Source organism: Pseudophryne corroboree, chromosome 1 (genome assembly GCF_028390025.1).
Source record: "Pseudophryne corroboree isolate aPseCor3 chromosome 1, aPseCor3.hap2, whole genome shotgun sequence".
Taxonomy (NCBI): Eukaryota; Metazoa; Chordata; class Amphibia; order Anura; family Myobatrachidae; genus Pseudophryne; species Pseudophryne corroboree.
The window spans coordinates 654,255,924-654,324,229 of NC_086444.1; positions in this window are offsets into that span (position 1 = coordinate 654,255,924).

Genomic DNA, 68,306 nt, shown 5'->3' on the forward strand with positions numbered 1-68,306 from the left:
TATTAGGGTTAGGGTTAGGGTTCGTGTTAGGGTTAGGGTTAAGGTTAGGGTTAAGGTTCGTATTAGGGTTAGGGCTAGGGTTAGGGTACGTATCAGGTTTAGGGTTTGGGTTAGGGTTTGTATTAAGTTTAGGGTTTAGGTTCAGGTTCGTATTAGGGTTAGAGATAGAGATTGGGCTCGTATTAGGGTTATGGTTAGGATCAGGGTTAGAGTTTTGGGTTTGGGTTAGGGTTCGTGTTAGGGTTAGGGTTAGTGTTCGGGGTTAGGGTATTAGGGTTAGGGTTAGGGTTTTAGGGTTAGGGTTATTAGGGTTAGGGTTAGGATTAGGGTATTAGGGAATTAGAGTTAGGTTATTATGCTCAGGGATAGGGTTAGGGGTTTGGGTCATTAGGTTTAGGGATTTAGGGTTATGGTTAGGGGTTAGGGTTAGGATTCATATTAGGGTTAGGGTTTTAGGGTTATTAGGGTTAGTATTAGGTTTAGGGTTAGGGTTAGGGTTCGTATTAGTGTTAGGGTTCATATTAGGGTTAGGGTAAGGATTCGTATTAGGGTTAGAGTTTTAGGGTTAGGGTTCGTATTATGGTTAGGGTTAGGGATTAGGTTCGGGTTAGGGTTAGGGTTAGAGCTAGGCTTCATATTAGGGTTAGGATTAGGGTTAGGGTTAGGGTTTTTGGTTAGGGTTAGGGTTTGTGTTAGGGTTAGGGGTTAGGGTTAGGGTATTAGGGTTAGGGTTTTATAGTTGGGGTATTAGGGTTAGGGTTAGAGTTTTAGGGTTAGGGTTATTAGGGTTAGGGCTAGGATTAGGGTATAAGGGTATTAGAGTTAGGGTTAGGGTATTAGGTTTAGGGTTAGGGTTAGAGTTATTAGGGTTAGGGATTAAGTGTTATGGTTATGGTTAGGGGTTAGGGTTAGGGTTAGGATTCATATTAGGGTTAGGGATTTAGGGTCAGGGTTAGGGTTATAAGGGTTAGGGTTCGTATTAGGTTTAGGGTTAGAGTTAGGGTTAAGGTTCGTATTAGGGTTAAGGTTCGTATTAGGGTTAGGGTTCTTATTAGGTTAGGGTTCGTATTAGGGTGAGGGTTAGGGTTTTAAGGTTAGGGTTCGTATTTGGGTTAGGGTTAGGGTTTTGGGTTAGGGTTCATATTAGGGTTAGGGTAAGGGTTCGTGTTAAGGTTATAGTTAGGTTAAGGGTTCGTATTAGGGTTAGGGCTAGGGTTAGGGTTTGTATTAGGGTTAGGGTTAGAGTTAGGGTTCATATTAGGGTTAGGGTTAGGTTTAGGGATAGAGTTTTGGGTAAGGCTTAGGGTTCGTGTTAGGGTTAGGGGTTAGGTTAGGGTTAGGGTTAGGGGTTAGGGTTCATATTAGGGTTAGGGTTCGTGTTAGGGTTAGGGTTAGTGTAAGGGGGTAGGGTTTAAGGGTTAGGGTTTGGGATAGGGTTCGTATTAGGGTTAGGGTTAGCGTTAGGGTTAGGGATTTGGATTAGGGTTAGGGTTCATATTAGGGTTAGGGTTAGGGTTCATGTTAGGGTTAGGGTTATGGTTAGGGTTAAGGTTCGTATTAGGGTTAGGGCTAGGGTTAGGGTTCGTATCAGGGTTAGGGTTTGGGTTAGGGTTTGTATTAGGTTTAGGGTTAAGGTTCAGGTTCGTATTAGGGTTAGAGATAGAGTTAGGGCTCGTATTAGGGTTATGGTTAGAATCAGGGTTAGAGTTTTGGGTTTGGGTTAGGGTTCGTGTTAGGGTTAGGGTTAGTGTTAGTGGTTAGGGTTAGGGTATTAGGGTTAGGGTTAGGGTTTTAGGGTTAGGGTTATTAGGGTTAGGGTTAGTATTAGGGTATTAGGGTATTAGAGTTAGGGTATTAGGCTCAGGGATAGGGTTAGGGGTTTGGGTAATTAGGGTTAGGGATTTAGGGTTATGGTTATGGTTAGGGGTTAGGGTTAGGGTTAGGATTCATATTAGGGTTAGGGTTTTAGGGTCAGGGTTAGGGTTATTAGGGTTAGGGTTCGTATTAGGTTTAGGGTTAGGGTTAGGGTTCGTATTAGTGTTAGGGTTCATATTAGGGTTAGGGTAAGGATTCGTATTAGGGTTAGGGTTTCAGGGTTAGGGTTCATATTATGGTTAGGATTAGGGATTAGGTTCGGGTTAGGGTTAGGGTTAGAGTTAGGGTTCGTATTAGGGTTAGGGTTAAGGTTTTGGGTTAGGGTTAGGGTTCGTGCTAAGGTTAAGGTTATAGTTAGGGTAAGGGTTCGTATTAGGGTTAGGGCTAGGGTTAGGGTTTGTATTAGGGTTAGGGTTTGTATTAGGGTTAGGGTTAGAGATAGGGTTAGGGTTCAGGTTCGTGTTAGGGTTAGGGTTAGAGTTAGGGTTCGTATTAGGGTTAGGATTAGGTATAGAGTTTTGGGTTAGCCTTAGGGTTCATGTTAGGGTTAGTGGTTAGGTTAGGGTTAGGTTTAGGGGTTAGGGTTCATATTAGGGTTAGGGTTCGTGTTAGGGTTAGGGTTAGGGTTAGGGGTTAGGGTTTAAGGGTTAGGGTTTGGGCTAGGGTTCGTGTTAGGGTTAGGATTAGCGTTAGGGTTAGGGATTTGGGTTAGGGTTCATATTAGGGTTAGGGTTAGGGTTCGTGTTAGGGTTAGGGTTAAGGTTAGGGTTAAGGTTCGTATTAGGGTTAGGGCTAGGGTTAGGGTACGTATCAGGTTTAGGGTTTGGGTTAGGGTTTGTATTAGGTTTAGGGTTAAGGTTCAGGTTCGTATTAGGGTTAGAGATAGAGATTGGGCTCGTATTAGGGTTATGGTTAGAATCAGGGTTAGAGTTTTGGGTTTGGGTTAGGGTTCGTGTTAGGGTTAGGGTTAGTGTTCAGGGTTAGGGTATTAGAGTTAGGGTTAGGGTTTTAGGGTTAGGGTTATTAGGGTTAGGGTTAGGATTAGGGTATTAGGGAATTAGAGTTAGGGTATTAGGCTCAGGGATAGGGTTAGGGGTTTGGGTCATTAGGGTTAGGGATTTAGGGTTATGGTTAGGGGTTAGGGTTAGGATTCATATTAGGGTTAGGGTTTTAGGGTTATTAGGGTTAGGGTTCGTATTATGGTTAGGATTAGGGATTAGGTTTGGGTTAGGGTTAGGGTTAGAGTTAGGGTTCGTATTAGGGTTAGGGTTAGGGTTTTGGGTTAGGGTTAGGGTTCGTGCTAAGGTTAGGGTTAGGGGTTAGGGTTATAAAGGTAGGGATTTGGGGTTATGGTTAGGGGTTAGGGTTAGGATTCATATTAGGGTTAGGATTTTAGGGTCAGGGATAGGGTTATTAGGGTTAGGGTTTGTATTAGGTTTAGGGTTAGAGTTAGGGATAGGGTTCGTATTAGGATTAGGGTTCATATTAGGGTTAGGGTTCGTATTTGGGTTAGGGTTAGGGTTTTGGGTTAGGGTTCATATTAGGGTTAGGGTTAGGGTTAGAGTTATTTGGGTTAGGGATTAAGGGTTATGGTTATGGTTAGTGGTTAGGGTTAGGGTTAGGATTCATATTAGGGTTAGGGTTTTAGGGTCAGGGTTAGGGTTATTAGGGTTAGGGTTCGTATTAGGTTTAGGGTTAGAGTTAGGGTTAAGGTTCGTATTAGGGTTAGGGTTCATAATAGGGTTAGGGTAAGGGTTCGTATTAGGGTGAGGGTTAGGGTTTTAGGGTTAGGGTTCGTATTTGGTAGGGTTAGGGTTTTGGGTTCGGGTTCATATTAGGGTTAGGGTTCGTGTTAAGGTTAAGGTTATAGTTAGGGTAAGGGTTCGTATTAGGGTTAGGGCTAGGGTTAGGGTTTGTATTAGGGTTAGGGTTTGTATTAGGGTTAGGGTTAGAGATAGGGTTAGGGTTCAGGTTCGTGTTAGGGTTAGGGTTAGAGTTAGGGTTGTATTAGGATTAGGTATAGAGTTTTGGGTTAGGCTTAGGGTTTGTGTTAGGGTTAGGGGTTAGGTTAGGGTTAGGTTTAGGGGTTAGGGTTCATATTAGGGTTAGGGTTCGTGTTAAGGTTAGGGTTAGGGGTTAGGGTTTAAGGGTTAGGGTTTGGGCTAGGGTTCGTGTTAGGGTTAGGATTAGCATTAGGGTTAGGGATTTGGATTAGGGTTAGGGTTCATATTAGGGTTAGGGTTCGTGTTAGGGTTAGGGTTAAGGTTAGGGTTAAGGTTCGTATTAGGGTTAGGGCTAGGGTTAGGGTACGTATCAGGTTTAGGGTTTGGGTAAGGGTTTGTATTAAGTTTAGGGTTTAGGTTCAGGTTCGTATTAGGGTTAGAGATAGAGATTGGGCTCGTATTAGGGTTATGGTTAGGATCAGGGTTAGAGTTTTGGGTTTGGGTTAGGGTTCGTGTTAGGGTTAGGGTTAGTGTTCGGGGTTAGGGTATTAGGGTTAGGGTTAGGGTTTTAGGGTTAGGGTTATTAGGGTTAGGGTTAGGATTAGGGTATTAGGGAATTAGAGTTAGGTTATTAGGCTCAGGGATAGGGTTACGGGTTTGGGTCATTAGGTTTAGGGATTTAGGGTTATGGTTAGGGTTTAGGGTTAGGATTCATATTAGGGTTAGGGTTTTAGGGTTATTAGGGTTAGGGTTCGTATTAGGTTTAGGGTTAGGGTTAGGGTTCGTATTAGTGTTAGGGTTCATATTAGGGTTAGGGTAAGGATTCGTATTAGGGTTAGAGTTTTAGGGTTAGGGTTCGTATTATGGTTAGGGTTAGGGATTAGGTTCGGGTTAGGGTTAGAGCTAGGCATCATATTAGGGTTAGGATTAGGGTTAGGGTTAGGGTTTTTGGTTAGGGTTAGGGTTTGTGTTAGGGTTAGGGGTTAGGGTTAGGGTATTAGGGTTTAGGGTTTTATAGTTGGGGTATTAGGGTTAGGGTTAGAGTTTTAGGGTTAGGGTTATTAGGGTTAGGGCTAGGATTAGGGTATAAGGGTATTAGAGTTAGGGTTAGGGTATTAGGTTTAGGGTTAGGGTTAGAGTTATTAGGGTTAGGGATTAAGTGTTATGGTTATGGTTAGGGTTAGGGTTAGGATTCATATTAGGGTTAGGGATTTAGGGTCAGGGTTAGGGTTATAAGGGTTAGGGTTCGTATTAGGTTTAGGGTTAGAGTTAGGGTTAAGGTTCGTATTAGGGTTAAGGTTCGTATTAGGGTTAGGGTTCTTATTAGGTTAGGGTTCGTATTAGGGTGAGGGTTAGGGTTTTAAGGTTAGGGTTCGTATTTGGGTTAGGGTTAGGGTTTTGGGTTAGGGTTCATATTAGGGTTAGGGTTAGGGTTCGTGTTAAGGTTATAGTTAGGTTAATGGTTCGTATTAGGGTTAGGGCTAGGGTTAGGGTTTGTATTAGGGTTAGGGTTAGAGTTAGGGTTCATATTAGGGTTAGGGTTAGGATTAGGGATAGAGTTTTGGGTAAGGCTTAGGGTTCGTGTTAGGGTTAGGGGTTAGGTTAGGGTTAGGGTTAGGGGTTAGGGTTCATATTAGGGTTAGGGTTCGTGTTAGGGTTAGGGTTAGTGTAAGGGGTTAGGGTTTAAGGGTTAGGGTTTGGGATAGGGTTCGTATTAGGGTTAGGGTTAGCGTTAGTGTTAGGGATTTGGATTAGGGTTAGGGTTCATATTAGGGTTAGGGTTAGGGTTAGGGTTCGTGTTAGGGTTAGGGTTATGGTTAGGGTTAAGGTTCGTATTAGGGTTAGGGCTAGGGTTAGGGTTCGTATCAGGGTTAGGGTTTGGGTTAGGGTTTGTATTAGGTTTAGGGTTAAGGTTCAGGTTCGTATTAGGGTTAGAGATAGAGTTAGGGCTCGTATTAGGGTTATGGTTAGAATCAGGGTTAGAGTTTTGGGTTTGGGTTAGGGTTCGTGTTAGGGTTAGGGTTAGTGTTAGTGGTTAGGGTTAGGGTATTAGGGTTAGGGTTAGGGTTTTAGGGTTAGGGTTATTAGGGTTAGGGTTAGTATTAGGGTATTAGGGTATTAGAGTTAGGGTATTAGGCTCAGGGATAGGGTTAGGGGTTTGGGTAATTAGGGTTAGGGATTTAGGGTTATGGTTATGGTTAGGGGTTAGGGTTAGGGTTAGGATTCATATTAGGGTTAGGGTTTTAGGGTCAGGGTTAGGGTTATTAGGGTTAGGGTTCGTATTAGGTTTAGGGTTAGGGTAAGGATTCGTATTAGGGTTAGGGTTTCAGGGTTAGGGTTCATATTATGGTTAGGATTAGGGATTAGGTTCGGGTTAGGGTTAGGGTTAGAGTTAGGGTTCGTATTAGGGTTAGGGTTAAGGTTTTGGGTTAGGGTTAGGGTTCGTGCTAAGGTTAAGGTTATAGTTAGGGTAAGGGTTCGTATTAGGGTTAGGGCTAGGGTTAGGGTTTGTATTAGGGTTAGGGTTTGTATTAGGGTTAGGGTTAGAGATAGGGTTAGGGTTCAGGTTCGTGTTAGGGTTAGGGTTAGAGTTAGGGTTCGTATTAGGGTTAGGATTAGGTATAGAGTTTTGGGTTAGGCTTAGGGTTCATGTTAGGGTTAGTGGTTAGGTTAGGGTTAGGTTTAGGGGTTAGGGTTCATATTAGGGTTAGGGTTCGTGTTAGGGTTAGGGTTAGGGTTAGGGGTTAGGGTTTAAGGGTTAGGGTTTGGGCTAGGGTTCGTGTTAGGGTTAGGATTAGCGTTAGGGTTAGGGATTTGGATTAGGGTTAGGGTTCATATTAGGGTTAGGGTTAGGGTTCGTGTTAGGGTTAGGGTTAAGGTTAGGGTTAAGGTTCGTATTAGGGTTAGGGCTAGGGTTAGGGTACGTATCAGGTTTAGGGTTTGGGTTAGGGTTTGTATTAGGTTTAGGGTTAAGGTTCAGGTTCGTATTAGGGTTAGAGATAGAGATTGGGCTCGTATTAGGGTTATGGTTAGAATCAGGGTTAGAGTTTTGGGTTTGGGTTAGGGTTCGTGTTAGGGTTAGGGTTAGTGTTCAGGGTTAGGGTATTAGAGTTAGGGTTAGGGTTTTAGGGTTAGGGTTATTAGGGTTAGGGTTAGGATTAGGGTATTAGGGAATTAGAGTTAGGGTATTAGGCTCAGGGATAGGGTTAGGGGTTTGGGTCATTAGGGTTAGGGATTTAGGGTTATGGTTAGGGGTTAGGGTTAGGATTCATATTAGGGTTAGGGTTTTAGGGTTATTAGGGTTAGGGTTCGTATTAGGTTTAGGGTTAGGGTAAGGATTCGTTTTAGGGTTAGGGTTTTAGGGTTAGGGTTCGTATTATGGTTAGGGTTAGGGATTAGGTTCGGGTTAGGGTTAGGGTTAGAGTTAGGCTTCATATTAGGGTTAAGATTAGGGTTAGGGTTCGTGTTAGGGTTAGGGTATTAGGGTTAGGGTTTTATAGTTGGAGTATTAGGGTTAGGGTTAGGGTTAGAGTTTTAGGGTTAGGGTTATTAGGGTTAGGGCTAGGTTTAGGGTATAAGGGTATTAGAGTTAGGGTTAGGGTATTAGGTTTAGGGTTAGGGTTAGAGTTATTAGGGTTAGGGATTAAGGGTTATGGTTAGGGGTTAGGGTTAGGATTCCTATTAGGGTTAGGGTTTTAGGGTCAGGGTTAGGGTTATAAGGGTTAGGGTTCGTATTAGGTTTAGGGTTAGAGTTAGGGTTAAGGTTCGTATTAGGGTTAAGGTTCGTATTAGGGTTCTTATTAGGGTTAGGGTTAGGGTTCGTATTAGGGTGAGGGTTAGGGTTTTAAGGTTAGGGTTCGTATTTGGGTTAGGGTTAGGGTTTTGGGTTAGGGTTCATATTAGGGTTAGGGTTCGTGTTAAGGTTATAGTTAGGTTAAGGGTTCGTATTAGGGTTAGGGCTAGGGTTAGGGTTTGTATTAGGGTTAGGGTTAGAGTTAGGGTTCAGGTTCGTGTTAGGGTTAGGGTTAGAGTTAGGGTTCATATTAGGGTTAGGATTAGGGATAGAGTTTTGGGTAAGGCTTAGGGTTCGTGTTAGGGTTAGGGGTTAGGTTAGGGTTAGGGGTTAGGGTTCATATTAGGGTTAGGGTTCGTGTTAGGGTTAGGGTTAGTGTTAGGGGTTAGGGTTTAAGCGTTAGGGTTTGGGATAGGGTTCGTATTAGGGTTAGGGTTAGCGTTAGGGTTAGGGATTTGGATTAGGGTTAGGGTTCATATTAGGGTTAGGGTTCGTGTTAGGGTTAGGGTTATGGTTAGGGTTAAGGTTCGTATTAGGGTTAGGGCTAGGGTTAGGGTTCGTATCAGGGTTAGGGTTTGGGTTAGGGTTTGTATTAGGTTTAGGGTTAAGGTTCAGGTTCGTATTAGGGTTAGAGATAGAGTTAGGGCTCGTATTAGGGTTATGGTTAGAATCAGGGTTAGAGTTTTGGGTTTGGGTTAGGGTTCGTGTTAGGGTTAGGGTTAGTGTTAGGGGTTAGGGTTAGGGTATTAGGGTTAGGGTTAGGGTGACACTTATGTGCAGACTTGTTAGCTCAGTCGGTAGATTGTAGGTCTTACACTAACAAGGTAAGCCTATCATAGTTTTAAATACAACGTAAGCATGTTTTTATTTTACTAGTCTGTGATTTATTGCTCTATACTAAGTAATGCATATGTCTTTTATCAACAATAGTCAAGTCTTTCAATGGATTTTTTAGTGAAACCCAATAAATAGTGTTATTTTTACTTTGTTTCCTCAAATATTGAATGCATATGTTTTATAACTTTAGTAGTAAAGTACTCTAATGACTTGCTTATGAAACCCCATAAAATATATCATGTTTAGTACTTTGGACATTGTAGCTTATTGACTTAAATCTCTGATAAATGTTATGTTGTTTATGAGTATTCTGATTAGATCAGTTGGTAGATTGTTGGTCTTACACTATCAATGTAAGCGTGTCATAGGTTTGAATACAACATAAGCATTTTTTATTTTACTAGTCTGCATGTGATTTATTGCTCTATACTAAGTAATGCATATGTCTTTTAAGAACAGTAGTCAAGTCTTCCAATGGACTTTTTAGTGAAACCAAATAAATAACTTTATTTTTTCTTTGTTTCCTCAAATATTGAATGCATATGTTTTATAACTTTAGTAGTAAATTATTCTAATGACTTGCTTATGAAAACCCATAGAATATATCATGTTTAGTACCTTGGACATTGTAGCTTATTTAAAGAAATCTCTCATAAATTGAAAGACATTTAGGGTTAGGGTATTGATTAGTGTTAGGGTTAGGGTTTTGGGTTAGGGTTCGTGTTAGAGTTAGGGCTATGGGTTAGGGTTAGGGTATTAGGGTTAGGGTTAGGATTTTAGAGTTAGGGTATTAGGGTTAGGGTTAGAGTTTTAGGGTTAGGGTTATTAGGGTTAGGGTTAGGATTAGGGTATTAGGGTATTAGTGTTAGGATTAGGGTATTAGTCTTAGGGTTAGGGTTAGGGGTTAGGGTTATTAGGGTTAGGAATTTTTGGTAATGGTTATGGATTAGGGTTAGGATTCATATTTGGGGTAGGGTTTTAGGGTCAGGGTTAGGGATATTAGGGTTAGGGTTCGTATTAGGTTTAGGGTTAGAGTTAGGGTTAGGTTTCGTATTAGGGTTAGGGTTCATATTAGGGTTAGGGTAAGGGTTCGTATTAGGGTTTGGGTTTTAGGGTTATGGTTAGGGTTTGTATTCGGGATAGGGTTTTGGGATAGAGTTCATATTAGGGTTAGGGTTAGGGTTCGTGTTAGGGTTAGGGTTATAGTTAGGGTAAGGGTTCGTATTAGGGTTAGGGCTAGGGTTAGGGTTCGTATTAGGGTTAGGGTTTGTATTAGGGTTAGGGTTAGAGATAGGGTTAGGGTTCAGGTTCGTGTTAGGGTTAGGATTAGGGTTAGAGTTTTGGGTTAGGCTTAGGGTTCGTGTTAGGGTTAGGGGTTAGGTTTAGGATTTGAATTAGGGTTAGGGTTCGTATTATGGTTAGGGTTTGTATTAATGTTAGGGTTAGATATAGGGTTAGGGTTCAGGTTTGGGTTAGGGTTAGGGTTAGAGTTAGGGTTCGTATTAGGGTTAGGATTAGGGTTAGGGTTAGAGTTTGGTTTAGGCTTAGTATTCTTGTTAGGTTTAGGGGTTAGGTTTAGGGTTTGAATTAGGGTTAGGGTTCGTATTATGGTTAGGGTTAGGGATTAGGTACGGGTTAGGGTTAGAGTTAGGGTTCGTATTAGGGTTAGGGTTTTGGGTTAGGGTTTGTGTTAGGGTTAGGGGTTAGGGTTAGGGTATTAGGGTTTTATAGTTAGGGTATTAGGGTTAGGGTTAGGATTAGGGTATTAGGGTATTAGAGTTAGGGTTAGAGTATTAGGCTTAGGGTTAGGGTTAGGGGTTAGGGTTATTAGGGTAGGGATTTAGGGTTATGGTTATGGTTAGGGGTTAGGGTTAGGATTTATATTAGGGTTAGGGTTTTAGGGACAGGGTTAGGGTTATTAGGGTTAGGGTTCGTATTAGGTTTAGGGTTAGAGTTAGGGTTAGTGTTCGTATTATGGTTAGGGTTCATATTAGGGTTAGGGTAAGTGTTCGTATTATGGTTAGGGTTAGGGTTTAAGGGTTAGGGTTCGTATTTGGGTTAGGGTTCATATTAGGGTTAGGGTTCGTGTTAAGGTTAAGGTTATAGTTAGGGTAAGGGTTCGTATTAGGGTTAGTGCTAGGGTTAGGGTTCGTATTAGGGTTAGGGTTTGTATTAGGGTTAGGGTTAGAGATAGGGTTAGGGTTCAGGTTCGTGTTAGGGTTAGGGTTAGAGTTAGGGTTCGTATTAGGGTTAGGATTAGGGTTAGAGTTTTGGGTTAGGCTTAGGGTTCGTGTTAGGGTTAGGGGTTAGGTTAAGGGTTTGAATTAGGGTTAGGGTTCGTATTATGGTTAGGGTTAGGGTTTAGGTTCGGGTTAGGGTTAGGGTTAGAGTTAGGGTTCATATTAGGGTTAGGATTAGGGTAAGGGTTTTGGGTTAGTGTTAGGGTTCATATTAGGGTTAGAGTTAGGGTTAAGGTTTTGGGTTAGGGTTCGTGTTAGGGTTAGGGTTTAGGGTTAGGGGTTAGGGTTCATATTAGGGTTAGGGTTCGTGATAGGGTTAGGGTTAGTGTTAGGGTTTGGGGTTAGGGTTTAAGGGTTAGGGTTTGGGTTAGGGTTCTTATTAGGGTTAGGGTTAGCGTTAGGGATTTGGATTAGGGTTAGGGTTCATATTAGGGTTAGGGTTAGGTTTCGTGTTAGGGTTAGGGTAATGGTTAGGGTAAAGGTTCGTATTAGGGTTAGGGCTAGGGTTAGGGTTCATATCAGGGTTAGGGTTTGGGTTAGGGTTTGTATTAGCTTTAGGGTTAAGGTTCAGGTTCGTATTAGGGTTAGGGTTCATATTAGGGTTAGGGTAAGGGTTCATATTAGGGTTAGGGTTTTAGGGTTAGGGTTCGTATTTGGGTTAGGGTTTTGGGTTAGGGTTCATATTAGGTTTAGGGTTAGAGTTAGGGTTAAGGTTCGTATTAGGGTTAAGGTTCGTATTAGGGTTAGGGTTCTTATTAGGGTTAGGGTTCGTATTAGGGTGAGGGTTAGGGTTTTAAGGTTAGGGTTCGTATTTGGGTTAGGGTTTTGGGTTAGGGTTCATATTAGGGTTAGGGTTAGGGTTCGTGTTAAGGTTATAGTTAGGTTAAGGGTTCGTATTAGGGTTAGGGCTAGGGTTAGGGTTAGGGTTAGGGTTAGGGTTAGGGTTAGGGTTAGTGTTAGGGGTTAGGGTTTAAGGCTTAGGGTTTGGGATAGGGTTCGTATTTGGGTTAGGGTTAGCGTTAGGGTTAGGGATTTGGATTAGGGTTAGGGTTCATATTAGGGTTAGGGTTAGGGTACGTGTTAGGGTTAGGGTTATGGTTAGGGTTAAGGTTCGTATTAGGGCTAGGGCTAGGGTTCGTATCAGGGTTAGGGCTTGGGTTAGGGTTTGTATTAGGGTTAGGGTTAGGGTTCGTGTTAAGGTTATAGTTAGGTTAAGGGTTCGTATTAGGGTTAGGGCTAGGGTTAGGGTTTGTATTAGGGTTAGGGTTAGAGTTAGGGTTCAGGTTCGTGTTAGGGTTAGGGTTAGAGTTAGGGTTCATATTAGGGTTAGGGTTAGGATTAGGGATAGAGTTTTGGGTAAGGCTTAGGGTTCGTGTTAGGGTTAGGGGTTAGGTTAGGGTTAGGGGTTAGGGTTCATATTAGGGTTAGGGTTCGTGTTAGGGTTAGGGTTAGTGTTAGGGGTTAGGGTTTAAGGCTTAGGGTTTGGGATAGGGTTCGTATTAGGGTTAGGGTTAGCGTTAGGGTTAGGGATTTGGATTAGGGTTAGGGTTCATATTAGGGTTAGGGTTAGGGTTCGTGTTAGGGTTAGGGTTATGGTTAGGGTTAAGGTTCGTATTAGGGTTAGGGCTAGGGTTAGGGTTCGTATCAGGGTTAGGGTTTGGGTTAGGGTTTGTATTAGGTTTAGGGTTAAGGTTCAGGTTCGTATTAGGGTTAGAGATAGAGTTAGGGCTCGTATTAGGGTTATGGTTAGAATCAGGGTTAGAGTTTTGGGTTTGGGTTAGGGTTCGTGTTATTGTTAGGGTTAGTGTTAGGGGTTAGGGTTAGGGTATTAGGGTTAGGGTTAGGGTTTTAGGGTTAGGGTTATTAGGGTTAGGGTTAGGATTAGGGTATTAGGGTATTAGAGTTAGGGTATTAGGCTCAGGGATAGGGTTAGGGGTTTGGGTTATTAGGGTTAGGGATTTAGGGTTATGGTTATGGTTAGGGGTTAGGGTTAGGGTTAGGATTCATATTAGGGTTAGGGTTTTAGGGTCAGGGTTATGGTTATTAGGGTTAGGGTTCGTATTAGGTTTAGGGTTAGGGTTAGGGTTCGTATTAGTGTTAGGGTTCATATTAGGGTTAGGGTAAGGATTCGTATTAGGGTTAGGGTTTCAGGGTTAGGGTTCATATTATGGTTAGGATTAGGGATTAGGTTCGGGTTAGGGTTAGAGTTAGAGTTAGGGTACGTATTAGGGTTAGGGTTAAGGTTTTGGGTTAGGGTTCGTGCTAAGGTTAGGGTTAGGGGTTAGGGTTATAAGGGTAGGGATTTAGGGTTATGGTTATGGTTAGGGGTTAGGGTTAGGATTCATATTAGGGTTAGGGTTTTAGGGTCAGGGATAGGGTTATTAGGGTTAGGGTTCGTATTAGGTTTAGGGTTAGAGTTAGGGTTAGGGTTCGTATTAGGGTTAGGGTTCATATTAGGGTTAGGGTAAGGGTTCGTATTAGGGATAGGGTTAGGGTTTTAGGGTTAGGGGTTGTATTAGGGTTAGGGCTTGTATTAGGGTTAGGGTTAGAGATAGGGTTAGGGTTCATGTTCGTGTTAGGGTTAGAGTTAGGGTTCGTATTAGGGTTAGGGTTAGGATTAGGGAAAGAGTTTTGGGTTAGGCTTAGGGTTCGTGTTAGGGTTAGGGGTTAGGTTAGGGTTAGGGTTCATATTAGGGTTCGTGTTAGGGTTAGGGTTAGTGTTAGGGTTAGGGGTTAGGCTTTAAGGGTTAGGGTTTGGGTTAGGGTTCGTATTAGGGTTAGGGTTAGCGTTAGGGTTAGGGATTTGGATTAGGGTTAGGGTTCATATTAGGGTTAGGGTTAGGGTACGTGTTAGGGTTAGGGTTATGGTTAGGGTTAAGGTTCGTATTAGGGCTAGGGCTAGGGTTCGTATCAGGGTTTGGGTTAGGGTTTGTATTAGGTTTAGGGTTAAGGTTCAGGTTCGTATTAGGGTTAGAGATAGAGTTAGGGCTCATATTAGGTTTATGGTTAGGATCAGGGTTAGAGTTTTGGGTTTGGGTTAGGGTTCGTGTTAGGGTTAGGGTTAGTGTTAGGGGTTAGGGTTAGGGTATTAGGATTAGGGTTAGGGTTTTAGGATTAGGGTTATTAGGGTTAGGGTTAGTATTAGTGTATTAGAGTTAGGGTATTAGGCTCAGGGATAGGGTTAGGGGTTTGGGTTATTAGGGTTAGGGATTTAGGGTTATGGTTATGGTTAGGGGTTAGGGTTAGGGTTAGGATTCATATTAGGGTTAGGGTTTTAGGGTCAGGGTTAGGGTTATTAGGGTTAGGGTTCGTATTAGGTTTAGGGTTAGGGTTAGGGTTCGTATTAGTGTTAGGGTTCATATTAGGGTTAGGGTAAGGATTCGTATTAGGGTTAGGGTTTTAGGGTTAGGGTTCGTATTATGGTTAGGATTAGGGATTAGGTTCGGGTTAGGGTAAGGGTTAGAGTTAGGGTTCGTATTAGGGTTAGGATTAGGGTTAGGGTTAGGGTTTTGGGTTAGGGTTAGGGTTCGTGTTAGGGTTAGGGTTAGGGGTTAGGGTTATAAGGGTAGGGATTTAGGGTTATGGTTATGGTTAGGGGTTAGGGTTAGGATTCATATTAGGGTTAGGGTTTTAGGGTCAGGGTTAGGGTTACTAGGGTTAGGGTTCGTATTAGGTTTAGGGTTAGAGTTAGGGTTAGGGTTCGTATTAGGATTAGGGTTCATATTAGGGTTAGGGTTCGTATTAGGGTTAGGGTTAGGGTTTTAGGGTTAGGGTTCGTATTTGGGTTAGGGTTAGGGTTTTGGGTTAGGGTTCATATTAGGGTTAGGGTTCGTGTTAAGTTTAAGGTTATAGTTAGGGTAAGGGTTCGTATTAGGGTTAGGGCTAGGGTTAGGGTTCGTATTAGGGTTAGTGTTTGTATTAGGGTTAGGGTTAGAGATAGGGTTAGGGTTCAGGTTCGTGTTAGGGTTAGGTTTAGAGTTAGGGTTCGTATTAGGGATAGGTGTAGGATTAGGGTTAGAGTTTTGGGTTAGGCTTAGAGTTCGTGTTAGGGTTAGGGGTTAGGTTTAGGGTTTGAATTATGGTTAGGGTTCGTATTATGGTTAGGGTTAGGGTAAGGGTTCGTATTAGGGTGAGGGTTAGGGTTTTAGGGTTAGGGTTCGTATTTGGTTAGGGTTAGGGTTTTGGGTTAGGGTTCATATTAGGGTTAGGGTAAGGATTCGTATTAGGGTTAGGGTTTCAGGGTTAGGGTTTGTATTATGGTTAGGATTAGGGATTAGGTTCGGGTTAGGGTTAGGGTTAGAGTTAGGGTTCGTATTAGGGTTAGGGTTAGGGTTTTGGGTTAGGGTTAGGGTTCGTGCTAAGGTTAGGGTTAGGGGTTAGGGTTATAAGGGTAGGGATTTAGGGTTATGGTTATGGTTAGGGGTTAGGGTTAGGATTCATATTAGGGTTAGGGTTTTAGGGTCAGGGATAAGGTTATTAGGGTTAGGGTTTGTATTAGGTTTAGGGTTAGTGTTAGGGATAGGGTTCGTATTAGGATTAGGGTTCATATTAGGGTTAGGGTTCGTATTAGGGTTAGGGTTAGGGTTTTAGGGTTAGGGTTCGTATTTGGGTTAGGGTTAGGGTTTTGGGTTAGGGTTCATATTAGGGTTAGGGTTAGGGTTAGAGTTATTAGGGTTAGGGATTAAGGGTTATGGTTATGGTTAGTGGTTAGGGTTAGGGTTAGGATTCATATTAGGGTTAGGGTTTTAGGGTCAGGGTTAGGGTTATTAGGGTTAGGGTTCGTATTAGGTTTAGGGTTAGAGTTAGGGTTAAGGTTCGTATTAGGGTTAGGGTTCATAATAGGGTTAGGGTAAGGGTTCGTATTAGGGTGAGGGTTAGGGTTTTAGGGTTAGGGTTCGTATTTGGTTAGGGTTAGGGTTTTGGGTTATGGTTCATATTAGGGTTAGGGTTAGGGTTCGTGTTAAGGTTAAGGTTATAGTTAGGGTAAGGGTTCGTATTAGGGTTATGGCTAGGGTTAGGGTTTGTATTAGGGTTAGGGTTAGAGATAGGGTTAGGGTTCAGGTTCGTGTTAGGGTTAGGGTTAGAGTTAGGGTTCGTATTAGGGTTAGGATTAGGTAAAGAGTTTTGGGTTAGGCTTAGGGTTCGTGTTAGGGTTAGGGGTTAGGTTAGGGTTAGGTTTAGGGGTTAGGGTTCATATTAGGGTTAGGGTTCGTGTTAGGGTTAGGGTTAGGGGTTAGGGTTTAAGGGTTAGGGTTTGGGCTAGGGTTCGTGTTAGGGTTAGGATTAGCGTTAGGGTTAGGGATTTGGATTAGGGTTAGGGTTCATATTAGGGTTAGGGTTAGGGTTCGTGTTAGGGTTAGGGTTTAGGTTAGGGTTAAGGTTCGTATTAGGGTTAGGGCTAGGGTTAGGGTACGTATCAGGTTTAGGGTTTGGGTTAGGGTTTGTATTAGGTTTAGGGTTAAGGTTCAGGTTCGTATTAGGGTTAGAGATAGAGATTGGGCTCGTATTAGGGTTATGGTTAGGATCAGGGTTAGAGTTTTGGGTTTGGGTTAGGGTTCTTGTTAGGGTTAGGGTTAGTGTTCGGGGTTAGGGTTAGGGTATTAGGGTTAGGGTTTTAGGGTTAGGGTTATTAAGGTTAGGGTTAGGATTAGGGTATTAGGGTATTAGAGTTAGGGTATTAGGCTCAGGGATAGGGTTAGGGGTTTGGGTCATTAGGGTTAGGGATTTAGGGTTATGGTTAGGGGTTAGGGTTAGGATTCATATTAGGGTTAGGGTTTTAGGGTTATCAGGGTTAGGGTTCGTATTAGGTTTAGGGTTAGGGTTCGTATTAGTGTTAGGGTTCATATTAGGGTTAGGGTAAGGATTCGTATTAGGGTTAGGGTTTTAGGGTTAGGGTTCGTATTATGGTTAGGGTTAGAAATTAGGTTCGGGTTAGGGTTAGGGTTAGAGTTAAGCTTCATATTAGGGTTAGGATTAGGGTTAGGGTTAGGGTTTTGGGTTAGGGTTAGGGTTCGTGTTAGGGTTAGGGGTTAGGGTTAGGGTATTAGGGTTAGGGTTTTATAGTTGGGGTATTAGGGTTAGGGTTAGGGTTAGAGTTTTAGGGTTAGGGTTATTAGGGTTAGGGCTAGGATTAGGGTATAAGGGTATTAGAGTTAGGGTTAGGGTATTAGGTTTAGGGTTATGGTTAGAGTTATTAGGGTTAGGGATTAAGGGTTATGGTTATGGTTAGGGGTTAGGGTTAGGGTTAGGATTCATATTAGGGTTAGGGTTTTAAGGGTTAGGGTTCGTATTAGGTTTAGGGTTAGAGTTAGGATTAAGGTTCGTATTAGGGTTAAGGTTCGTATTAGGGTTAGGGTTCTTATTAGGGTTAGGGTTAGGGTTCGTATTAGGGTGAGGGTTAGGGTTTTAAGGTTAGGGTTCGTATTTGGGTTAGGGTTAGGGTTTTGGGTTAGGGTTCATATTAGGGTTAGGGTTCGTGTTAAGGTTATAGTTAGGTTAAGGGTTCGTATTAGGGTTAGGGCTAGGGTTAGGGTTTGTATTAGGGTTAGGGTTAGAGTTAGGGTTCAGGTTCGTGTTAGGGTTAGGGTTAGAGTTAGGGTTCATATTAGGGTTAGGGTTAGGATTAGGGATAGAGTTTTGGGTAAGGCTTAGGGTTCGTGTTAGGGTTAGGGGTTAGGTTAGGGTTAGGGTTAGGGGTTAGGGTTCATATTAGGGTTAGGGTTCGTGTTAGGGTTAGGGTTAGTTTAGGGGTTAGGGTTTAAGGGTTAGGGTTTGGGATAGGGTTCGTATTAGGGTTAGGGTTAGCGTTAGGGTAAGGGATTTGGATTAGGGTTAGGGTTCATATTAGGGTTAGGGTTAGGGTTCGTGTTAGGGTTCGTATTAGGGTTAGGGCTAGGGTTAGGGTTCGTATCAGGGTTAGGGTTTGGGTTAGGGTTTGTATTAGGTTTAGGGTTAAGATTCAGGTTCGTATTAGGGTTAGAGATAGAATTAGGGCTCGTATTATGGTTATGGTTATAATCAGGGTTAGAGTTTTCGGTTTGGGTTAGGGTTCGTGTTAGGGTTAGGGTTAGTGTTTGGGTTAGGGTATTAGGGTTAGGGTTAGGGTTTTAGGGTTAGGGTTATTAGGGTTAGGGTTAGGATTAGGGTATTAGGGTATTAGAGTTAGGGTATTAGGCTCAGGGATAGGGTTAGGGGTTTGGGTTATTAGGGTTAGGGATTTAGGGTTATGGTTAGGGGTTAGAGTTAGGGTTAGGATTCATATTAGGGTTAGGGTTTTAGGGTCAGGGTTAGGGTTAGGGTTAGGGTTAGGATTAGGGTTAGGGTTAGGGTTAGGGTAGACAAAAGCATCCGTGCTGAAACGCGTTGGGATTCATTGATACCACACTCACTCATAGATTCACAGATTCCCCTCTCCGGCCGGAGAAGGGAATACGGCACTTTCAACTGTGCACAAACAGAGCGCTCACGTGACACTGAACGTGACGCGTGAACCCGGAAACAGCAGGACGGGACACAGACAAGGAGGAGACGGAGGAGACCGGCGGCCGCTGGGCAGCGCACGTACCGAAGGAGACAGAGGACACCGAGGACGGACAGCCTGAGGTGGGGAAAGCAGAGACGCGGCTCACCGGCGGCAGGCACAATACCTGCCCCCGGCGGTAAGTGTAAGGATACACAGCCCACTATCCCACACCTCAGCGCTACACACAGAGGCTTGATGACAGGCGGGACGCCGCACTGATCATACACTGCCAGTACCATCTGACACCCTGCCTCAGAGGGAACATAGGCACTCACCACTCCTATGGTAAAGGTGACCCGCAGGGTACACCTGACATTCACCTGAGCTGGGGTCTATCTTGTATACCAATAGGAAGGTATACTGTTAAAGGGTAGTCTGCAGGACACACCGGACAGTGGGGAACAAACAACTTTAAGGAACTAATAATACAAATAAGAGATTGCTGATATAAGGACAGCTTATATACTGCCTTGGACACCGCACACACGAATAAAGCATATGGTACTTATCCTCTCAGATTGATCATTATTTCACACACATATGTATGGTATTTACAAATCTCACCCAGATCATCAACACCTATTCTATTTACCCTTATAATCACCAATCAGTGCGCTAACCTTTCCAATCATTATTCCACTAAAGGAGGGAGGACGCCTTCAGGTTCAGCAGCACTTTCTGGTACCCCTTCCCTGTGAGCGCAGCTTCCATCCCTTTCTAAGGTTCGTATTAGGGCTAGGGTTCGTATCAGGGTTAGGGTTTGGGTTAGGGTTTGTATTAGGTTTAGGGTTAAGGTTCAGGTTCGTATTAGCGTTAGAGATAGAGTTAGGGCTCGTATTAGGGTTATGGTTAGGATCAGGGTTAGAGTTTTGGGTTTGGGTTAGGGTTCGTGTTAGGGTTAGGGTTAGTGTTAGGGGTTAGGGTTAGGGTATTAGGATTAGGGTTAGGGTTTTAGGATTAGGGTTATTAGGGTTAGGGTTAGTATTAGTGTATTAGAGTTAGGGTATTAGGCTCAGGGATAGGGTTAGGGGTTTGGGTTATTAGGGTTAGGGATTTAGGGTTATGGTTATGGTTAGGGGTTAGGGTTAGGATTCATATTAGGGTTAGGGTTTTAGGGTCAGGGTTAGGGTTATTAGGGTTAGGGTTCGTATTAGGTTTAGGGTTAGGGTTAGGGTTCGTATTAGTGTTAGGGTTCATATTAGGGTTAGGGTAAGGATTCGTATTAGGGTTAGGGTTTTAGGGTTAGGGTTCGTATTATGGTTAGGATAAGGGATTAGGTTCGGGTTAGGGTAAGGGTTAGAGTTAGGGTTCGTATTAGGGTTAGGATTAGGGTTAGGGTTAGGGTTTTGGGTTAAGGTTAGGGGTCATGTTAGGGTTAGGGATAGGGGTTAGGGTTATAAGGGTAGGGATTTAGGGTTATGGTTATGGTTAGGGGTTAGGGTTAGGATTCATATTAGGGTTAGGGTTTTAGGGTCAGGGTTAGGGTTATTAGGGTTAGGGTTCGTATTAGGTTTAGGGTTAGAGTTAGGGTTAGGGTTCGTATTAGGGTTAGGGTTCATATTAGGGTTAGGGTTAGGGTTCGTATTAGGGTTAGGGTTTTAGGGTTAGGGTTCGTATTTGGGTTAGGGTTTTGGGTTAGGGTTTTAGGGTTAGGGTTATTAGGGTTAGGGTTAGGATTAGGGTATTAGGGTATTAGAGTTAGGGTATTAGGCTCAGGGATAGGGTTAGGGGTTTGGGTTATTAGGGTTAGGGATTTAGGGTTATGGTTATGGTTAGGGGTTAGGGTTAGGGTTAGGATTCATATTAGGGTTAGGGTTTTAGGGTCAGGGTTATGGTTATTAGGGTTAGGGTTCGTATTAGGGTTAGGGTTAGGGTTCGTATTAGTGTTAGGGTTCATATTAGGGTTAGGGTAAGGATTCGTATTAGGGTTAGGGTTTCAGGGTTAGGGTTCATATTATGGTTAGGGTTAGGGATTAGGTTCGGGTTAGGGTTAGAGTTAGAGTTAGGGTACGTATTAGGGTTAGGGTTAAGGTTTTGGGTTAGGGTTCGTGCTAAGGTTAGGGTTAGGGGTTAGGGTTATAAGGGTAGGGATTTAGGGTTATGGTTATGGTTAGGGGTTAGGGTTAGGATTCATATTAGGGTTAGGGTTTTAGGGTCAGGGATAGGGTTATTAGGGTTAGGGTTCGTATTAGGTTTAGGGTTAGAGTTAGGGTTAGGGTTCGTATTAGGGTTAGGGTTCATATTAGGGTTAGGGTAAGGGTTCGTATTAGGGATAGGGTTAGGGTTTTAGGGTTAGGGGTTGTATTAGGGTTAGGGCTTGTATTAGGGTTAGGGTTAGAGATAAGGTTAGGGTTCATGTTCGTGTTAGGGTTAGGGTTAGAGTTAGGGTTCGTATTAGGGTTAGGATTAGGGAAAGAGTTTTGGGTTAGGCTTAGGGTTCGTGTTAGGGTTAGGGGTTAGGTTAGGGTTAGGGTTCATATTAGGGTTTGTGTTAGGGTTAGGGTTAGTGTTAGGGTTAGGGGTTAGGCTTTAAGGGTTAGGGTTTGGGTTAGGGTTCGTATTAGGGTTAGGGTTAGCGTTAGGGTTAGGGATTTGGATTAGGGTTAGGGTTCATATTAGGGTTAGGGTTAGGGTACGTGTTAGGGTTAGGGTTATGGTTAGGGTTAAGGTTCGTATTAGGGCTAGGGCTAGGGTTCGTATCAGGGTTAGGGTTTGGGTTAGGGTTTGTATTAGGGTTAGGGTTAGGGTTCGTGTTAAGGTTATAGTTAGGTTAAGGGTTCGTATTAGGGTTAGGGCTAGGGTTAGGGTTTGTATTAGGGTTAGGGTTAGAGTTAGGGTTCAGGTTCGTGTTAGGGTTAGGGTTAGAGTTAGGGTTCATATTAGGGTTAGGGTTAGGATTAGGGATAGAGTTTTGGGTAAGGCTTAGGGTTCGTGTTAGGGTTAGGGGTTAGGTTAGGGTTAGGGGTTAGGGTTCATATTAGGGTTAGGGTTCGTGTTAGGGTTAGGGTTAGTGTTAGGGGTTAGGGTTTAAGGCTTAGGGTTTGGGATAGGGTTCGTATTAGGGTTAGGGTTAGCGTTAGGGTTAGGGATTTGGATTAGGGTTAGGGTTCATATTAGGGTTAGGGTTAGGGTTCGTGTTAGGGTTAGGGTTATGGTTAGGGTTAAGGTTCGTATTAGGGTTAGGGCAAGGGTTAGGGTTCGTATCAGGGTTAGGGTTTGGGTTAGGGTTTGTATTAGGTTTAGGGTTAAGGTTCAGGTTCGTATTAGGGTTAGAGATAGAGTTAGGGCTCGTATTAGGGTTATGGTTAGAATCAGGGTTAGAGTTTTGGGTTTGGGTTAGGGTTCGTGTTATTGTTAGGGTTAGTGTTAGGGGTTAGGGTTAGGGTATTAGGGTTAGGGTTAGGGTTTTAGGGTTAGGGTTATTAGGGTTAGGGTTAGGATTAGGGTATTAGGGTATTAGAGTTAGGGTATTAGGCTCAGGGATAGGGTTAGGGGTTTGGGTTATTAGGGTTAGGGATTTAGGGTTATGGTTATGGTTAGGGGTTAGGGTTAGGGTTAGGATTCATATTAGGGTTAGGGTTTTAGGGTCAGGGTTATGGTTATTAGGGTTAGGGTTCGTATTAGGTTTAGGGTTAGGGTTAGGGTTCGTATTAGTGTTAGGGTTCATATTAGGGTTAGGGTAAGGATTCGTATTAGGGTTAGGGTTTCAGGGTTAGGGTTCATATTATGGTTAGGATTAGGGATTAGGTTCGGGTTAGGGTTAGAGTTAGAGTTAGGGTACGTATTAGGGTTAGGGTTAAGGTTTTGGGTTAGGGTTCGTGCTAAGGTTAGGGTTAGGGGTTAGGGTTATAAGGGTAGGGATTTAGGGTTATGGTTATGGTTAGGGGTTAGGGTTAGGATTCATATTAGGGTTAGGGTTTTAGGGTCAGGGATAGGGTTATTAGGGTTTGGGTTCGTATTAGGTTTAGGGTTAGAGTTAGGGTTAGGGTTCGTATTAGGGTTAGGGTTCATATTAGGGTTAGGGTAAGGGTTCGTATTAGGGATAGGGTTAGGGTTTTAGGGTTAGGGGTTGTATTAGGGTTAGGGCTTGTATTAGGGTTAGGGTTAGAGATAGGGTTAGGGTTCATGTTCGTGTTAGGGTTAGGGTTAGAGTTAGGGTTCGTATTAGGGTTAGGGTTAGGATTAGGGAAAGAGTTTTGGGTTAGGCTTAGGGTTCGTGTTAGGGTTAGGGGTTAGGTTAGGGTTAGGGTTCATATTAGGGTTCGTGTTAGGGTTAGGGTTAGTGTTAGGGTTAGGGGTTAGGCTTTAAGGGTTAGGGTTTGGGTTAGGGTTCGTATTAGGGTTAGGGTTAGCGTTAGGGTTAGGGATTTGGATTAGGGTTAGGGTTCATATTAGGGTTAGGGTTAGGGTACGTGTTAGGGTTAGGGTTATGGTTAGGGTTAAGGTTCGTATTAGGGCTAGGGCTAGGGTTCGTATCAGGGTTAGGGTTTGGGTTAGGGTTTGTATTAGGTTTAGGGTTAAGGTTCAGGTTCGTATTAGGGTTAGAGATAGAGTTAGGGCTCATATTAGGTTTATGGTTAGGATCAGGGTTAGAGTTTTGGGTTTGGGTTAGGGTTCGTGTTAGGGTTAGGGTTAGTGTTAGGGGTTAGGGTTAGGGTATTAGGATTAGGGTTAGGGTTTTAGGATTAGGGTTATTAGGGTTAGGGTTAGTATTAGTGTATTAGAGTTAGGGTATTAGGCTCAGGGATAGGGTTAGGGGTTTGGGTTATTAGGGTTAGGGATTTAGGGTTATGGTTATGGTTAGGGGTTAGGGTTAGGGTTAGGATTCATATTAGGGTTAGGGTTTTAGGGTCAGGGTTAGGGTTATTAGGGTTAGGGTTCGTATTAGGTTTAGGGTTAGGGTTAGGGTTCGTATTAGTGTTAGGGTTCATATTAGGGTTAGGGTAAGGATTCGTATTAGGGTTAGGGTTTTAGGGTTAGGGTTCGTATTATGGTTAGGATTAGGGATTAGGTTCGGGTTAGGGTAAGGGTTAGAGTTAGGGTTCGTATTAGGGTTAGGATTAGGGTTAGGGTTAGGGTTTTGGGTTAGGGTTAGGGTTCGTGTTAGGGTTAGGGTTAGGGGTTAGGGTTATAAAGGTAGGGATTTAGGGTTATGGTTATGGTTAGGGGTTAGGGTTAGGATTCATATTAGGGTTAGGGTTTTAGGGTCAGGGTTAGGGTTACTAGGGTTAGGGTTCGTATTAGGTTTAGGGTTAGAGTTAGGGTTAGGGTTCGTATTAGGATTAGGGTTCATATTAGGGTTAGGGTTCGTATTAGGGTTAGGGTTAGGGTTTTAGGGTTAGGGTTCGTATTTGGGTTAGGGTTAGGGTTTTGGGTTAGGGTTCATATTAGGGTTAGGGTTCGTGTTAAGTTTAAGGTTATAGTTAGGGTAAGGGTTCGTATTAGGGTTAGGGCTAGGGTTAGGGTTCGTATTAGGGTTAGTGTTTGTATTAGGGTTAGGGTTAGAGATAGGGTTAGGGTTCAGGTTCGTGTTAGGGTTAGGTTTAGAGTTAGGGTTCGTATTAGGGATAGGTGTAGGATTAGGGTTAGAGTTTTGGGTTAGGCTTAGAGTTCGTGTTAGGGTTAGGGGTTAGGTTTAGGGTTTGAATTATGGTTAGGGTTCATATTATGGTTAGGGTTAGGGTAAGGGTTCGTATTAGGGTGAGGGTTAGGGTTTTAGGGTTAGGGTTCGTATTTGGTTAGGGTTAGGGTTTTGGGTTAGGGTTCATATTAGGGTTAGGGTAAGGATTCGTATTAGGGTTAGGGTTTCAGGGTTAGGGTTTGTATTATGGTTAGGATTAGGGATTAGGTTCGGGTTAGGGTTAGGGTTAGAGTTAGGGTTCGTATTAGGGTTAGGGTTAGGGTTTTGGGTTAGGGTTAGGGTTCGTGCTAAGGTTAGGGTTAGGGGTTAGGGTTATAAGGGTAGGGATTTAGGGTTATGGTTATGGTTAGGGGTTAGGGTTAGGATTCATATTAGGGTTAGGGTTTTAGGGTCAGGGATAGGGTTATTAGGGTTAGGGTTTGTATTAGGTTTAGGGTTAGTGTTAGGGATAGGGTTCGTATTAGGATTAGGGTTCATATTAGGGTTAGGGTTCGTATTAGGGTTAGGGTTAGGGTTTTAGGGTTAGGGTTCGTATTTGGGTTAGGGTTAGGGTTTTGGGTTAGGGTTCATATTAGGGTTAGGGTTAGGGTTAGAGTTATTAGGGTTAGGGATTAAGGGTTATGGTTATGGTTAGTGGTTAGGGTTAGGGTTAGGATTCATATTAGGGTTAGGGTTTTAGGGTCAGGGTTAGGGTTATTAGGGTTAGGGTTCGTATTAGGTTTAGGGTTAGAGTTAGGGTTAAGGTTCGTATTAGGGTTAGGGTTCATAATAGGGTTAGGGTAAGGGTTCGTATTAGGGTGAGGGTTAGGGTTTTAGGGTTAGGGTTCGTATTTGGTTAGGGTTAGGGTTTTGGGTTATGGTTCATATTAGGGTTAGGGTTAGGGTTCGTGTTAAGGTTAAGGTTATAGTTAGGGTAAGGGTTCGTATTAGGGTTATGGCTAGGGTTAGGGTTTGTATTAGGGTTAGGGTTAGAGATAGGGTTAGGGTTCAGGTTCGTGTTAGGGTTAGGGTTAGAGTTAGGGTTCGTATTAGGGTTAGGATTAGGTAAAGAGTTTTGGGTTAGGCTTAGGGTTCGTGTTAGGGTTAGGGGTTAGGTTAGGGTTAGGTTTAGGGGTTAGGGTTCATATTAGGGTTAGGGTTCGTGTTAGGGTTAGGGTTAGGGGTTAGGGTTTAAGGGTTAGGGTTTGGGCTAGGGTTCGTGTTAGGGTTAGGATTAGCGTTAGGGTTAGGGATTTGGATTAGGGTTAGGGTTCATATTAGGGTTAGGGTTAGGGTTCGTGTTAGGGTTAGGGTTTAGGTTAGGGTTAAGGTTCGTATTAGGGTTAGGGCTAGGGTTAGGGTACGTATCAGGTTTAGGGTTTGGGTTAGGGTTTGTATTAGGTTTAGGGTTAAGGTTCAGGTTCGTATTAGGGTTAGAGATAGAGATTGGGCTCGTATTAGGGTTATGGTTAGGATCAGGGTTAGAGTTTTGGGTTTGGGTTAGGGTTCTTGTTAGGGTTAGGGTTAGTGTTCGGGGTTAGGGTTAGGGTATTAGGGTTAGGGTTTTAGGGTTAGGGTTATTAAGGTTAGGGTTAGGATTAGGGTATTAGGGTATTAGAGTTAGGGTATTAGGCTCAGGGATAGGGTTAGGGGTTTGGGTCATTAGGGTTAGGGATTTAGGGTTATGGTTAGGGGTTAGGATTCATATTAGGGTTAGGGTTTTAGGGTTATCAGGGTTAGGGTTCGTATTAGGTTTAGGGTTAGGGTTCGTATTAGTGTTAGGGTTCATATTAGGGTTAGGGTAAGGATTCGTATTAGGGTTAGGGTTTTAGGGTTAGGGTTCGTATTATGGTTAGGGTTAGAAATTAGGTTCGGGTTAGGGTTAGGGTTAGAGTTAAGCTTCATATTAGGGTTAGGATTAGGGTTAGGGTTAGGGTTTTGGGTTAGGGTTAGGGTTCGTGTTAGGGTTAGGGGTTAGGGTTAGGGTATTAGGGTTAGGGTTTTATAGTTGGGGTATTAGTGTTAGGGTTAGGGTTAGAGTTTTAGGGTTAGGGTTATTAGGGTTAGGGCTAGGATTAGGGTATAAGGGTATTAGAGTTAGGGTTAGGGTATTAGGTTTAGGGTTATGGTTAGAGTTATTAGGGTTAGGGATTAAGGGTTATGGTTATGGTTAGGGGTTAGGGTTAGGATTCATATTAGGGTTAGGGTTTTAAGGGTTAGGGTTCGTATTAGGTTTAGGGTTAAAGTTAGGATTAAGGTTCGTATTAGGGTTAAGGTTCGTATTAGGGTTAGGGTTCTTATTAGGGTTAGGGTTAGGGTTCGTATTAGGGTGAGGGTTAGGGTTTTAAGGTTAGGGTTCGTATTTGGGTTAGGGTTAGGGTTTTGGGTTAGGGTTCATATTAGGGTTAGGGTTAGGGTTCGTGTTAAGGTTATAGTTAGGTTAAGGGTTCGTATTAGGGTTAGGGCTAGGGTTAGGGTTTGTATTAGGGTTAGGGTTAGAGTTAGGGTTCAGGTTCGTGTTAGGGTTAGGGTTAGAGTTAGGGTTCATATTAGGGTTAGGGTTAGGATTAGGGATAGAGTTTTGGGTAAGGCTTAGGGTTCGTGTTAGGGTTAGGGGTTAGGTTAGGGTTAGGGTTAGGGGTTAGGGTTCATATTAGGGTTAGGGTTCGTGTTAGGGTTAGGGTTAGTTTAGGGGTTAGGGTTTAAGGGTTAGGGTTTGGGATAGGGTTCGTATTAGGGTTAGGGTTAGCGTTAGGGTAAGGGATTTGGATTAGGGTTAGGGTTCATATTAGGGTTAGGGTTAGGGTTCGTGTTAGGGTTCGTATTAGGGTTAGGGCTAGGGTTAGGGTTCGTATCAGGGTTAGGGTTTGGGTTAGGGTTTGTATTAGGTTTAGGGTTAAGGTTCAGGTTCGTATTAGGGTTAGAGATAGAATTAGGGCTCGCATTATGGTTATGGTTATAATCAGGGTTAGAGTTTTCGGTTTGGGTTAGGGTTCGTGTTAGGGTTAGGGTTAGTGTTTGGGTTAGGGTATTAGGGTTAGGGTTAGGGTTTTAGGGTTAGGGTTATTAGGGTTAGGGTTAGGATTAGGGTATTAGGGTATTAGAGTTAGGGTATTAGGCTCAGGGATAGGGTTAGGGGTTTGGGTTATTAGGGTTAGGGATTTAGGGTTATGGTTAGGGGTTAGAGTTAGGGTTAGGATTCATATTAGGGTTAGGGTTTTAGGGTCAGGGTTAGGGTTAGGGTTAGGATTAGGGTTAGGGTTAGGGTTAGGGTAGACAAAGGCATCCGTGCTGAAACGCGTTGGGATTCATTGATACCACACTCACTCATAGATTCACAGATTCCCCTCTCCGGCCGGAGAAGGGAATACGGCACTTTCAACTGTGCACAAACAGAGCGCTCACGTGACACTGAACGTGACGCGCGAACCCGGAAACAGCAGGACGGGACACAGACAAGGAGGAGACGGAGGAGACCGGCGGCCGCTGGGCAGCGCACGTACCGAAGGAGACAGAGGACACCGAGGACGGACAGCCTGAGGTGGGGAAAGCAGAGACGCGGCTCACCGGCGGCAGGCACAATACCTGCCCCCGGCGGTAAGTGTAAGGATACACAGCCCACTATCCCACACCTCAGCGCTACACACAGAGGCTTGATGACAGGCGGGACGCCGCACTGATCATACACTGCCAGTACCATCTGACACCCTGCCTCAGAGGGAACATAGGCACTCACCACTCCTATGGTAAAGGTGACCCGCAGGGTACACCTGACATTCACCTGAGCTGGGGTCTATCTTGTATACCAATAGGAAGGTATACTGTTAAAGGGTAGTCTGCAGGACACACCGGACAGTGGTGAACAAACAACTTTAAGGAACTAATAATACAAATAAGAGATTGCTGATATAAGGACAGCTTATATACTGCCTTGGACACCGCACACACGAATAAAGCATATGGTACTTATCCTCTCAGATTGATCATTATTTCACACACATATGTATGGTATTTACAAATCTCACCCAGATCATCAACACCTATTCTATTTACCCTTATAATCACCAATCAGTGCGCTAACCTTTCCAATCATTATTCCACTAAAGGAGGGAGGACGCCTTCAGGTTCAGCAGCACTTTCTGGTACCCCTTCCCTGTGAGCGCAGCTTCCATCCCTTTCTAAGGTTCGTATTAGGGTTAGGGCTAGGGTTCGTATCAGGGTTAGGGTTTGGGTTAGGGTTTGTATTAGGTTTAGGGTTAAGGTTCAGGTTCGTATTAGCGTTAGAGATAGAGTTAGGGCTCGTATTAGGGTTATGGTTAGGATCAGGGTTAGAGTTTTGGGTTTGGGTTAGGGTTCGTGTTAGGGTTAGGGGTTAGGTTAGGGTTAGGTTTAGGGGTTAGGGTTCATATTAGGGTTAGGGTTCGTGTTAGGGTTAGGGTTAGGGGTTAGGGTTTAAGGGTTAGGGTTTGGGCTAGGGTTCGTGTTAGGGTTAGGATTAGCGTTAGGGTTAGGGATTTGGATTAGGGTTAGGGTTCATATTAGGGTTAGGGTTAGGGTTCGTGTTAGGGTTAGGGTTAAGGTTAGGGTTAAGGTTCGTATTAGGGTTAGGGCTAGGGTTAGGGTACGTATCAGGTTTAGGGTTTGGGTTAGGGTTTGTATTAGGTTTAGGGTTAAGGTTCAGGTTCGTATTAGGGTTAGAGATAGAGATTGGGCTCGTAATAGGGTTATGGTTAGGATCAGGGTTAGAGTTTTGGGTTTGGGTTAGGGTTCTTGTTAGGGTTAGGGTTAGTGTTCGGGGTTAGGGTATTAGGGTTAGGGTTAGGGTTTTAGGGTTAGGGTTATTAGGGTTAGGGTTAGGATTAGGGTATTAGGGTATTAGAGTTAGGGTATTAGGCTCAGGGATAGGGTTAGGGGTTTGGGTCATTAGGGTTAGGGATTTAGGGTTATGGTTAGGGGTTAGGGTTAGGATTCATATTAGGGTTAGGGTTTTAGGGTTATCAGGGTTAGGGTTCGTATTAGGTTTAGGGTTAGGGTTCGTATTAGTGTTAGGGTTCATATTAGGGTTAGGGTAAGGATTCGTATTAGGGTTAGGGTTTTAGGGTTAGGGTTCGTATTATGGTTAGGGTTAGAAATTAGGTTCGGGTTAGGGTTAGGGTTAGAGTTAAGCTTCATATTAGGGTTAGGATTAGGGTTAGGGTTAGGGTTTTGGGTTAGGGTTAGGGTTCGTGTTAGGGTTAGGGGTTAGGGTTAGGGTCTTAGGGTTAGGGTTTTATAGTTGGGGTATTAGGGTTAGGGTTAGGGTTAGAGTTTTAGGGTTAGGGTTATTAGGGTTAGGGCTAGGATTAGGGTATAAGGGTATTAGAGTTAGGGTTAGGGTATTAGGTTTAGGGTTATGGTTAGAGTTATTAGGGTTAGGGATTAAGGGTTATGGTTATGGTTAGGGGTTAGGGTTAGGGTTAGGATTCATATTAGGGTTAGGGTTTTAAGGGTTAGGGTTCGTATTAGGTTTAGGGTTAGAGTTAGGATTAAGGTTCGTATTAGGGTTAAGGTTCGTATTAGGGTTAGGGTTCTTATTAGGGTTAGGGTTAGGGTTCGTATTAGGGTGAGGGTTAGGGTTTTAAGGTTAGGGTTCGTATTTGGGTTAGGGTTAGGGTTTTGGGTTAGGGTTCATATTAGGGTTAGGGTTAGGGTTCGTGTTAAGGTTATAGTTAGGTTAAGGGTTCGTATTAGGGTTAGGGCTAGGGTTAGGGTTTGTATTAGGGTTAGGGTTAGAGTTAGGGTTCAGGTTCGTGTTAGGGTTAGGGTTAGAGTTAGGGTTCATATTAGGGTTAGGGTTAGGATTAGGGATAGAGTTTTGGGTAAGGCTTAGGGTTCGTGTTAGGGTTAGGGGTTAGGTTAGGGTTAGGGTTAGGGGTTAGGGTTCATATTAGGGTTAGGGTTCGTGTTAGGGTTAGGGTTAGTTTAGGGGTTAGGGTTTAAGGGTTAGGGTTTGGGATAGGGTTCGTATTAGGGTTAGGGTTAGCGTTAGGGTAAGGGATTTGGATTAGGGTTAGGGTTCATATTAGGGTTAGGGTTAGGGTTCGTGTTAGGGTTCATATTAGGGTTAGGGCTAGGGTTAGGGTTCGTATCAGGGTTAGGGTTTGGGTTAGGGTTTGTATTAGGTTTAGGGTTAAGGTTCAGGTTCATATTAGGGTTAGAGATAGAATTAGGGCTCGTATTATGGTTATGGTTATAATCAGGGTTAGAGTTTTCGGTTTGGGTTAGGGTTCGTGTTAGGGTTAGGGTTAGTGTTTGGGTTAGGGTATTAGGGTTAGGGTTAGGGTTTTAGGGTTAGGGTTATTAGGGTTAGGGTTAGGATTAGGGTATTAGGGTATTAGAGTTAGGGTATTAGGCTCAGGGATAGGGTTAGGGGTTTGGGTTATTAGGGTTAGGGATTTAGGGTTATGGTTAGGGGTTAGAGTTAGGGTTAGGATTCATATTAGGGTTAGGGTTTTAGGGTCAGGGTTAGGGTTAGGGTTAGGGTTAGGATTAGGGTTAGGGTTAGGGTAGACAAAGGCATCCGTGCTGAAACGCGTTGGGATTCATTGATACCACACTCACTCATAGATTCACAGATTCCCCTCTCCGGCCGGAGAAGGGAATACGGCACTTTCAACTGTGCACAAACAGAGCGCTCACGTGACACTGAACGTGACGCGCGAACCCGGAAACAGCAGGACGGGACACAGACAAGGAGGAGACGGAGGAGACCGGCGGCCGCTGGGCAGCGCACGTACCGAAGGAGACAGAGGACACCGAGGACGGACAGCCTGAGGTGGGGAAAGCAGAGACGCGGCTCACCGGCGGCAGGCACAATACCTGCCCCCGGCGGTAAGTGTAAGGATACACAGCCCACTATCCCACACCTCAGCGCTACACACAGAGGCTTGATGACAGGCGGGACGCCGCACTGATCATACACTGCCAGTACCATCTGACACCCTGCCTCAGAGGGAACATAGGCACTCACCACTCCTATGGTAAAGGTGACCCGCAGGGTACACCTGACATTCACCTGAGCTGGGGTCTATCTTGTATACCAATAGGAAGGTATACTGTTAAAGGGTAGTCTGCAGGACACACCGGACAGTGGGGAACAAACAACTTTAAGGAACTAATAATACAAATAAGAGATTGCTGATATAAGGACAGCTTATATACTGCCTTGGACACCGCACACACGAATAAAGCATATGGTACTTATCCTCTCAGATTGATCATTATTTCACACACATATGTATGGTATTTACAAATCTCACCCAGATCATCAACACCTATTCTATTTACCCTTATAATCACCAATCAGTGCGCTAACCTTTCCAATCATTATTCCACTAAAGGATGGAGGACGCCTTCAGGTTCAGCAGCACTTTCTGGTACCCCTTCCCTGTGAGCGCAGCTTCCATCCCTTTCTAAGGTTCGTATTAGGGCTAGGGTTCGTATCAGGGTTAGGGTTTGGGTTAGGGTTTGTATTAGGTTTAGGGTTAAGGTTCAGGTTCGTATTAGCGTTAGAGATAGAGTTAGGGCTCGTATTAGGGTTATGGTTAGGATCAGGGTTAGAGTTTTGGGTTTGGGTTAGGGTTCGTGTTAGGGTTAGGGTTAGTGTTAGGGGTTAGGGTTAGGGTATTAGGATTAGGGTTAGGGTTTTAGGATTAGGGTTATTAGGGTTAGGGTTAGTATTAGTGTATTAGAGTTAGGGTATTAGGCTCAGGGATAGGGTTAGGGGTTTGGGTTATTAGGGTTAGGGATTTAGGGTTATGGTTATGGTTAGGGGTTAGGGTTAGGATTCATATTAGGGTTAGGGTTTTAGGGTCAGGGTTAGGGTTATTAGGGTTAGGGTTCGTATTAGGTTTAGGGTTAGGGTTAGGGTTCGTATTAGTGTTAGGGTTCATATTAGGGTTAGGGTAAGGATTCGTATTAGGGTTAGGGTTTTAGGGTTAGGGTTCGTATTATGGTTAGGATTAGGGATTAGGTTCGGGTTAGGGTAAGGGTTAGAGTTAGGGTTCGTATTAGGGTTAGGATTAGGGTTAGGGTTAGGGTTTTGGGTTAAGGTTAGGGGTCATGTTAGGGTTAGGGATAGGGGTTAGGGTTATAAGGGTAGGGATTTAGGGTTATGGTTATGGTTAGGGGTTAGGGTTAGGATTCATATTAGGGTTAGGGTTTTAGGGTCAGGGTTAGGGGTATTAGGGTTAGGGTTCGTAAAAGGTTTAGGGTTAGAGTTAGGGTTAGGGTTCGTATTAGGGTTAGGGTTCATATTAGGGTTAGGGTTAGGGTTCGTATTAGGGTTAGGGTTTGAGGGTTAGGGTTCGTATTTGGGTTAGGGTTTTGGGTTAGGGTTCATAGTAGGGTTAGGGTTCGTGTTAAGGTTAAGGTTATAGTTAGGGTAAGGGTTCATATTAGGGTTAGGGCTAGGGTTAGGGTTCGTATTAGGGTTAGTGTTTGTATTAGGGTTAGGGTTAGAGATAGGGTTAGGGTTCAGGTTCGTGTTAGGGTTAGGTTTAGAGTTAGGGTTCGTATTAGGGTTAGGTGTAGGATTAGGGTTAGAGTTTTGGGTTAGGTTTAGGGTTCGTGTTAGGGTTAGGGGTTAGGTTTAGGGTTTGAATTAGGGTTAGGGTTTTAGGGTCAGGGATAGGGTTATTAGGGTTAGGGTTCGTATTAGGTTTAGGGTTAGAGTTAGGGTTAGGGTTCGTATTAGGGTTAGGGTTCGTATTAGGGTTAGGGTAAGGGTTCGTATTAGGGTTAGGGTTAGGGTTTTAGGGTTAGGGTTTTAGGGTTAGGTTTGTATTAGGGTTAGGGCTTGTATTAGGGTTAGGGTTGTCTTATGGTTCGTGTTAGGGTTAGGGTTAGGTTAGGGTTAGGGTTCATATTAGGGTTCATGTTAGGGTTAGGGTTGTGTTAGGGTTTAAGGGTTAGGGTTTGGTTAGGGTTCGTATTAGGGTTAGCGTTAGCGTTATGGTTAGGGATTTGGATTAGGGTTAGGGTTCGTGTTAGGGTTAGGGTTATGGTTAGGATCAGGGTTAGAGTTTTGGGTTAGGGTTAGGGTTCGTGTTAGGGGTTAGTTTTAGGGTATTAGGGTTAGGGTTAGGGTTTTAGGGTTAGGGTTATTAGGGTTAGGGTTAGGATTAGGGTATTAGAGTTAGGGTATTAGGCTCAGGGTTAAGGTTCGAGGTTTGGGAATTAGGGTTAGGGATATAGGGTTATGGTTATGGTTAAGGTTTAGGGTTAGGGTTAGGATTCATATTAGGGTTAGGGTTTTAGGGTCAGGGTTAGAGTTATTAGGGTTAGGGTTCGTATTAGGTTTAGGGTTAGGGTTAGGGTTCGTATTAGTGTTAGGGTTCATATTAGGGTTAGGGTAAGGATTCGTATTAGGGTTAGGGTTTTAGGGTTAGGGTTCGTATTATGGTTAGGATTAGGGATTAGGTTCGGGTTAGGGTTAGGGTTAGAGTTAGGGTTCGTATTAGGGTTAGGGTTAGGGTTTTGGGTTAGGGTTATAAGGGTAGGGATTTAGGGTTATGGTTATGGTTAGGGGTTAGGGTTAGGATTCATATTAGGGTTAGGGTTTTAGGGTCAGGGATAGGGTTATTAGGGTTAGGGTTCGTATTAGGTTTAGGGTTAGAGTTAGGGTTAGGGTTCGTATTAGGGTTAGGGTTCATATTAGGGTTAGGGTAAGGTTTCGTATTAGGGTTAGGGTTAGGGTTTTAGGGTTAGGGTTTGTATTAGGGTTAGGGCTTGTATTAGGGTTAGGGTTAGTCTTATGGTTCGTGTTAGGGTTAGGGGTTAGGTTAGGGTTAGGGTTCATATTAGGGTTCGTGTTAGGGTTAGGGTTAGTGTTAGGGTTAGGGGTTAGGGTTTAAGGGTTAGGGTTTGGGTTAGGGTTCGTATTAGTGTTAGCGTTAGCGTTATGGTTAGGGATTTGGATTAGGGTTAGGGTTCATATTAGGGTTAGGGTTAGGGTTCGTGTTAGGGTTAGGGTTATGGTTAGGATCAGGGTTAGAGTTTGGGTTAGGGTTAGGGTTCGTGTTAGGGGTTAGGGTTAGGGTATTAGGGTTAGGGTTTTAGGGTTAGGGTTATTAGGGTTAGGGTTAGGATTAGGGTATTAGAGTTAGGGTATTAGGCTCAGGGTTAAGGTTCGAGGTTTGGGAATTAGGGTTAGGGATATAGGGTTATGGTTATGGTTAAGGTTTAGGGTTAGGGTTAGGATTCATATTAGGGTTAGTGTTTTAGGGTCAGGGTTAGAGTTATTAGGGTTAGGGTTCGTATTAGGTTTAGGGTTAGGGTTAGGGTTCGTATTAGTGTTAGGGTTCATATTAGGGTTAGGGTAAGGATTCGTATTAGGGTTAGGGTTTTAGGGTTAGGGTTCGTATTATGGTTAGGATTAGGGATTAGGTTCGGGTTAGGGTTAGGGTTAGAGTTAGGGTTCGTATTAGGGTTAGGGTTTGGGTTAGGGTTATAAGGGTAGGGATTTAGGGTTATGGTTATGGTTAGGGGTTAGGGTTAGGATTCATATTAGGGTTAGGGTTTTAGGGTCAGGGATAGGGTTATTAGGGTTAGGGTTCGTATTAGGTTTAGGGTTAGAGTTAGGGTTAGGGTTCGTATTAGGGTTAGGGTTCATATTAGGGTTAGGGTAAGGGTTCGTATTAGGGTTAGGGTTAGGGTTTTAGGGTTAGGGTTTGTATTAGGGTTAGGGCTTGTATTAGGGTTAGGGTTAGGGTTAGTCTTATGGTTCGTGTTAGGGTTAGGGGTTAGGTTAGGGTTAGGGTTCATATTAGGGTTCGTGTTAGGGTTAGGGTTAGTGTTAGGGTTAGGGGTTAGGGTTTAAGGGTTAGGGTTTGGGTTAGGGTTCGTATTAGGGTTAGCGTTAGCGTTATGGTTAGGGATTTGGATTAGTGTTAGGGTTCATATTAGGGTTAGGGTTAGGGTTCGTGTTAGGGTTAGGGTTATGGTTAGGGTTAAGGTTCGTATTAGGGTTAGGGCTAGGGTTAGGGTTCGTATCAGGGTTAGGGTTTGGGTTAGGGTTTGTATTAGGTTTAGGGTTAAGGTTCAGGTTCGTATTAGGGTTAGAGATAGAGTTAGGGCTCGTATTAGGGTTATGGTTAGGATCAGGGTTAGAGTTTTGGGTTTGGGTTAGGGTTCGTGTTAGGGTTAGGGTTAGTGTTAGGGGTTAGGGTTAGGGTATTTGGGTTAGGGTTAGGGTTTTAGGGTTAGGGTTATTAGTTTTAGGGTTAGGATTACTATATTAGAGTTAGGGTATTAGGCTCAGGGATAGGGTTAGGGGTTTGGGTTATTAGGGTTAGGGATTTAGGGTTATGGTTATGGTTAGGGGTTAGGGTTAGGGTTAGGATTCATATTAGGGTTAGGGTTTTAGGGTAAGGGTTAGGGTTATTAGGGTTAGGGTTCGTATTAGGTTTAGGGTTAGGGTTCGTATTAGTGTTAGGGTTCATATTAGGGTTAGGGTAAGGATTCGTATTTGGGTTAGGGTTTTAGGGTTAGGGTTCGTATTATGGTTAGGATTAGGGATTAGGTTCGGGTTAGGGTAAGGGTTAGAGTTAGGGTTCGTATTAGGGTTAGGATTAGGGTTAGGGTTAGGGTTTTGGGTTAAGGTTAGGGTTAGGGTTAGGGTTAGGGTTAGGGTTAGGGGTTAGGTTTAGGGTTTGAATTAGGGTTAAGGTTCGTATTATGGTTAGGGTTAGGGATTAGGTTCGGGTTAGGGTTAGGGTTAGAGTTAGGGTTCATATTAGGGTTAGGATTAGTGTTAGGGATTTGGGTTAGTGTTAGGGTTCATATTAGGGTTAGAGTTAGGGTTAAGGTTTTGGGTTAGGGTTCGTGTAAGGGTTAGGGTTTAGGGTTAGGGGTTAGGGTTCATATTAGGGTTAGGGTTAGGGTTCATGTTATTGTTAGTGTTAGGGTTAGGGGTTAGGGTTTAAGGGTTAGGGTTTGGGTTAGGGTTCGTATTAGGGTTAGGGTTAGCGTTAGGGTTAGTGATTTGGATTAGGGTTAGGGTTCATATTAGGGTTAGGGTTAGGGTTCGTGTTAGGGTTAGGGTTATGGTTAGGGTAAAGTTTCGTATTAGGGCTAGGGCTAGGGTTAGGGTTCGTATCAGGGTTAGGGTTTGGGTTAGGGTTCGTATTAGGTTTAGGGTTAAGGTTCAGGTTTGTATTAGGGTTAGAGATAGAGTTAGGGCTCGTATTAGGGTTATGGTTAGGATCAGGGTTAGAGTTTTGGGTTAGGGTTAGGGTTCGTGTTAGGGGTTAGGGTTAGGGTATTAGGGTTAGGGTTAGGGTTTTACGGTTAGGGTTATTAGGGTTAGGGTTAGGATTAGGGTATTAGAGTTAGGGTATTAGGCTCAGGGTTAAGGTTCGAGGTTTGGGAATTAGGGTTAGGGATATAGGGTTATGGTTATGGTTAAGGTTTAGGGTTAGGGTTAGGATTCATATTAGGGTTAGGGTTTTAGGGTCAGGGTTAGAGTTATTAGGGTTAGGGTTCGTATTAGGTTTAGGGTTAGGGTTAGGGTTCGTATTAGTGTTAGGGTTCATATTAGGGTTAAGGTAAGGATTCGTATTAGGGTTAGGGTTTTAGGGTTAGGGTTCGTATTATGGTTAGGATTAGGGATTAGGTTCGGGTTAGGGTTAGGGTTAGAGTTAGGGTTCGTATTAGGGTTAGGGTTTTGGGTTAGGGTTATAAGGGTAGGGATTTAGGGTTATGGTTATGGTTAGGGGTTAGGGTTAGGATTCATATTAGGGTTAGGGTTTTAGGGTCAGGGATAGGGTTATTAGGGTTAGGGTTCGTATTAGGTTTAGGGTTAGAGTTAGGGTTAGGGTTCGTATTAGGGTTAGGGTTCATATTAGGGTTAGGGTAAGGGTTCCTATTAGGGTTAGGGTTAGGGTTTTAGGGTTAGGGTTTGTATTAGGGTTAGGGCTTGTATTAGGGTTAGGGTTAGGCTTAGTCTTATGGTTCGTGTTAGTGTTAGGGGTTAGGTTAGGGTTAGGGGTTAGGGTTCATATTAGGGTTCGTGTTAGGGTTAGGGTTAGTGTTAGGGTTAGGGGTTAGGGTTTAAGGGTTAGGGTTTGGGTTAGGGTTCGTATTAGGGTTAGCGTTAGCGTTAGGGTTAGGGATTTGGATTAGGGTTAGGGTTCATATTAGGGTTAGGGTTAGGGTTCGTGTTAGGGTTAGGGTTATGGTTAGGGTTAAGGTTCGTATTAGGGTTAGGGCTAGGGTTAGGGTTCGTATCAGGGTTAGGGTTTGGGTTAGGGTTTGTATTAGGTTTAGGGTTAAGGTTCAGGTTCGTATTAGGGTTAGAGATAGAGTTAGGGCTCGTATTAGCGGTATGGTTAGGATCAGGGTTAGAGTTTTGGGTTTGGGTAAGGGTTCGTGTTAGGGTTAGGGTTAGTGTTAGGGGTTAGGGTTAGGGTATTTGGGTTAGGGTTAGGGTTTTAGGGTTAGGGTTATTAGGGTTAGGGTTAGGATTAGTATATTAGAGTTAGGGTATTAGGCTCAGGGATAGGGTTAGGGGTTTGGGTTATTAGGGTTAGGGATTTAGGGTTATGGTTATGGTTAGGGGTTAGGGTTAGGGTTAGGATTCATATTAGGGTTAGGGTTTTAGGGTTAGGGTTATTAGGGTTAGGGTTCGTATTAAGTTTAGGGTTAGGGTTCGTATTAGTGTTAGGGTTCATATTAGGGTTAGGGTAAGGATTCGTATTAGGGTTAGGGTTTTAGGGTTAGGGTTCGTATTATGGTTAGGATTAGGGATTAGGTTCGGGTTAGGGTAAGGGTTAGAGTTAGGGTTCGTATTAGGGTTAGGATTAGGGTTAGGGTTAGGGTTTTGGGTTAAGGTTAGGGGTCATGTTAGGGTTAGGGATAGGGGTTAGGGTTATAAGGGTAGGGATTTAGGGTTATGGTTATGGTTAGGGGTTAGGGTTAGGATTCATATTAGGGTTAGGGTTTTAGGGTCAGGGTTAGGGTTATTAGGGTTAGGGTTCGTATTAGGTTTACGGTTAGAGTTAGGGTTCGTATTAGGGTTAGGGTTCATATCAGGGTTAGGGTTAGGGTTCGTATTAGGGTTAGGGTTTTAGGGTTAGGGTTCGTATTTGGGTTAGGGTTTTGGGTTAGGGTTCATATTAGGGTTAGGGTTCGTGTTAAGGTTAAGGTTATAGTTAGGGTAAGGGTTCATATCAGGGTTAGGGCTAGGGTTAGGGTTCGTATTAGGGTTAGTGTTTGTATTAGGGTTAGGGTTAGAGATAGGGTTAGGGTTCAGGTTCGTGTTAGGGTTAGGTTTAGAGTTAGGGTTTGTATTAGGGTTAGGTGTAGGATTAGGGTTAGAGTTTTGGGTTAGGTTTAGGGTTCGTGTTAGGGTTAGGGGTTAGGTTTAGGGTTTGAATTAGGGTTAAGGTTCGTATTATGGTTAGGGTTAGGGATTAGGTTCGGGTTAGGGTTAGGGTTAGAGTTAGGGTTCATATTAGGGTTAGGATTAGGGTTAGGGATTTGGGTTAGTGTTAGGGTTCATATTAGGGTTAGAGTTAGGGTTAAGGTTTTGGGTTAGGGTTCGTGTAAGGGTTAGGGTTTAGGGTTAGGGGTTAGGGTTCATATTAGGGTTAGGGTTAGGGTTCGTGTTAGGGTTATTGTTAGGGTTAGGGGTTAGGGTTTAAGGGTTAGGGTTTGGGTTAGGGTTCGTATTAGGGTTAGGGTTAGCGTTAGGGTTAGTGATTTGGATTAGGGTTAGGGTTCATATTAGGGTTAGGGTTAGGGTTATGGTTAGGGTAAAGTTTCGTATTAGGGTTAGGGCTAGGGTTAGGGTTCGTATCAGGGTTAGGGTTTGGGTTAGGGTTCGTATTAGGTTTAGGGTTAAGGTTCAGGTTTGTATTAGGGTTAGAGATAGAGTTAGGGCTCGTATTAGGGTTATGGTTAGGATCAGGGTTAGAGTTTTGGGTTAGGGTTAGGGTTCGTGTTAGGGGTTAGGGTTAGGGTATTAGGGTTAGGGTTAGGGTTTTAGGGTTAGGGTTATTAGGGTTAGGGTTAGGATTAGGGTATTAGAGTTAGGGTATTAGGCTCAGGGTTAAGGTTTGAGGTTTGGGAATTAGGGTTAGGGATATAGGGTTATGGTTATGGTTAAGGTTTAGGGTTAGGGTTAGGATTCATATTAGGGTTAGGGTTTTAGGGTCAGGGTTAGAGTTATTAGGGTTAGGGTTCGTATTAGGTTTAGGGTTAGGGTTAGGGTTCGTATTAGTGTTAGGGTTCATATTAGGGTTAGGGTAAGGATTCGTATTAGGGTTAGGGTTTTAGGGTTAGGGTTCGTATTATGGTTAGGATTAGGGATTAGGTTCGGGTTAGGGTTAGGGTTAGAGTTAGGGTTCGTATTAGGGTTAGGGTTAGGGTTTTGGGTTAGGGTTATAAGGGTAGGGATTTAGGGTTATGGTTATGGTTAGGGGTTAGGGTTAGGATTCATATTAGGGTTAGGGTTTTAGGGTCAGGGATAGGGTTATTAGGGTTAGGGTTCGTATTAGGTTTAGGGTTAGAGTTAGGGTTAGGGTTCGTATTAGGGTTAGGGTTCATATTAGGGTTAGGGTAAGGGTTCGTATTAGGGTTAGGGTTAGGGTTTTAGGGTTAGGGTTTGTATTAGGGTTAGGGCTTGTATTAGGGTTAGGGTTAGGGTTAGTCTTATGGTTCGTGTTAGGGTTAGGGGTTAGGTTAGGGTTAGGGGTTAGGGTTCATATTAGGGTTCGTGTTAGGGTTAGGGTTAGTGTTAGGGTTAGGGGTTAGGGTTTAAGGGTTAGGGTTTGGGTTAGGGTTCGTATTAGGGTTAGCGTTAGCGTTAGGGTTAGGGATTTGGATTAGGGTTAGGGTTCATATTAGGGTTAGGGTTAGGGTTCGTGTTAGGGTTCGTGTTATGGTTAGGGTTAAGGTTCGTATTAGGGTTAGGGCTAGGGTTAGGGTTCGTATCAGGGTTAGGGTTTGGGTTAGGGTTTGTATTAGGTTTAGGGTTAAGGTTCAGGTTCGTATTAGGGTTAGAGATAGAGTTAGGGCTCGTATTAGGGTTATGGTTAGGATCAGGGTTAGAGTTTTGGGTTTGGGTTAGGGTTCGTGTTAGGGTTAGGGTTAGTGTTAGGGGTTAGGGTTAGGGTATTTGGGTTAGGGTTTTAGGGTTAGGGTTATTAGTTTTAGGGTTAGGATTAGTATATTAGAGTTACGGTATTAGGCTCAGGGATAGGGTTAGGGGTTTGGGTTATTAGGGTTAGGGATTTAGGGTTATGGTTATGGTTAGGGGTTAGGGTTAGGGTTAGGATTCATATTAGGGTTAGGGTTTTAGGGTCAGGGTTAGGGTTATTAGGGTTAGGGTTCGTATTAGGTTTAGGGTTAGGGTTCGTATTAGTGTTAGGGTTCATATTAGGGTTAGGGTAAGGATTCGTATTAGGGTTAGGGTTTTAGGGTTAGGGTTCGTATTATGGTTAGGATTAGGGATTAGGTTCGTGTTAGGGTAAGGGTTAGAGTTAGGGTTCGTATTAGGGTTAGGATTAGGGTTAGGGTTAGGGTTTTGGGTAAAGGTTAGGGTTCATGTTAGGGTTAGGGATAGGGGTTAGGGTTATAAGGGTAGGGATTTAGGGTTATGGTAATGGATAGGGGTTAGGGTTAGGATTCATATTAGGGTTAGGGTTTTAGGGTCAGGGTTAGGGTTATTAGGGTTAGGGTTCGTATTAGGTTTAGGGTTAGAGTTAGGGTTAGGGTTCGTATTAGGGTTAAGGTTCATATTAGGGTTAGGGTTCGTATTAGGGTTAGGGTTTTAGGGTTAGGGTTCGTATTTGGGTTAGGGTTAGGGTTCTGGGTTAGGGTTCATATTAGGGTTAGGGTTCGTGTTAAGGTTAAGGTTATAGTTAGGGTAAGGGTTCGTATTAGGGTTAGGGTTCGTATTAGGGTTAGTGTTTATATTAGGGTTAGGGTTAGAGATAGGGTTAGGGTTCAGGTTCGTGTTAGGGTTAGGTTTAGAGTTAGGGTTCGTATTAGGGTTAGGTGTAGGATTAGGGTTAGAGTTTTGGGTTAGGTTTAGGGTTCGTGTTAGGGTTAGGGGTTAGGTTTAGGGTTTGAATTAGGGTTAAGGTTCGTATTATGGTTAGGGTTAGGGATTAGGTTCGGGTTAGGGTTAGGGTTAGAGTTAGGGTTCATATTAGGGTTAGGATTAGGGTTAGGGATTTGGGTTAGTGTTAGGGTTCATATTAGGGTTAGAGTTAGGGTTAAGGTTTTGGGTTAGGGTTCGTGTAAGGGTTAGGGTTTAGGGTTAGGGGTTAGGGTTCATATTAGGGTTAGGGTTAGGGTTCGTGTTAGGGTTATTGTTAGGGTTAGGGGTTAGGGTTTAAGGGTTAGGGTTTGGGTTAGGGTTCGTATTAGGGTTAGGGTTAGCGTTAGGGTTAGTGATTTGGATTAGGGTTAGGGTTCATATTAGGGTTAGGGTTAGGGTTATGGTTAGGGTAAAGTTTCGTATTAGGGTTAGGGCTAGGGTTAGGGTTCGTATCAGGGTTAGGGTTTGGGTTAGGGTTCGTATTAGGTTTAGGGTTAAGGTTCCGGTTCGTATTAGGGTTAGAGATAGAGTTAGGGCTCGTATTAGGGTTATGGTTAGGATCAGGGTTAGAGTTTTGGGTTAGGGATAGGGTTCGTGTTAGGGGTTAGGGTTAGGGTATTAGGGTTAGGGTTAGGGTTTTAGGGTTAGGGTTTTAGGTTAGGGTTAGGATTAGGGTATTAGAGTTAGGGTATTAGGCTCAGGGTTAGGGTTCGAGGTTTGGGAATTAGGGTTAGGGATATAGGGTTATGGTTATGGTTAAGGTTTATGGTTAGGGTTAAGATTCATATTAGGGTTAGGGTTTTAGGGTCAGGGTTAGAGTTATTAGGGTTAGGGTACGTATTAGGTTTAGGGTTAGAGTTAGGGTTCGTATTAGTGTTAGGGTTCATATTAGGGTTATGGTAAGGATTCGTATTAGGGTTAGGGTTTTAGGGTTAGGGTTCCTATTATGGATAGGGTTAGGGATTAGGTTCGGGTTAGGGTTAGGGTTAGAGTTAGGGTTCATATTAGGGTTAGGATTAGGGTTAGGGTTAGGGTTTTGGGTTAGGGTTAGGGTTCGTGTTAGGGTTAGGGTTAGGGGTTAGGGTTATAAGGGTAGGGATTTAGGGTTATGGTTATGGTTAGGGGTTAGGGTTAGGATTCATATTAGGGTTAGGGTTTTAGGGTCAGAGTTAGGGTTATTAGGGTTATCGTTCGTATTAGGTTTAGGGTTAGAGTTAGGGTTAGGGTTCGTATTAGGGTTAGGGTTCATATTAGGATTAGGGTAAGGGTTTGTATTAGGGTTAGGGTTAGGGTTTTAGGGTTAGGGTTCGTATTTGGGTTAGGGTTAGGGTTTTGGGTTAGGGTTCATATTAGGGTTAGGGTTCGTGTTAAGGTTAAGGTTATAGTTAGGGTAAGGGTTCGTATTAGGGTTAGGGCTAGGGTTAGGGTTCGTATTAGGGTTAGTGTTTGTATTAGGGTTAGGGTTAGAGATAGGGTTAGGGTTCAGGTTCGTGTTAGGGTTATGTTTAGAGTTAGGGTTTGTATTAGGGTTAGGTGTAGGATTAGGGTTAGAGTTTTGGGTTAGGTTTAGGGTTCGTGTTAGGGTTAGGGGTTAGGTTTAGGGTTTGAATTAGGGTTAGGGTTCGTATTATGGTTAGGGTTAGGGATTAGGTTCGGGTTAGGGTTAGGGTCAGAGTTAGGGTTCATATTAGGGTTAGGATTAGGGTTAGGGATTTGGGTTAGTGTTAGGGTTCATATTAGGGTTAGAGTTAAGGTTAAGGTTTTGGGTTAGGGTTCGTGTAAGGGTTAGGGTTTAGGGTTAGGGTTCATATTAGGGATAGGGTTAGGGTTCGTGTTAGGGTTAGGGTTAGTGTTAGGGTTAGGCGTTAGGGTTTAAGGGTTAGGGTTTGGGTTAGGGTTCGTGTTAGGGTTAGGGTTAGCGCTAGGGTTAGTGATTTGGATTAGGGTTAGGTTTCATATTAGGGTTAGGGTTCGTGTTAGGGTTATGGTTATGGTTAGGGTAAAGGTTCGTATCAGGGTTAGGGCTAGGGTTAGGGTTCGTATCAGGGTTAGGGTTCGTATTAGGTATAGGGTTAAGGTTCAGGTTCGTATAAGGGTTAGAGATAGAGTTAGGGTTCGTGTTAGGGGTTAGGGTTAGGGTTTTAGGGTTAGGGTTTTAGGGTTAGGGTTATTAGGGTTAGGGTTAGGATTAGGGTATTAGGGTATTAGAGTTAGGGTATTAGGCTCAGGGTTAGGGTTCGGGGTTTGGGAATTAGGGTTAGGGATTTAGGGTTATGGTTATGGTTAGGGTTTAGGGTTAGGGTTAGGATTCATATTAGGGTTAGGTTTTTAGGGTCAGGGTTAGGGTTATTAGGGTTAGGGTACGTATTAGGTTTAGGGTTAGAGTTAGGGTTAGGGTTCGTATTAGTGTTAGGGTTCATATTAGGGTTAGGGTAAGGATTCATATTAGGGTTAGGGTTTTAGGGTTAGGGTTTGTATTATGGTTAGGGTTAGGGATTAGGTTTGTGTTAGGGTTACGGTTAGAGTTAGGGTTCGTATTAGGGTTAGGATTAGGGTTAGGGTTTTGGGTTAGGGTTAGGGTTCGTGTTAGGGTTCGGGGTTAGGGTTAGGGTATTAGGGTTAGGGTTTTATAGTTAGGGTATTAGGGTTAGGGTTAGAGTTTTAGGGTTTGGGTTATTAGGGTTAGGGTTAGGTATAAGGGTATTAGAGTTAGGGTTAGGGTATTAGGCTTAGGGTTAGGGTTAGAGTTATTAGGGTTAGAGATTAAGGGTTATGGTTAGGGGTTAGGGTTAGGATTCATATTAGGGTTAGGGTTTAAGGGTCAGGGTTAGGGTTATTAGGGTTAGGGTTCGTATTAGGTTTAGGGTTAGAGTTAGGGTTAAGGTTCGTATTAGGGTTAGGGTTCATATTAGGGTTAGGGTAAGGGTTCGTATTAGGGTGAGAGTTAGGGTTTTAGGGTTAGGGTTCGTATTTGGGTTAGGGTTAGTGTTTTGGGTTAGGGTTCATATTAGGGTTAGTGTTAGGGTTCGTGTTAAGGTTAAGGTTATATTTAGGGTAAGGGTACGTATTAGGGTTAGGGCTAGGGTTAGGCTTTGTATTAGGGTTAGGGTTTGTATTAGGGTTAGGGTTAGAGATAGGGTTAGGGTTCAGGTTCGTGTTAGGGTTAGGGTTAGAGTTAGAGTTCGTATTAGGGTTAGGGTTAGGGTTTTGGGTTAGGGTTAGGGTTCGTGTTAGGGTTAGGGGTTAGGGTTATAAGGGTAGGGATTTAGGGTTATGGTTATGGTTAGGGTTAGGGTTAGGGTTAGGATTCATATTAGGGTTAGGGTTAGGGTTAGGGTTAGGGTTTAGGTTAGGGTTAGGGTTAGGGGTTAGGGTTCATATTAGGGTTAGGGTTCGTGTTAGGGTTATGGTTAGTGTTAGGGTTAGGGGTTAGGGTTTGGGCTAGGGTTCGTATTAGGGTTAGGATTAGTGTTAGGGTTAGGGATTTGGATTAGGGGTAGGGTTCATATTAGGGTTAGGGTTTGTATTAGGGTTAGGGCTAGGGTTAGGGTTTGTATCAGGTTTAGGGTTTGGGTTAGTGTTTGTATTAGGTTTAGGGTTAAGGTTCAGGTTCGTATTAGGGTTAGAGATAGAGATTGGGCTCGTATTAGGGTTATGGTTAGAATCAGGGTTAGAGTTTTGGGTTTGGTTTAGGGTTCGTGTTAGGGTTAGGGTTAGTGTTCGGGGTTAGGGTTAAGGTATTAGGGTTAGGGTTAGGGTTTTAGGGTTAGGGTTATTAGGGTTAGGGTTAGTATTAGGGTATTAGTGTATTAGAGTTAGGGTATTAGGCTCAGGGATAGGGTTAGGGGTTTGGGTTATTAGGGTTAGGGATTTAGGGTTATGGTTAGGGGTTAGGGTTAGGGTTAGGATTCATATTAGGGTTAGGGTTTTAGGGTCAGGGTTAGGGTTATTAGGGTTAAGGTTTGTATTAGGGTACGGTTTCATATTAGGGTTAGGGTAAGGGTTCGTATAAGGGTGAGGGTTAGGGTTTTAGGGTTAGGGTTCGTATTTGGGTTTTGGGTTAGGGTTCATATTAGGGTTAGTGTTCGTGTTAAGGTTAAGGTTATAGTTAGGGTAAGGGTTCGTATTAGGGTTAGGGCTAGGGTTAGGGTTTGTATTAGGATTAGGGTTTGTATTAGGGTTAGAGATAGGGATAGGGTTCAGGTTCGTGTTAGGGTTAGGGTTAGAGTTAGGGTTCGTATTAGGGTTAGGGTTAGGATTAGGGATAGAGTTTTGGGTTAGGCTTAGGGTTCGTGTTAGGGTTAGGGGTTAGGTTAAGGGTTTGAATTAGGGTTAGGGTTAGGATTAGGGTTAGGGTTAGAGTTTGGTTTAGGTTTAGTATTCGTGTTAGGTTTAGGGGTTAGGTTTAGGGTTTGAATTAGGGTTAGGATTCGTATTACGGTTAGGGTTAGGGATTAGGTTCGGGTTAGGGTTAGGGTTAGAGTTAGGGTTCGTATTAGGGTTAGGGTTAGGGTTTTGGGTTAGGGTTCATGTTAGGGTTAGGGGTTAGGGTTAGGGTATTAGGTTTAGGGTTTTATAGTTAGGGTATTAGGGTTAGGGCTAGGGTTAGAGTTTTAGGGTTAGGGTTATTAGGGTTAGGGTTAGGATTAGGGTATTAGGGTATTAGAGTTAGGGTTAGGGTATTAGGCTTAGGGTTAGTGTTAGGGGTTAGGGTTATTAGGGTAGGGATTTAGGGTTATGGTTATGGTTAGGGATTAGGGTTAGGATTCATATTAGGGTTAGGGTTTTAGGGTCAGGGTTAGGGTTATTAGGGTTAGGGTTCGTATTAGGTTTAGGGTTAGAGTTAGGGTTAGGGTTCGTATTATGGTTAGGGTTCATATTAGGGTTAGGGTAAGGGTTCATATTATGGTTAGGGTTAGGGTTTAAGGGTTAGGGTTCGTATTTGGGTTAGGGTTCATATTAGGGTTAGGGTTAGGGTTCGTGTTAAGGTTAAGGTTATAGTTAGGGTAATGGTTCGTATTAGGGTTAGTGCTAGGGTTAGGGTTCGTATTAGGGTTAGGGTTTGTATTAGGGTTAGGGTTAGAGATAGGGTTAGGGTTCAGGTTCGTGTTAGGGTTAAGTTTAGAGTTAGGGTTCGTATTAGGGTTAGGGTTAGGATTAGGGTTAGAGTTTTGGGTTAGGCTTAGGGTTCGTGTTAGGGTTAGGGGTTAGGTTAAGGGTTTGAATTAGGGTTAGGGTTCGTATTATGGTTAGGGTTAGGGTTTAGATTCGGGTTAGGGTTAGGGTTAGAGTTAGGGTTCATATTAGGGTTAGGATTAGGGTTAGGGTTTTGGGTTAGTGTTAGGGTTCATATTAGGGTTAGAATTAGGGTTAAGGTTTTGGGTTAGGGTTCGTGTTAGGGTTAGGGTTAGGGGTTAGGGTTCATATTAGGGTTAGGGTTAGGATTCGTGTTAGGGTTAGGGTTAGTGTTAGGGTTAGGGGTTAGGGTTAAAGGGTTAGGGTTTGGGTTAGGGTTCGGATTAGGGTTAGGGTTAGCGTTAGGGTTAGGGATTTGGATTAGGGTTAGGGTTCATATTAGGGTTAGGGTTAGGGTTCGTGTTAGGGTTCGTGTTAGGGTTAGGGTAAAGGTTCGTATTAGGGTTAGATCTAGGGTTAGGGTTCATATCAGGGTTAGGGTTTGGGTAAGGGTTTGTATTAGGTTTAGGGTTAAGGTTCAGGTTCGTATTAGGGTTAGAGATAGAGTTAGGGCTTGTATTAGGGTTATGGTTAGGATCAGGGTTAGAGTTTTGGGTTAGGGTTAGGGTTCATGTTAGGGTTAGGGTATTAGGGTTAGGGTTATTAGGGTTAGGGTTAGGATTAGGGTATTAGGGTATTAGAGTTAGGGTATTAGGCTCAGGGATAGGGTTAGGGGTTTGGGTTAGGGTTCGTGTTAGGGATAGGGTTAGGGGTTAGGGTTATAAGGGTAGGGATTTAGGGTTATGGTTATGGTTAGGGGTTAGGGTTAGGATTCATATTAGGGTTAGGGTTTTAGGGTCAGAGTTAGGGTTATTAGGGTTATCGTTCGTATTAGGTTTAGGGTTAGAGTTAGGGTTAGGGTTCGTATTAGGTTAGGGTTCATATTAGGATTAGGGTAAGGGTTTGTATTAGGGTTAGGGTTAGGGTTTTAGGGTTAGGGTTCGTATTTGGGTTAGGGTTAGGGTTTTGGGTTAGGGTTCATATTAGGGTTAGGGTTCGTGTTAAGGTTAAGGTTATAGTTAGGGTAAGGGTTCGTATTAGGGTTAGGGCTAGGGTTAGGGTTCGTATTAGGGTTAGTGTTTGTATTAGGGTTAGGGTTAGAGATAGGGTTAGGGTTCAGGTTCGTGTTAGGGTTATGTTTAGAGTTAGGGTTTGTATTAGGGTTAGGTGTAGGATTAGGGTTAGAGTTTTGGGTTAGGTTTAGGGTTCGTGTTAGGGTTAGGGGTTAGGTTTAGGGTTTGAATTAGGGTTAGGGTTCGTATTATGGTTAGGGTTAGGGTTAGAGTTAGGGTTCATATTAGGGTTAGGATTAGGGTTAGGGATTTGGGTTAGTGTTATGGTTCATATTAGGGTTAGAGTTAAGGTTAAGGTTTTGGGTTAGGGTTCGTGTAAGGGTTAGGGTTTAGGGTTAGGGTTCATATTAGGGTTAGGGTTAGGGTTCGTGTTAGGGTTAGGGTTAGTGTTAGGGTTAGGCGTTAGGGTTGAAGGGTTAGCGTTTGGGTTAGGGTTCGTGTTAGGGTTAGGGTTAGCGCTAGGGTTAGTGATTTGGATTAGGGTTAGGGTTCATATTAGGGTTAGGGTTCGTGTTAGGGTTATGGTTATGGTTAGGGTAAAGGTTCGTATCAGGGTTAGGGCTAGGGTTAGGGTTCGTATCAGGGTTAGGGTTCGTATTAGGTATAGGGTTAAGGTTCAGGTTCGTATAAGGGTTAGAGATAGAGTTAGGGTTCGTGTTAGGGGTTAGGGTTAGGGTTTTAGGGTTAGGGTTTTAGGGTTAGGGTTATTAGGGTTAGGGTTAGGATTAGGGTATTAGGGTTTTAGAGTTAGGGTATTAGGCTCAGGGTTAGGGTTCGGGGTTTGGGAATTAGGGTTAGGGATTTAGGGTTATGGTTATGGTTAGGGTTTAGGGTTACGGTTAGGATTCATATTAGGGTTAGGTTTTTAGGGTCAGGGTTAGGGTTATTAGGGTTAGGGTACGTATTAGGTTTAGGGTTAGAGTTAGGGTTAGGGTTCGTATTAGTGTTAGGGTTCATATTAGGGTTAGGGTAAGGATTCATATTAGGGTTAGGGTTTTAGGGTTAGGGTTTGTATTATGGTTAGGGTGAGGGATTAGGTTTGGGTTAGGGTTAGGGTTAGAGTTAGGGTTCGTATTAGGGTTAGGATTAGGGTTAGGGTTTTGGGTTAGGGTTAGGGTTCGTGTTAGGGTTCGGGGTTAGGGTTAGGGTATTAGGGTTAGGGTTTTATAGTTAGGGTATTAGGGTTAGGGTTAGGGTTAGAGTTTTAGGGTTTGGGTTATTAGGGTTAGGGTTAGGATTAGGGTATAAGGGTATTAGAGTTAGGGTTAGGGTATTAGGCTTAGGGTTAGGGTTAGAGTTATTAGGGTTAGAGATTAAGGGTTATGGTTAGGGGTTAGGGTTAGGATTCATATTAGGGTTAGGGTTTAAGGGTCAGGGTTAGGGTTATTAGGGTTAGGGTTCGTATTAGGTTTAGGGTTAGAGTTAGGGTTAAGGTTCGTATTAGGGTTAGGGTTCATATTAGGGTTAGGGTAAGGGTTCGTATTAGGGTGAGAGTTAGGGTTTTAGGGTTAGGGTTCGTATTTGGGTTAGGGTTAGTGTTTTGGGTTAGGGTTCATATTAGGGTTAGTGTTAGGGTTCGTGTTAAGGTTAAGGTTATATTTAGGGTAAGGGTACGTATTAGGGTTAGGGCTAGGGTTAGGCTTTGTATTAGGGTTAGGGTTTGTATTAGGGTTAGGGTTAGAGATAGGGTTAGGGTTCAGGTTCGTGTTAGGGTTAGGGTTAGAGTTAGAGTTCGTATTAGGGTTAGGATTAGGGATAGAGTTTTGGGTTAGTCTTAAGGTTCGTGTTAGGGTTAGGGTTTAGGTTAGGGTTAGGGTTAGGGGTTAGGGTTCATATTAGGGTTAGGGTTCGTGTTAGGGTTATGGTTAGTGTTAGGGTTAGGGGTTAGGGTTTGGGCTAGGGTTCGTATTAGGGTTAGGATTAGTGTTAGGGTTAGGGATTTGGATTAGGGGTAGGGTTCATATTAGGGTTAGGGTTCGTATTAGGGTTAGGGCTAGGGTTAGGGTTTGTATCAGGTTTAGGGTTTGGGTTAGTGTTTGTATTAGGTTTAGGGTTAAGGTTCAGGTTCGTATTAGGGTTAGAGATAGAGATTGGGCTCGTATTAGGGTTATGGTTAGAATCAGGGTTAGAGTTTTGGGTTTGGTTTAGGGTTCGTGTTAGGGTTAGGGTTAGTGTTCGGGGTTAGGGTTAAGGTATTAGGGTTAGGGTTAGGGTTTTAGGGTTAGGGTTATTAGGGTTAGGGTTAGGATTAGGGTATTAGTGTATTAGAGTTAGGGTATTAGGCTCAGGGATAGGGTTAGGGGTTTGGGTTATTAGGGTTAGGGATTTAGGGTTATGGTTAGGGGTTAGGGTTAGGGTTAGGATTCATATTAGGGTTAGGGTTTTAGGGTCAGGGTTAGGGTTATTAGGGTTAAGGTTTGTATTAGGGTTAGGTTTCATATTAGGGTTAGGGTAAGGGTTCGTATAAGGGTGAGGGTTAGGGTTTTAGGGTTAGGGTTCGTATTTGGGTTTTGGGTTAGGGTTCATATTAGGGTTAGTGTTCGTGTTAAGGTTAAGGTTATAGTTAGGGTAAGGGTTCGTATTAGGGTTAGGGCTAGGGTTAGGGTTTGTATTAGGTTTAGGGTTTGTATTAGGGTTAGAGATAGGGATAGGGTTCAGGTTCGTGTTAGGGTTAGGGTTAGAGTTAGGGTTCGTATTAGGGTTAGGATTAGGGATAGAGTTTTGGGTTAGGCTTAGGGTTCGTGTTAGGGTTAGGGGTTAGGTTAAGGGTTTGAATTAGGGTTAGGGTTAGGATTAGGGTTAGGGTTAGAGTTTGGTTTAGGTTTAGTATTCGTGTTAGATTTAGGGGTTAGGTTTAGGGTTTGAATTAGGGTTAGGATTCGTATTATGGTTAGGGTTAGGGATTAGGTTCGGGTTAGGGTTAGGGTTAGAGTTAGGGTTCGTATTAGGGTCAGGGTTAGGGTTTTGGGTTAGGGTTCATGTTAGGGTTAGGGGTTAGGGTTAGGGTATTAGGGTTAGGGTTTTATAGTTAGGGTATTAGGGTTAGGGCTAGGGTTAGAGTTTTAGGGTTAGGGTTATTAGGGTTAGGGTTAGGATTAGGGTATTAGGGTATTAGAGTTAGGGTTAGGGTATTAGGCTTAGGGTTAGTGTTAGGGGTTAGGGTTATTAGGGTAGGGATTTAGGGTTGTGGTTATGGTTAGGGATTAGGGTTAGGATTCATATTAGGGTTAGGGTTTTAGGGTCAGGGTTAGGGTTATTAGGGTTAGGGTTCGTATTAGGTTTAGGGTTAGAGTTAGGGTTAGGGTTCGTATTATGGTTAGGGTTCATATTAGGGTTAGGGTAAGGGTTCATATTATGGTTAGGGTTAGGGTTTAAGGGTTAGGGTACGTATTTGGGTTAGGGTTAGGGTTTTGGGTTAGGGTTCATATTAGGGTTAGGGTTCGTGTTAAGGTTAAGGTTATAGTTAGGGTAAGGGTTCGTATTAGGGTTAGGGCTAGGGTTAGGGTTTGTATTAGGTTTAGGGTTTGTATTAGGGTTAGAGATAGGGATAGGGTTCAGGTTCGTGTTAGGGTTAGGGTTAGAGTTAGGGTTCGTATTAGGGTTAGGATTAGGGATAGAGTTTTGGGTTAGGCTTAGGGTTCGTGTTAGGGTTAGGGGTTAGGTTAAGGGTTTGAATTAGGGTTAGGGTTAGGATTAGGGTTAGGGTTAGAGTTTGGTTTAGGTTTAGTATTCGTGTTAGATTTAGGGGTTAGGTTTAGGGTTTTAGGGTTAGGGTTCGTATTTGGGTTTTGGGTTAGGGTTCATATTAGGGTTAGTGTTCGTGTTAAGGTTAAGGTTATAGTTAGGGTAAGGGTTCGTATTAGGGTTAGGGCTAGGGTTAGGGTTTGTATTAGGTTTAGGGTTTGTATTAGGGTTAGAGATAGGGATAGGGTTCAGGTTCGTGTTAGGGTTAGGGTTAGAGTTAGGGTTCGTATTAGGGTTAGGATTAGGGATAGAGTTTTGGGTTAGGCTTAGGGTTCGTGTTAGGGTTAGGGGTTAGGTTAAGGGTTTGAATTAGGGTTAGGGTTAGGATTAGGGTTAGGGTTAGAGTTTGGTTTAGGTTTAGTATTCGTGTTAGATTTAGGGGTTAGGTTTAGGGTTTGAATTAGGGTTAGGATTCGTATTATGGTTAGGGTTAGGGATTAGGTTCGGGTTAGGGTTAGGGTTAGAGTTAGGGTTCGTATTAGGGTCAGGGTTAGGGTTTTGGGTTAGGGTTCATGTTAGGGTTAGGGGTTAGGGTTAGGGTATTAGGGTTAGGGTTTTATAGTTAGGGTATTAGGGTTAGGGCTAGGGTTAGAGTTTTAGGGTTAGGGTTATTAGGGTTAGGGTTAGGATTAGGGTATTAGGGTATTAGAGTTAGGGTTAGGGTATTAGGCTTAGGGTTAGTGTTAGGGGTTAGGGTTATTAGGGTAGGGATTTAGGGTTGTGGTTATGGTTAGGGATTAGGGTTAGGATTCATATTAGGGTTAGGGTTTTAGGGTCAGGGTTAGGGTTATTAGGGTTAGGGTTCGTATTAGGTTTAGGGTTAGAGTTAGGGTTAGGGTTCGTATTATGGTTAGGGTTCATATTAGGGTTAGGGTAAGGGTTCATATTATGGTTAGGGTTAGGGTTTAAGGGTTAGGGTTCGTATTTGGGTTAGGGTTCATATTAGGGTTAGGGTTAGGGTTCGTGTTAAGGTTAAGGTTATAGTTAGGGTAATGGTTCGTATTAGGGTTAGTGCTAGGGTTAGGGTTCGTATTAGGGTTAGGGTTTGTATTAGGGTTAGGGTTAGAGATAGGGTTAGGGTTCAGGTTCGTGTTAGGGTTAAGTTTAGAGTTAGGGTTCGTATTAGGGTTAGGGTTAGGATTAGGGTTAGAGTTTTGGGTTAGGCTTAGGGTTCGTGTTAGGGTTAGGGGTTAGGTTAAGGGTTTGAATTAGGATTAGGGTTCGTATTATGGTTAGGGTTAGGGTTTAGATTCGGGTTAGGGTTAGGGTTAGAGTTAGGGTTCATATTAGGGTTAGGATTAGGGTTAGGGTTTTGGGTTAGTGTTAGGGTTCATATTAGGGTTAGAATTAGGGTTAAGGTTTTGGGTTAGGGTTCGTGTTAGGGTTAGGGTTTAGGGTTAGGGGTTAGGGATCATATTAGGGTTAGGGTTAGGATTCGTGTTAGGGTTAGGGTTAGTGTTAGGGTTAGGGGTTAGGGTTAAAGGGTTAGGGTTTGGGTTAGGGTTCGGATTAGGGTTAGGGTTAGCGTTAGGGTTAGGGATTTGGATTAGGGTTAGGGTTCATATTAGGGTTAGGGTTAGGGTTCGTGTTAGGGTTCGTGTTAGGGTTAGGGTAAAGGTTCGTATTAGGGTTAGATCTAGGGTTAGGGTTCATATCAGGGTTAGGGTTTGGGTAAGGGTTTGTATTAGGTTTAGGGTTAAGGTTCAGGTTCGTATTAGGGTTAGAGATAGAGTTAGGGATTGTATTAGGATTATGGTTAGGATCAGGGTTAGAGTTTTGGGTTAGGGTTCGTGTTAGGGTTAGGGTTAGTGTTAGGGGTTAGGGTTATGGTATTAGGGTTAGGGTTATTAGGGTTAGGGTTAGGATTAGGGTATTAGGGTATTAGAGTTAGGGTATTAGGCTCAGGGATAGGGTTAGGGGTTTGGGTTATTAGGGTTAGGGATTTAGGGTTATGGTTATTGTTAGGGGTTAGGGTTAGGGTTAGGATTCATATTAGGGTTAGGGTTTTAGGGTCAGGGTTAGGGTTATTAGGGTTAGGGTTCGTATTACGTTTAGGGTTAGGGTTAGGGTTCGTATTAGTGTTAGGGTTCATATTAGGGTTAGGGTAAGGATTCGTATTAGGGTTAGGGTTTTAGGGTTAGGGTTCATGTTATGGTTAGGATTAGGGATTAGGTTCGGGTTAGGGTTAGAGTTAGGGCTCATATTAGGGTTAGGGTTAGGGTTAGGGGTTTTGGGTTAGGGTTTGTGTTAGGGTTAGGGGTTAGGGTTAGAGTATTAGGGTTAGGGTTTTATAGTTAGGGTATAGGGATAGGGTTAGAGTTTTATGGTTAGGGTTTTTAGGGTTAGGGTTAGTATTAGGGTATTAGTGTATTAGAGTTAGGGTTAGGGTATTAGGGTTAGGGTTCGTATTAGTTTTAGGGTTAGAGTTAGGGTTAGGGTTCGTATTAGGGTTAGGGTTCGTATTAGGGTTAGGGTTCATATTAGGGTTAGGGTAAGGGTTCGTATTAGGGTTAGGTTTAGGGTTTTAGGGTTAGGGTTCGTATTTGGGTTAGGGTTAGGGTTTTGGGTTAGGGTTCATATTAGGGTTAGGGTTCGTGTTAAGGTTAAGGTTATAGTTAGGGTAAGGGTTCGTATTAGGGTTAGGGCTAGGGTTAGGGTTCGTATTAGGGTTAGTGTTTGTATTAGGGTTAGGGTTAGAGAAAGGGTTAGGTTTCAGGTTCGTGTTAGGGTTAGGTTTAGAGTTAGGGTTCGTATTAGGGTTAGGTGTAGGATTAGGGTTAAAGTTTTGGGTTAGGCTTAGGGTTCGTGTTAGGGTTAGGGGTTAGGTTTAGGGTTTGAATTAGGGTTAGGGTTCGTATTATGGTTAGGGTTTGGGACTAGGTTCGGGTTAGGGTTAGAGTTAGGGTTCATATTAGGGTTAGGATTAGGGTTAGGGATTTGGGTTAGTGGTAGGGTTCATATTAGGGTTAGAGTTAGGGTTAAGGTTTTGGGTTAGGGTTCGTGTAAGGGTTAGGGTTTAGGGTTAGGGTTCATATTAGGGTTAGGGTTAGGGTTCGTGTTAGGGTTAGGGGTTAGGGTTTAAGGGTTAGGGTTTGGGTTTGGGTTCGTATTAGGGTTAGGGTTAGCGTTAGGGTTAGTGATTTGGATTAGGGTTAGGGTTCATATTAGGGTTAGGGTTAGGGTTCGTGTTAGGGTTATAGTCAGGGTAAAGGTTCGTATTAGGGTTAGGGCTAGGGTTAGGGTTCGTATCAGGGTTAAGGTTTGGGTTAGGGTTCGTATTAGGTTTAGGGTTAAGGTTCAGGTTCGTATTAGGGTTAGAGATAGAGTTAGGGCTCGTATTAGGGTTATGGTTAGGATCAGGGTTAGAGTTTTGGGTTAGGGTTAGGGTTCGTGTTAGGGGTTAGGGTATTAGGGTTAGGGTTAGGGTTTTAGGGTTAGGGTTATTAGGGTTAGGGTTAGGATTAGGGTATTAGAGTTAGGGTAATAGGCTCAGGGTTAGGGTTCGAGGTTTGGGAATTAGGTTTAGGGATATAGGGTTATGGTTATGGTTAAGGTTTAGGGTTAGGGTTCGTGTTAGGGTTAGGGTTTAGGGTTAGGGGTTAGGGTTCATATTAGGGTTAGGGTTAGGATTCGTGTTAGGGTTAGGGTTAGTGTTAGGGTTAGGGGTTAGGGTTAAAGGGTTAGGGTTTGGGTTAGGGTTCGGATTAGGGTTAGGGTTAGTGTTAGGGTTAGGGATTTGGATTAGGGTTAGGGTTCATATTAGGGTTAGGGTTAGGGTTCGTGTTAGGGTTCGGGTTAAGGTTCAGGTTCGTATTAGGGTTAGAGATAGAGTTTTGGCTCGTATTAGGGTTATGGTTAGGATCAGGGTTAGAGTTTTGGGTTAGGGTTAGGGTTCGTGTTAGGGGTTAGGGTATTAGGGTTAGGGTTAGGGTTTTAGGGTTAGGGTTACTAGGGTTAGGGAAAGGATTAGGGTATTAGGGTATTTGAGTTAGGGTATTAGGCTCAGGGTTAGTGTTCGGGGTTAGGGAATTAGGGTTACGGATTTGGGTTATGGTTATGGTTAGGGTTTAGGGTTAGGGTTAGGATTCATATTAGGGTTAGGGTTTTAGGGTCAGGGTTAGGGTTATTAGGGTTAGGGTACATATTAGGTTTAGGGTTAGAGTTAGGGTTAGGGTTCGTATTAGTGTTAGGGTAAGAGTTAGGGTTAGGGTTCGTATTAGTGTTAGGGTTCGTATTAGGGTTAGGGTAAGGATTCGTATTAGGGTTAGGGTTTTAGGGTTAGGGTTCATATTATGGTTAGGATTAGGGATTAGGTTCGGGTTAGGGTTAGAGTTAGGGTTCGTATTAGGGTTAGGATTAGGGTTAGGGTTATGGTTTTGGGTTAGGGTTAGGGTTCGTGTTAGGGTTAGGGTTAGGGGTTAGGGTTAGGGTATTAGGGTTAGGGTTTATAGTTAGGGTATTAGGTTTAGGGTTAGGGTTAGAGTTTTAGGGTTTGGGTTATTAGGTTTAGGGTTAGGATTAGGGTATAAGGGTATTAGAGTTAGGGTTAGGGTATTAGGCTTATGGTTAGGGTTAGAGTTATTAGGGTTAGGGATTAAGGGTTATGGTTATGGTTAGGGGTTAGGGTTAGGATTCATATTAGGGTTAGGGTTTTAGGGTCAGGGTTAAGGTTATTAGGGTTAGGGTTCGTATTAGGTTTAGGGTTAGAGTTAGGGTTAAGGTACGTAATAGGGTTAGGGTTCATATTAGGGTTAGTGTAAAGGTTCGTATTAGGGTGATGGTTAGGGTTTTAGGGTTAGGGTTCGTATTTGGGTTAGGGTTAGCGTTAGGGTTAGTGATTTGGATTAGGGTTAGGGTTCATATTAGGGTTAGGGTTAGGGTTCGTGTTAGGGTAAGGGTTATGGTTAGGGTAAAGGTTCGTATTAGGGTTAGGGCTAGGGTAAGGGTTCGTATCAGGGTTAGGGTTTGGGTTAGGGTTCGTATTAGGTTTAGGGTTAAGGTTCAGGTTCGTATTAGGGTTAGAGATAGAGTTAGGGCTCGTATTAGGGTTATGGTTAGGATCAGGGTTAGAGTTTTGGGTTAGGGTTCGTGTTAGGGGTTAGGGTTAGGGTATTAGGGTTAGGGTTAGGGTTTTAGGGTTAGGGTTATTAGGGTTAGGGAAAGGATTAGGGTATTAGGGTATTTGAGTTAGGGTATTAGGCTCAGGGTTAGTGTTCAGGGTTAGGGAATTAGGGTTAGGGATTTGGGTTATGGTTATGGTTAGGGTTTATGGTTAGGGTTAGGATTCATATTAGGGTTAGGGTTTTAGGGTCAGGGTTAGGGTTATTAGGGTTAGGGTACGTATTAGGTTTAGGGTTAGAGTTAGGGTTAGGGTTCGTATTAGTGTTAGGGTTAGAGTTAGGGTTAGGGTTCGTATTAGTGTTAGGGTTCATATTAGGGTTAGGGTAAGGATTCGTATTAGGGTTAGGGTTTTAGGGTTAGGGTTCGTATTATGGTTAGGATTAGGGATTAGGTTCTGGTTAGGGTTAGAGTTAGGGTTCGTATTAGGGTTAGGATTAGGGTTAGGGTTATGGTTTTGGGTTAGGGTTAGGGTTCGTGTTAGGGTTAGGGTTAGGGGTTAGGGTTAGGGTATTAGGGTTAGGGTTTATAGTTAGGGTATTAGGTTTAGGGTTAGGGTTAGAGTTTTAGGGTTTGGGTTATTAGGCTTAGGGTTAGGATTAGGGTATAAGGGTATTAGAGTTAGGGTTAGGGTATTAGGCTTATGGTCAGGGTTAGAGTTATTAGGGTTAGGGATTAAGGGTTATGGTTATGGTTAGGGGTTAGGGTTAGGATTCATATTAGGGTTAGGGTTTTAGGGTCAGGGTTAAGGTTATTAGGGTTAGGGTTCGTATTAGGTTTAGGGTTAGAGTTAGGGTTAAGGTACGTATTAGGGTTAGGGTTCATATTAGGGTTAGGGTAAGGGTTCGTATTAGGGTGAGGGTTAGGGTTTTAGGATTAGGGTTCGTATTTGGGTTAGGGTTAGGGCTTTGGGTTAGGGTTAGGGTTCAGGTTCGTATTAGGGTTAGAGATAGAGTTAGGGCTTGTATTAGGGTTATGGTTAGGATCAGGGTTAGAGTTTTGGGTTAGGGTTAGGGTTCGTGTTAGGGTTAGGGTTAATGTTAGGGGTTAGGGTTAGGGTATTAGGGTTAGGGTTTTAGGGTTAGGGTTATTAGGGTTAGGATTAGGGTATTAGGGTATTAGAGTTAGGGTATTAGGCTCAGGGATAGGGTTAGGGGTTTGGGTTATTAGGGTTAGGGATTTAGGGTTATGGTTATTGTTAGGGGTTAGGGTTAGGGTTAGGATTCATATTAGGGTTAGGGTTTTAGGGTCAGGGTTAGGGTTATTAGGGTTAGGGTTCGTATTAGTGTTAGGGTTCATATTAGGGTTAGGGTAAGGATTCGTATTAGGGTTAGGGTTTTAGGGTTAGGGTTCATGTTATGGTTAGGATTAGGGATTAGGTTCGGGTTAGGGTTAGAGTTAGGGCTCATATTAGGGTTAGGGTTTTGGGTTAGGGTTAGGGTTTGTGTTAGGGTTAGGGGTTAGGGTTAGGGTATTAGGGTTAGGGTTTTATAGTTAGGGTATAGGGATAGGGTTAGAGTTTTATGGTTAGGGTTTTTAGGGTTAGGGTTAGTATTAGGGTATTAGTGTATTAGAGTTAGGGTTAGGGTATTAGGGTTAGGGTTCGTATTAGGTTTAGGGTTAGAGTTAGGGTTAGGGTTCGTATTAGGGTTAGGGTTCATATTAGGGTTAGGGTAAGGGTTCGTATTAGGGTTAGGTTTAGGGTTTTAGGGTTAGGGTTCGTATTTGGGTTAGGGTTAGGGTTTTGGGTTAGGGTTCATATTAGGGTTAGGGTTCGTGTTAAGGTTAAGGTTATAGTTAGGGTAAGGGTTCGTATTAGGGTTAGGGCTAGGGTTAGGGTTTGTATTAGGGTTAGTGTTTGTATTAGGGTTAGGGCTAGAGATAGGGTTAGGTTTCAGGTTCGTGTTAGAGTTAGGTTTAGAGTTAGGGTTCGTATTAGGGTTAGGTGTAGGATTAGGGTTAAAGTTTTGGGTTAGGCTTAGGGTTCGTGTTAGGGTTAGGGGTTAGGTTTAGGGTCTGAATTAGGGTTAGGGTTCGTATTATGGTTAGGGTTAGGGACTAGGTTCGGGTTAGGGTTAGAGTTAGGGTTCATATTAGGGTTAGGATTAGGGTTAGGGATTTGGGTTAGTGGTAGGGTTCATATTAGGGTTAGAGTTAGGGTTAAGGTTTTGGGTTAGGGTTCGTGTAAGGGTTAGGGTTTAGGGTTAGGGTTCATATTAGGGTTAGGGTTAGGGTTCGTGTTAGGGTTAGGGGTTAGGGTTTAAGGGTTATGGTTTGGGTTAGGGTTCGTATTAGGGTTAGGGTTAGCGTTAGGGTTAGTGATTTGGATTAGGGTTAGGGTTCATATTAGGGTTAGGATTAGAGATTAGAGATCTCTAGGGTTCGTGTTAGGGTTATAGTAAAGGTTCGTATTAGGGTTAGGGCTAGGGTTAGGGTTCGTATCAGGGTTAAGGTTTGGGTTAGGGTTCGTATTAGGTTTAGGGTTAAGGTTCAGGTTCGTATTAGGGTTAGAGATAGAGTTAGGGCTCGTATTAGGGTTATGGTTAGGATCAGGGTTAGAGTTTTGGGTTAGGGTTAGGGTTCGTGTTAGGGGTTAGGGTTAGGGTATTAGGGTTAGGGTTAGGGTTTTAGGGTTAGGGTTATTAGGGTTAGGGTTAGGATTAGGGTATTAGAGTTAGGGTATTAGGCTCAGGGTTAGGGTTCGAGGTTTGGGAATTAGGGTTAGGGATATAGGGTTATGGTTATGGTTAAGGTTTAGGGTTAGGGTTCGTGTTAGGGTTAGGGTTTAGGGTTAGGGGTTAGGGTTCATATTAGGGTTAGGGTTAGGATTCGTGTTATGGTTAGGGTTAGTGTTAGGGTTAGGGGTTAGGGTTAAAGGGTTAGGGTTTGGGTTAGGGTTCGGATTAGGGTTAGGGTTAGTGTTAGGGTTAGGGATTTGGATTAGGGTTAGGGTTCATATTAGGGTTAGGGTTAGGGTTCGTGTTAGGGTTCGGGTTAAGGTTCAGGTTCGTATTAGGGTTAGAGATAGAGTTTTGGCTCGTATTAGGGTTATGGTTAGGATCAGGGTTAGAGTTTTGGGTTAGGGTTAGGGTTCGTGTTAGGGGTTAGGGTTAGGGTATTAGGGTTAGGGTTAGGGTTTTAGGGTTAGGGTTACTAGGGTTAGGGAAAGGATTAGGGTATTAGGGTATTTGAGTTAGGGTATTAGGCTCAGGGTTAGTGTTCGGGGTTAGGGAATTAGGGTTACGGATTTGGGTTATGGTTATGGTTAGGGTTTAGGGTTAGGGTTAGGATTCATATTAGGGTTAGGGTTTTAGGGTCAGGGTTAGGGTTATTAGGGTTAGGGTACGTATTAGGTTTAGGGTTAGAGTTAGGGTTAGGGTTCGTATTAGTGTTAGGGTAAGAGTTAGGGTTAGGGTTCGTATTAGTGTTAGGGTTCGTATTAGGGTTAGGGTAAGGATTCGTATTAGGGTTAGGGTTTTAGGGTTAGGGTTCGTATTATGGTTAGGATTAGGGATTAGGTTCGGGTTAGGGTTAGAGTTAGGGTTCGTATTAGGGTTAGGATTAGGGTTAGGGTTATGGTTTTGGGTTAGGGTTAGGGTTCGTGTTAGGGTTAGGGTTAGGGGTTAGGGTTAGGGTATTAGGGTTAGGGTTTATAGTTAGGGTATTAGGTTTAGGGTTAGAGTTTTAGGGTTTGGGTTATTAGCCTTAGGGTTAGGATTAGGGTATAAGGGTATTAGAGTTAGGGTTAGGGTATTAGGCTTATGGTTAGGGTTAGAGTTATTAGGGTTAGGGATTAAGGGTTATGGTTATGGTTAGGGGTTAGGGTTAGGATTCATATTAGGGTTAGGGTTTTAGGGTCAGGGTTAAGGTTATCAGGGTTAGGGTTCGTATTAGGTTTAGGGTTAGAGTTAGGGTTAAGGTACGTATTAGGGTTAGGGTTCATATTAGGGTTAGTGTAAGGGTTCGTATTAGGGTGATGGTTAGGGTTTTAGGGTTAGGGTTCGTATTTGGGTTAGGGTTAGCGTTAGGGTTAGTGATTTGGATTAGGGTTAGGGTTCATATTAGGGTTAGGGTTAGGGTTCGTGTTAGGGTTAGGGTTATGGTTAGGGTAAAGGTTCGTATTAGGGTTAGGGCTAGGGTAAGGGTTCGTATCAGGGTTAGGGTTTGGGTTAGGGTTCGTATTAGGTTTAGGGTTAAGGTTCAGGTTCGTATTAGGGTTAGAGATAGAGTTAGGGCTCGTATTAGGGTTATGGTTAGGATCAGGGTTAGAGTTTTGGGTTAGGGTTCGTGTTAGGGGTTAGGGTTATGGTATTAGGGTTAGGGTTAGGGTTTTAGGGTTAGGGTTATTAGGGTTAGGGAAAGGATTAGGGTATTAGGGTATTTGAGTTAGGGTATTAGGCTCAGGGTTAGTGTTCAGGGTTAGGGAATTAGGGTTAGGGATTTGGGTTATGGTTATGGTTAGGGTTTAGGGTTAGGGTTAGGATTCATATTAGGGTTAGGGTTTTAGGGTCAGGGTTAGGGTTATTAGGGTTAGGGTACGTATTAGGTTTAGGGTTAGAGTTAGGGTTAGGGTTCGTATTAGTGTTAGGGTTAGAGTTAGGGTTAGGGTTCGTATTAGTGTTAGGGTTCATATTAGGGTTAGGGTAAGGATTCGTATTAGGGTTAGGGTTTTAGGGTTAGGGTTCGTATTATGGTTAGGATTAGGGATTAGGTTCTGGTTAGGGTTAGAGTTAGGGTTCGTATTAGGGTTAGGATTAGGGTTAGGGTTATGGTTTTGGGTTAGGGTTAGGGTTCGTGTTAGGATTAGGGTTAGGGGTTAGGGTTAGGGTATTAGGGTTAGGGTTTATAGTTAGGGTATTAGGTTTAGGGTTAGGGTTAGAGTTTTAGGGTTTGGGTTATTAGGCTTAGGGTTAGGATTAGGGTATAAGGGTATTAGAGTTAGGGTTAGGGTATTAGGCTTATGGTTAGGGTTAGAGTTATTAGGGTTAGGGATTAAGGGTTATGGTTATGGTTAGGGGTTAGGGTTAGGATTCATATTAGGGTTAGGGTTTTAGGGTCAGGGTTAAGGTTATTAGGGTCAGGGTTCGTATTAGGTTTAGGGTTAGAGTTAGGGTTAAGGTACGTATTAGGGTTAGGGTTCATATTAGGGTTAGGGTAAGGGTTCGCATTAGGGTGAGGGTTAGGGTTTTAGGATTAGGGTTCGTATTTGGGTTAGGGTTAGGGTTTTGGGTTAGGGTTAGGGTTCAGGTTCGTATTAGGGTTAGAGATAGAGTTAGGGCTTGTATTAGGGTTATGGTTAGGATCAGGGTTAGAGTTTTGGGTTAGGGTTAGGGTTCGTGTTAGGGTTAGGGTTAGTGTTAGGGGTTAGGGTTAGGGTATTAGGGTTAGGGTTTTAGGGTTAGGGTTATTAGGATTAGGGTTAGGATTAGGGTATTAGGGTATAAGAGTTAGGGTATTAGGCTCAGGGATAGGGTTAGGGGTTTGGGTTATTAGGGTTAGGGATTTAGGGTTATGGTTATTGTTAGGGGTTAGGGTTAGGGTTAGGATTCATATTAGGGTTAGGGTTTTAGGGTCAGGGTTAGGGTTATTAGGGTTAGGGTTCGTATTAGTGTTAGGGTTCATATTAGGGTTAGGGTAAGGATTCGTATTACGGTTAGGGTTTTAGGGTTAGGGTTCATGTTATGGTTAGGATTAGGGATTAGGTTCGGGTTAGGGTTAGAGTTAGGGCTCATATTAGGGTTAGGGTTAGGGTTTTGGGTTAGGGTTAGGGTTTGTGTTAGGGTTAGGGGTTAGGGTTAGGGTATTAGGGTTAGGGTTTTATAGTTAGGGTATAGGGATAGGGTTAGAGTTTTATGGTTAGGGTTTTTAGGGTTAGGGTTAGTATTAGGGTATTAGTGTATTAGAGTTAGGGTTAGGGTATTAGGGTTAGGGTTCATATTAGGTTTAGGGTTAGAGTTAGGGTTAGGGTTCGTATTAGGGTTAGGGTTCATATTAGGGTTAGGGTAAGGGTTCGTATTAGGGTTAGGTTTAGGGTTTTAGGGTTAGGGTTCGTATTTGGGTTAGGGTTAGGGTTTTGGGTTAGGGTTCATATTAGGGTTAGGGTTCGTGTTAAGGTTAAGGTTATAGTTAGGGTTAGGGTTCGTATTAGGGTTAGGGCTAGGGTTAGGGTTTGTATTAGGGTTAGTGTTTGTATTAGGGTTAGGGTTAGAGATAGGGTTAGGTTTCAGGTTCGTGTTAGAGTTAGGTTTAGAGTTAGGGTTCGTATTAGGGTTAGGTGTAGGATTAGGGTTAAAGTTTTGGGTTAGGCTTAGGGTTCGTGTTAGGGTTAGGGGTTAGGTTTAGGGTTTGAATTAGGGTTAGGGTTCGTATTATGGTTAGGGTTTGGGACTAGGTTCGGGTTAGGGTTAGAGTTAGGGTTCATATTAGGGTTAGGATTAGGGTTAGGGATTTGGGTTAGTGGTAGGGTTCATATTAGGGTTAGAGTTAGGGTTAAGGTTTTGGGTTAGGGTTCGTGTAAGGGTTAGGGTTTAGGGTTAGGGTTCATATTAGGGTTAGGGTTAGGGTTCGTGTTAGGGTTAGGGGTTAGGGTTTAAGGGTTATGGTTAGGGTTCGTATTAGGGTTAGGGTTAGCGTTAGGGTTAGTGATTTGGATTAGGGTTAGGGTTCATATTAGGGTTAGGATTAGAGATTAGAGATCTCTAGGGTTCGTGTTAGGGTTATAGTTAGGGTAAAGGTTCGTATTAGGGTTAGGGTTCGTATCAGGGTTAAGGTTTGGGTTAGGGTTCGTATTAGGTTTAGGGTTAAGGTTCAGGTTCGTATTAGGGTTAGAGATATAGTTAGGGCTCGTATTAGGGTTATGGTTAGGATCAGGGTTAGAGTTTTGGGTTAGGGTTAGGGTTCGTGTTAGGGGTTAGGGTTAGGGTATTAGGGTTAGGGTTAGGGTTTTAGAGTTAGGGTTATTAGGGTTAGGGTTAGGATTAGGGTATTAGAGTTAGGGTATTAGGCTCAGGGTTAGGGTTCGAGGTTTGGGAATTAGGGTTAGGGATATAGGGTTATGGTTATGGTTAAGGTTTAGGGTTAGGGTTCGTGTTAGGGTTTAGGGTTAGGGGTTAGGGTTCATATTAGGGTTAGGGTTAGGATTCGTGTTAGGGTTAGGGTTAGTGTTAGGGTTAGGGGTTAGGGTTAAAGGGTTAGGGTTTGGGTTAGGGTTCGGATTAGGGTTAGGGTTAGTGTTAGGGTTAGGGATTTGGATTAGGGTTAGGGTTCATATTAGGGTTAGGGTTAGGGTTCGTGTTAGGGTTCGGGTTAAGGTTCAGGTTCGTATTAGGGTTAGAGATAGAGTTATGGCTCGTATTAGGGTTATGGTTAGGATCAGGGTTAGAGTTTTGGGTTAGGGTTAGGGTTCGTGTTAGGGGTTAGGGTTAGGGTATTAGGGTTAGGGTTAGGGTTTTAGGGTTAGGATTATTAGGGTTAGGGAAAGGATTAGGGTATTAGGGTATTTGAGTTAGGGTATTAGGCTCAGGGTTAGTGTTCGGGGTTAGGGGATTAGGGTTAGGGATTTGGGTTATGGTTATGGTTAGGGTTTAGGGTTAGGGTTAGGATTCATATTAGGGTTAGGGTTTTAGGGTCAGGGTTAGGGTTATTAGGGTTAGGGTACGTATTAGGTTTAGGGTTAGAGTTAGGGTTAGGGTTCGTATTAGTGTTAGGGTTAGAGTTAGGGTTAGGGTTCGTATTAGTGTTAGGGTTCGTATTAGGGTTAGGGTAAGGATTCGTATTAGGGTTAGGGTTTTAGGGTTAGGGTTCGTATTATGGTTAGGATTAGGGATTAGGTTCTGGTTAGGGTTAGAGTTAGGGTTCGTATTAGGGTTAGGATTAGGGTTAGGGTTATGGTTTTGGGTTAGGGTTAGGGTTCGTGTTAGGATTAGGGTTAGGGGTTAGGGTTAGGGTATTAGGGTTAGGGTTTATAGTTAGGGTATTAGGTTTAGGGTTAGGGTTAGAGTTTTAGGGTTTGGGTTATTAGGCTTAGGGTTAGGATTAGGGTATTAGGGTATTTGAGTTAGGGTATTAGGCTCAGGGTTAGTGTTCGGGGTTAGGGAATTAGGGTTAGGGATTTGGGTTATGGTTATGGTTAGGATTTAGGGTTAGGGTTAGGATTCATATTAGGGTTAGGGTTTTAGGGTCAGGGTTAGGGTTATTAGGGTTAGGGTACGTATTAGGTTTAGGGTTAGAGTTAGGGTTAGGGTTCGTATTAGTGTTAGGGTTAGAGTTAGGGTTAGGGTTCGTATTAGTGTTAGGGTTCGTATTAGGGTTAGGGTAAGGATTCGTATTAGGGTTAGGGTTTTAGGGTTAGGGTTCGTATTATGGTTAGGATTAGGGATTAGGTTCGGGTTAGGGTTAGAGTTAGGGTTCGTATTAGGGTTAGGATTAGGGTTAGGGTTATGGTTTTGGGTTACGGTTAGGGTTTGTGTTAGGGTTAGGGTTAGGGGTTAGGGTTAGGGTATTAGGGTTAGGGTTTATAGTTAGGGTATTAGGTTTAGGGTTCGGGTTAGAGTTTTAGGGTTTGGGTTATTAGGCTTAGGGTTAGGATTAGGGTATAAGGGTATTAGAGTTAGGGTTAGGGTATTAGGCCTATGGTTAGGGTTAGAGTTATTAGGGTTAGGGATTAAGGGTTATGGTTATGGTTAGGGGTTAGGGTTAGGATTCATATTAGGGTTAGGGTTTTAGGGTCAGGGTTAAGGTTATTAGGGTTAGGGTTCGTATTAGGTTTAGGGTTAGAGTTAGGGTTAAGGTACGTATTAGGGTTAGGGTTCATATTAGGGTTAGGGTAAGGGTTCGTATTAGGGTGATGGTTAGGGTTTTAGGGTTAGGGTTCGTATTTGGGTTAGGGTTAGCGTTAGGGTTAGTGATTTGGATTAGGGTTAGGGTTCATATTAGGGTTAGGGTTAGGGTTCGTGTTAGGGTTATAGTTAGGGTAAAGGTTCGTATTAGGGTTAGGGCTAGGGTTAGGGTTCGTATCAGGGTTAGGGTTTGGGTTAGGGTTCGTATTAGGTTTAGGGTTAAGGTTCAGGTTCGTATTAGGGTTAGAGATAGAGTTAGGGCTCGTATTAGGGTTATGGTTAGGATCAGGGTTAGAGTTTTGGGTTAGGGTTAGGGTTCGTGTTAGCGGTTAGGGTTAGGGTATTAGTGTTAGGGTTAGGGTTTTAGGGTTAGGGTTATTAGGGTTAGGGAAAGGATTAGGGTATTAGGGTATTTGAGTTAGGGTATTAGGCTCAGGGTTAGTGTTCGGGGTTAGGGAATTAGGGTTAGGGATTTGGGTTATGGTTATGGTTAGGGTTTAGGGTTAGGGTTAGGATTCATATTAGGGTTAGGGTTTTAGGGTCAGGGTTAGGGTTATTAGGGTTAGGGTACGTATTAGGTTTAGGGTTAGAGTTAGGGTTAGGGTTCGTATTAGTGTTAGGGTTAGAGTTAGGGTTAGGGTTCGTATTAGTGTTAGGGTTCATATTAGGGTTAGGGTAAGGATTCGTATTAGGGTTAGGGTTTTAGGGTTAGGGTTCGTATTATGGTTAGGATTAGGGATAAGGTTCTGGTTAGGGTTAGAGTTAGGGTTCGTATTAGGGTTAGGATTAGGGTTAGGGTTATGGTTTTGGGTTCGTGTTAGGGTTCGTGTTAGGGTTAGGGTTAGGGGTTAGGGTTAGGGTATTAGGGTTAGGGTTTATAGTTAGGGTATTAGGTTTAGGGTTAGGGTTAGAGTTTTAGGGTTTGGGTTATTAGACTTAGGGTTAGGATTAGGGTATAAGGGTATTAGAGTTAGGGTTAGGGTATTAGGCTTATGGTTAGGGTTAGAGTTATTAGGGTTAGGGATTAAGGGTTATGGTTATGGTTAGGGGTTAGGGTTAGGATTCATATTAGGGTTAGGGTTTTAGGGTCAGGGTTAAGGTTATTAGGGTTAGGGTTCGTATTAGGTTTAGGGTTAGAGTTAGGGTTAAGGTACGTATTAGGGTTAGGGTTCATATTAGGGTTAGGGTAAGGGTTCGTATTAGGGTGAGGGTTAGGGTTTTAGGATTAGGGTTCATATTTGGGTTAGGGTTAGGGTTTTGGGTTAGGGTTAGGGTTCAGGTTCGTATTAGGGTTAGAGATAGAGTTAGGGCTTGTATTAGGGTTATGGTTAGGATCAGGGTTAGAGTTTTGGGTTAGGGTTAGGGTTCGTGTTAGGGTTAGTGTTAGGGGTTAGGGTTAGGGTATTAGGGTTAGGGTTTTAGGGTTAGGGTTATTAGGGTTACGGTTAGGATTAGGGTATTAGGGTATTAGAGTTAGGGTATTAGGCTCAGGGATAGGGTTAGGGGTTTTGGTTATTAGGCTTAGGGATTTAGGGTTATGGTTATTGTTAGGGGTTAGGGTTAGGGTTAGGATTCATATTAGGGTTAGGGTTTTAGGGTCAGGGTTAGGGTTATTAGGGTTAGGGTTCGTATTACGTTTAGGGTTAGGGTTAGGGTTCGTATTAGTGTTAGGGTTCATATTAGGGTTAGGGTAAGGATTCGTATTAGGGTTAGGGTTTTAGGGTTAGGGTTCATGTTATGGTTAGGATTAGGGATTAGGTTCGGGTTAGGGTTAGAGTTAGGGCTCATATTAGGGTTAGGGTTAGGGTTTTGGGTTAGGGTTAGGGTTTGTGTTAGGGTTAGGGGTTAGGGTTAGGGTATTAGGGTTAGGGTTTTATAGTTAGGGTATAGGGATAGGGTTAGAGTTTTATGGTTAGGGTTTTTAGGGTTAGGGTTAGTATTAGGGTATTAGTGTATTAGAGTTAGGGTTAGGGTATTAGGGTTAGGGTTCGTATTAGGTTTAGGGTTAGAGTTAGGGTTAGGGTTCGTATTAGGGTTAGGGTTCATATTAGGGTTAGGGTAAGGGTTCGTATTAGGGTTATGTTTAGGGTTTTAGGGTTAGGGTTCGTATTTGGGTTAGGGTTAGGGTTTTGGGTTAGGGTTCATATTAGGGTTAGGGTTCGTGTTAAGGTTAAGGTTATAGTTAGGGTAAGGGTTCGTATTAGGGTTAGGGCTAGGGTTAGGTTTCGTATTAGGGTTAGTGTTTGTATTAGGGTTAGGGTTAGAGATAGGGTTAGGTTTCAGGTTCGTGTTAGGGTTAGGTTTAGAGTTAGGGTTCGTATTAGGGTTAGGTGTAGGATTAGGGTTAAAGTTTTGGGTTAGGGTTCGTGTTAGGGTTAGGGGTTAGGTTTAGGGTTTGAATTAGGGTTAGGGTTCGTATTATGGTTAGGGTTAGGGACTAGGTTCGGGTTAGGGTTAGAGTTAGGGTTCATATTAGGGTTAGGATTAGGGTTAGGGATTTGGGTTAGTGGTAGGGTTCATATCAGGGTTAGAGTTAGGGTTAAGGTTTTGGGTTAGGGTTCGTGTAAGGGTTAGGGTTTAGGGTTAGGGTTCATATTAGGGTTAGGGTTAGGGTTCGTGTTAGGGTTAGGGGTTAGGGTTTAAGGGTTAGGGTTTGGGTTAGGGTTCGTATTAGGGTTAGGGTTAGCGTTAGGGTTAGTGATTTGGATTAGGGTTAGGGTTCATATTAGGGTTAGGGTTAGGGTTCGTGTTATGGTTATAGTTAGGGTAAAGGTTCGTATTAGGGTTAGGGCTAGGGTTAGGGTTCGTATCAGGGTTAAGGTTTGGGTTAGGGTTCGTATTAGGTTTAGGGTTAAGGTTCAGGTTCGTATTAGGGTTAGAGATAGAGTTAGGGCTCGTATTAGGGTTATGGTTAGGATCAGGGTTAGAGTTTTGGGTTAGGGTTAGGGTTCGTGTTAGGGGTTAGGGTTAGGGTATTAGGGTTAGGGTTAGGGTTTTAGGGTTAGGGTTATTAGGGTTAGGGTTAGGATTAGGGTATTAGAGTTACGGTATTAGGCTCAGGGTTAGGGTTCGAGGTTTGGGAATTAGGGTTAGGGATATAGGGTTATGGTTATGGTTAAGGTTTAGGGTTAGGGTTCGTGTTAGGGTTTAGGTTTAGGGGTTAGGGTTCATATTAGGGTTAGGGTTAGGATTCGTGTTAGGGTTAGGGTTAGAGTTAGGGGTTAGGGTTAAAGGGTTAGGGTTTGGGTTAGGGTTCGGATTAGGGTTAGGGTTAGTGTTAGGGTTAGGGATTTGGATTAGGGTTAGGGTTCATAGTAGGGTTAGGGTTAGGGTTCGTGTTAGGGTTCGGGTTAAGGTTCAGGTTCGTATTAGGGTTAGAGATAGAG